This window comes from Oncorhynchus clarkii, chromosome 5 (genome assembly GCF_045791955.1).
Source record: "Oncorhynchus clarkii lewisi isolate Uvic-CL-2024 chromosome 5, UVic_Ocla_1.0, whole genome shotgun sequence".
NCBI lineage: Eukaryota > Metazoa > Chordata > Actinopteri > Salmoniformes > Salmonidae > Oncorhynchus > Oncorhynchus clarkii.
Window position 1 is genome coordinate 26,017,944 of NC_092151.1, and position 67,400 is coordinate 26,085,343.

At 42.8% G+C, this 67,400-nt stretch overlaps 1 protein-coding gene across 3 annotated transcripts; it reads right to left on the bottom strand.

Moving 5' to 3' along the window:
• Positions 1–5,056: 5,056 nt before the first annotated feature.
• On the bottom strand, positions 5,057–53,452 carry LOC139408574 (sarcoplasmic/endoplasmic reticulum calcium ATPase 2-like). Of its 3 annotated transcripts, XM_071152629.1 has the most exons (22): positions 52,592–53,433; positions 52,208–52,225; positions 52,035–52,117; positions 48,139–48,243; positions 39,141–39,279; positions 25,709–25,789; positions 22,266–22,351; positions 21,650–21,947; positions 21,363–21,529; positions 12,712–12,800; positions 12,470–12,572; positions 12,145–12,276; positions 11,739–11,858; positions 11,203–11,421; positions 10,637–10,972; positions 10,210–10,430; positions 9,786–9,988; positions 9,581–9,666; positions 9,369–9,502; positions 9,058–9,175; positions 8,782–8,908; positions 5,057–6,121 (listed from the first exon to the last, which is right to left on the bottom strand). In XM_071152629.1, the coding sequence occupies exons 1-22, from the start codon at positions 52,707–52,709 to the stop codon at positions 6,111–6,113; spliced, it is 2,994 nt and encodes a 997-aa protein (XP_071008730.1). In that variant the 5' UTR covers positions 52,710–53,433; the 3' UTR covers positions 5,057–6,110. The 3 variants fall into 3 exon arrangements, with proteins under 3 accessions (XP_071008730.1, XP_071008729.1, XP_071008731.1); XM_071152628.1 differs by lacking the exon at positions 5,057–6,121 and having other exon boundaries at positions 6,178–8,908; positions 52,592–53,452; XM_071152630.1 differs by lacking the exons at positions 5,057–6,121; positions 39,141–39,279; positions 48,139–48,243; ... (1 more) ...; positions 52,208–52,225; positions 52,592–53,433 and adding an exon at positions 26,126–27,726 and having other exon boundaries at positions 6,178–8,908.
• Positions 53,453–67,400: the final 13,948 nt, after the last annotated feature.

Genomic DNA, 67,400 nt, shown 5'->3' on the forward strand with positions numbered 1-67,400 from the left:
CAGCAAGGTGTGCGACCTGTTGCCACAAGAAAAGGGCAACCAGTGAAGAACAAACACCATTGTAAATACAACTCATGTTGATTTATTTTCCCTTTTCTACTTTAACTATTCCACATAAAATTAAATTTGTAATGTCTTTGTTCTTTTGGAACTTTTGTTAAGGTTTACTGTTCATTTTTATTGCTTACTTCACTTTTGTTTATTATCTAGTTAACTTGCTATGGCAACGTTAAAATATGTTTCCCATGCCAATAAAGCCCTTAAATTGAATTGCGAGAGAGATGAGGAAACGAAGCTTCCTGAAGCATTGAGGCTTTCCAGCCAATTGTGTCAAAAATAGTTTAATTACTAAGTGATTCATTATCTGTTCACAATGCACATTAGTGACATCTGCCGGACAGCAATAAATAGCAATGTGTGATTATTAAGAGTTTTTCTCCACTAATCCGTGGTGCAGCGGTAAATCTTTGGTTTTAATAGCCTACACTCAGTTGGATTTCTAAATTCACATCATACTTCCGTTTTTTGCCTTCAAACGTACTATTTTTCCAAAATGGAATCTATGACATTATTTAGGATGCTTCAGACAAAAGCTTTTTTCAAAATAGTGTTCCTAAAGCAGAATTCGACGTCATACCCTCACGTCCCTGAATGTTCCATAGTTCCCATTGTGAACTACCAGTCAGGTGAAAGTCCTTGCACAAATTCCTAAATATATTTAGAAGGACGATTTCCTGTACAGGTGGGTGTTTGAAAGCAGTTAAATTGAATAAAGCACCGGAAACAAGGTGAAATCAGTGGGATCTCGCATTTTTCAACACATGGTTTTAAAAAGCATGATCAAACGAAGCTTCGGACATCGTTGATGATGTGCAAGGTCAAATCATGACGTCAGTGATATTCAGATCAGACAATAGAAGTTTTACAAAGAGGCCCGAGTTCGCGAGTTGGAATTCCGAGTTGTATGACCGTTCAAAACGATTTTTCCCAGTCGAGGCTCGTTTTTTCCCGACTTCCCAGTTGTCCTGAACGCACCGAAGTCGGAAGTCAGAGATTTCCGAGTCTCCTGTTGTTTTGAACGTTGTTCTGAAAGTGCAGTGGTGTAAAGTACTTAAGTAAACATACTTCAAAGCACTACTTACGTCGTTTTTGGGGGTATCTGTACTTTATTATGTATATTTAACTACTTTTACTTCACTACATTCCTTAAGAAAAGATTGTACTTTTTACTCCATACATTTTCCATGACATCCAAAAGTACATTTTTAATGCTGAGCAGGTCAGGAAAATAAACTCAGCAAAATAAGAAACGTCCTCTCACTGTCAACTGCGTTTATTTTCAACAAACTTAACATGTGCAAATATTTATATGAACATAACAAGATTCAACAACTGAGACATAAATTGAACAAGTTCCACAGACATGTGACTAACAGAAATTGAATAATGTGTTCCTGAATAAAAGGGGGGTCAAAATTAAAAGTAACAGTCAGTATCTGGTGTGGCCACCAGCTGCATTAAGTACTGCAGTGCATCTGAACTGCACCAGATTTGCCAGTTCCTGCTGTGAGATATTACCCCACTCTTCCACCAAGGCACCTGTAAGTTCATGGACATTTCTGGGGGGAATGACCCTAGCCCTCACCCTCCGATGCAACAGGTCCCAGACGTGCTCAACGGGATTGAGATCCAGGCTCTTCGCTGGTCATGGCAGAACACTGACATCCCTGTCTTGTAGGACATCACGCACAGAACGAGCAGTATGGCTGGTGGCATTGTCATGCTGGAGTGTCATGTCAGGATGAGCCTGCAGGAAGGGTAGCACATGAGAGAGGAGGAGGTCTTCCCTGTAACGCACAGCGTTGAGATTGCCTGCAATGACAACAAGCTCAGTCCGATGATGCTGTGACACACCGCCCCAGACCATGACGGACCCTCCACCTCCAAATCGATCCCGCTCCAGAGTACAGGCCTCGGGGTATCGCTCATTCCTTTGACAATAAACGCGAATCCAACAATCACCCCTGGTGAGACAAAACCGCGACACGTGAGTGAAGAGCACTTTTAGCCAGTCCTGTCTGGTCCAGCGACGGTGGGTTTGTGCCCATAGGAGACTTTGTTGCCGGTGATGTCTGTCCTACCTGTCCTGCAGGTGTGATGTTTGGATGTACCGATCCTGTGCAGGTGTTGTTACTCGTGGTCTGCCACTGCGAGGAAGATCAGGCGTCCATCCTGTCTCCCTGTAGCGCCATCTTAGGCATCTCACAGTACGGACATTGCAATTTATTGCCCTGGCCACATTTGTAGTCCTCATGCCTCCTTGCAGCATGCCTAAGGCACGTTCAAGCAGATGAGCAGGGACCCTGGGCATCTTTCTTTTGTTGATTTTCATAGTCAGTAGAAAGGCCTCATTAGTGTCCTAAGTTTTCATAACTGTGACCTTAATTGCCTACCGTCTGTAAACTGGACTGTTCCACAGGTGCATGTTCATTAATTGTTTATGGTTCATTGAACAAGCATGGGAAACAGTGTTTAACATTTTTACAATGAAGATCTGTGAAGTTATTTGGATTTTTACGAATTACCTTTGAAAGACATGGTCCTGAGAAAGGGACGTTTCTTTTTTTGCTGAGATTAGTTACATTCACCCATTTATCAACAGAACATCCCTGGTCATCTGTATTGCCTCTGTTGTGGCGGATTACTAAACACACATACTTCCTTTGTAAATTATGTCTAAATGTTGGAGTGTGCCCGTGGCTTTCCATAAATTCAAAAAATATAATATAAGGAATTTGAAATGATTTATACTTTTACTTTTGATACTTAAAAGTATATTTTAAACCAAATACTTTTAGACTTTTACTCAAGTAAAATTTTACTGGGTGACTTTTACTTTTACTTGAGTCATTTTCATGTATGACAGTTGGGTACTTTTTCCACCACTGTGAACCAGGCACGTATCGGCACACTGCTTCACGATTTCGACGCATGCCTCGGAGCTCCAGTATTAAACGTAACATACCCCAGTTCTAATATTTGTCCACCTAATTGGTCTTTTGACCAATCACAACATATATATTTGTTCAGAACTGGTCTGATTGGTCAAAAGACCAATTCCCCAAAAAGACCTGTTCCCAAAACTAGAAGATGTTATGAACACAGTGCACTAAATTGTAGAAAATCGTGTTGTTTAGGAATGCAAGGTCGATTTGAGTTTGTGCACAAGCTTACTTCACAGAGGAGGCCTTCCCTAATGGAAATATGTTACAACCCGCCTACCTTGCTTGTTCTGCACACTATGCTTAATTTTCTCCCACTGTAAACGACACAGATTAACTATCTTAGGCTTAGCTATACTGAACAAAAATATAAACGCAACATGTAAAAAGTGTTGGTCCAAAGTGTCATGTGCTGAAATGAAAGATCCTGCAATAGACTGTGCCGGGGGGCTATGGTCAGTCTGTCCTATCTGGTGAAATTCTCCTGTCTTATCTGATGTCCTGTGTGAATTTAAGTATGCTCCCTCTAATTCTCCATCTCTCTCGCTCTCTCTGAGGACCTGAGCCTGAGGATCATGCCTCAGGACTACCTGGCCTGAAAACTCCTGGCTGTCCCCAGTCCACCTGGTTGTGCTGCTGATCCAGTTTCTGCTGTTTTGCCTGTGGCTATTGAACCCTGACCTGATTACCGGATGTGCTACTGTACCTTGTCCCGGACCTCTTGTTTTCAATCCTCTCTCTCTCACTCTCTACCACACCTGCTATCTCGACCTCTGAAAGCAAACTGACATTTACTCCTGAGGTGCTGACCTGTTGCACGCTCTACAAGCACTGTGATTATTATTTGACCCTGCTGGTCATCTACGAACGCTTGAACATCTTGAAGAACAATGTGGCCTTAATGGCCATGTACTCTTAGAATATCCACCCGGCACAACCAGAAGAGGACTGGCCACCCCTCAGAGCCTGGTTCCTCTCTAGGTGTCTTCTTAGGTTCCTGCCTTTCTAGGGAGTTTTTCCTAGCCACTGTGCTTCTACATCTGCGTTTCTTAATGTTTGTGGTTTTAGGCTGCTGATGTAAAAAGGGCTTCATAAAAACATTTGATTTGATTGATATGCATGCTTGTCATCCTCACCAGGGTCTTGACCTGACTGTAGTTAGGCATCGTAACAGACTTCAGTGGGAAAATGCTCACCTTCGATGCCCACTGGCACGCTGGAGAAGTGTAATCTTCACGGATTAATCCCGGTTTCAACTGTACCGGGCAGATAGACAATGTGTATGGCGTTGTGTTGGTGATTTTGCTGTTAACGTTGTGAACAGTGCCACATGGTGGCAGTTGGTTTATGGTATGGGCAGGCATAAGCTACGGACAACACAATTGCATTTTACCGATGCCAATCTGAATGCAGAGATACCGTGATGATATCCTGAGGCCCATTGTCGTGCCATTCATCCGGCGCCATCCCCTTAAGTTTCAGCATGATAATACACTGCCCCAAGTCGCAAGGATCTGTACACAATTACTGGAAGCTGATAATGTCCCAGTTCTTCCATGGCCTGCATACTCACCAGACATGTCACCCATTGAGCACTTTCGTGATCCTCTGGATCAGCGTGTTCCAGTTCCCGCCAATATCCAGCAACTTCAGTCATTGAAGAGGAGTGGGACAACATTCCATAGGCCACAATCAACTCTATGCAAAGATGTGCTGCATGAGGCAAATGGTCACACCCACTACTGACTGGTTTTCTGATCAACACCCTTATTATTCTTTTCTTAAGGTATCTGGTGACCACAGATGCATATCTGTTTCCAGTCATGTGAAATCCATAGATTAGGGCCTAATGGATTTTTTTCAATTTACTGATTTCCTTATATGAACTGTAAATCAGAAAAATCTTTGAAATTGTTGCAGTTATATTTTTGTTTAGTGTATTTGCACACTTGCCAACTCCATTGCCAAGTCAAACACGTATGGCAAACAATGAGTTGGTATGACAACACAAAGACTGGCACTCTCAGATTACAAGACACAATGATAGACCCAAATAAAGTTTCAATAGTTTATTAAACTGAAACCACAATCTCAGTGATGCGTGTTACAATCATTGAGCACAGGTAATGATCAATCAAATCTACAGATGTTCCTGTTAACTTCCCACTATGTTAACACATCAGTTTAACTGCAGCTTCATGATATTGCATGATAAGACAAAAAGGGACAATTTTATTCAATAGGTATAGAACACAGCTATATTGCTAGTCACTAATAAATCAAAGCCAGTCTTCTGTCCTGGTTTCTCACAACTATTAGTAGTTGAGTGGTAATATTGTTAAAGTTCAGACTCCACAGACATCAATCAGTGTCTTCTGGACCAGTACTGTGCAAATTCTCAAACAATAGGAAATGTTTCTGATCAGTGATAAACACTTAATAGTATTAGTGATACTGTAGTATTTATCTGTAAAATCTATAATCGTGTCAAGCAGTTCTGTACAATATTTTACTATAGAAATCTAGATAAATTGCATGGCTACTCACAGCTGGAGGGCATGCACTAGTGTGTATTGTACATGGATATAAAACTAGTCAACCTGGTATGAAATATTGAAGGTAGGAAGACGCAGGGAGGAATGTCAGGGACATGGAAGGCTTCCCCTGCATATAAGAATCCAAAACGGCACCATTTCCCCCAAGTCTAACCATGATATAAGAAGTAATTTAAACCCCCACCCACCAATCCCACACCATATCATTCCACTTACTATTTGGTCATTTTTCCCCATAACATTTGAAAATACTATAAATGCATTGTACCCATGTCTGGAAAGGTCACATATACAGAGGAGGCTGGTGGGAAGAGCTATAGGACGGGCCCATTGTAATGGCTGGAATGGAATTCATGGAACGGAGTCAAACGTAGTTTCCATGTTTGATACCATTCCATGAATTCCATTTCAGCCATTACAATGGGCCCGTCCTCCTAAAGCCTCCACTGATATACTGGGTCAAAATATCCGAGGTGTAATGCTACCCAGAACACACATGCTGAACAGGACAGTCTCTACAGCTATCATATCAGACTAGATGGAATGGCAGGTTTTAGTCATCACCTGTAGAGAAAGGGAAAATATGATGAGTACAAAATATCAGAACAGAAAAACATGTCTAAAATATATATTTTTATTGCATTGCCAAAAGACTAGATCCAGTATATTCCCATGCAACAAAACACTAGATTTGACACCCACACTGATATCTGCGATTGTGTGGGAGCTTAAGCTGCAAGTGTAGGTGTGCGGGAAAATAGACACTCTCAGATAAAGTCCATTAGAAGAATGGTGACAAAGAAAAACAGGAATATGACGTAGACATGGCTTGAAATATCCTCATTCCAATATCAACCACAACATAACCAACTAACTCAGACTTCTATGGCTGCATTCAGACAGGCAGCCCCATTGATATTTTTTTCGCTCTGAAAAATATCTGATGTGAAAAGATCTGATAGGTCAAAAGACCAATAAGTGGAAAAGAGATCAGAATTGGCTGCCTGTCAAAACATTTTACAGAGTCCTGGTTTTAGTGTGCACTGAATACATTTTTTTTTTTTTTTTAAAGCCTCTCATCAGTCAAAAGCCCATCCTGAATCGATATAGCCTGTCAGAGACGAGTGAATTAAATCTGATGAGCGGCAGCCCTGGCCGTCATCAAGTTGCAGCAACAGCAGAAAGCTGCCTGAGCACCAGATGGACAAGAACAGCAGAAATGTATTGATCTAATGGTCTCAGCTGGTCAAAGGCAATCATGTAACGCAAAAATATATGCTGATGTCTGTAGTTGATCAAAATGTTATAGCTAGGGGGTCATCTCTCCATTGTACATTTTTGATGTGAAGTGATTGCTGTGTTAAGGAGTGTGGTGGTGGAAGGGAATACTCACTAGTGAAAAGGGAAGCCAGTGGAAGGCATTGAAGGAGAAAGCACACAGTTGTTAAAGAACACAGACAGTGAAATCAAACCAAGGCATCTACCAAAAGACATGCTTCACAGGGGTATGTTTCCATGTTGGATTGCTGAAAAACAGACCTATTTAGTAGACAATAATACTAGTGTTATGGTATGGACTCCTTGGGACTACTATTCTAAAGGTATACGGTACCTTTCACAGACTTGTAAGCCCTCCGGAGGGAAAAAAAATACTCCAGATCAGAGTTCACACCCTGCCAGCCAAGTTGCGCCCAATAAGGATGAAGCATTCAAAGACACTGTACATTATTTATATTCAAGTATGTGCCCATACAAAAACCACACTGTATAGAAATGATCTGGACACCACGTTCACTCAGTCCAGGTAAAGAAAGACAAAAACACTTTGATTCAAAGGGTTCATGAGTGTATTTTTCTTGAAATATAAAAAACAAAACCTTGGGGGACTTTTGTGTCGCAAGTTCATGGTTGGTGTAGTCAATTGGAAAACCTGTATTTTTAAAGTAAAAAATGATGTAGCCTTTTCTCTCCTTTGAATCAAAATTATGACCCACAAAGACAGCAACATTTACATCCTAAACCCAATCCTGCCAACAAAACAACAATAAATGTAATAAAAGTCAAGTAAAATAAAAAATACAAAGACAAAATACCCTTAAAAAAAAAAAAATCACTGAGGGAAGGCCAATTATAGATGTTTGTTTTCTGCACAAGGAAATAGGGGCACACATCAAGTGTCATAACTATATGGACTAAATGTTGAATAAAGACTAAAGCCATGTAGGGGAAATAATCTAGAAATGAGCAAAATGGATTGCATTGAGGTAGCTGTGCTCTGCCTACAGCAGAAAAACTGGCTTTTCAAATCAAAAAGTTTTTTTTTTAAATCCATAAAAAGGTAATTTTTACATTGATGTGGGGGAGACGACTAAATCATAAATGAAAACCCCAGTACAGTTCATGCTAGGTTAAAGAACATGTAGCTTCCATTTTCAGGATACTTCTGTTTCGTTTTCAGCTATAGCATACACAATCACTTATCTTACCCACCTCCTGCTATCTAGTGCTTGTCCATTGGCTCTGAAAGAGTTCTAAGTTTATACTGAAGACAACAGTAAACATTAAAAGGTGACCCTACCCGTTCTCTTAGCCACTCCTCCTGCAATCCGTTCCAACAATTTACAAAATGATGAACAAAAAAAAGTTGCATAAAATAGTGTTAATCTCTGTACAGGTCAATGGACTGCTTTTAAATATCTAATTTGTTTACTAATATGAAAAGGGCAGCGCAAAAATATTATTTGTACTGCAGTGAAAGAGATAATCCCAAATCATTAAAAATCTAATTTAAAAAGGAAATAGACAACAAAAACGGACAACATTATTTTCTGTTTGAACCAGCAAAAAGTCCACAGCTACAGGAGTGACGGTCAAACTGACACTCACACTAAAGCCTCACCCACTCACAATTTCAAAAAGACTTTCGAATATTATTTTTTAAGTTTGTGTTTAACTAGGTCCTTCTCATGCACACTCGGCAGGCACACTCCAAGTCTACACAAACACATACACTAACTATGCACACACAGGAGGAGAGAGAGAGGGGGGGGGGGGGGGGGGTTGTGCTCAAGTCAGTCAGGACCAGAACATGTCTGCCATGTTAGTGTCGGTGCTGTAAATCCACAGCACCAGGGGGAGGGTGAGGGCCACAAAGGGCCAGGAGATGCCCTCCATACATGCAGACAGAGAGCAGCCTTTGCTGCTGGGCTTCTCCAGCTCTTTACCAGGGTAGTTCTCCATGTAGTTCCTGGCTGCTAACTTTAGGACCTCGTCCAGCAGGAGGACGGGCAGGGAGAGCTTCAGCACCATCAGCCACTGGGTCAGGTTCAGAGGGGTGATCTGGAAGATGATCTGTAGAGGAGAAGGTAGCAACATGGGTGAGGACAACCTCTCCTGCTTTTTCAGTTTCTCCACCAATCCCACCCGTTACACTAGCATTTAATTGTTCTAGAAATAATTTCTGGTAGCCTCAGGTTTATTATTATTGCAGGTAGTCTCACCGGCAGGGGCTCCACGTAGAGGATAAGGAAATGCAGGGACATGGAGAGGCAGATGGCTCCCAGCAGCCACACGTTCTCCCAGGGGGGCATACGCAGCAGGGACTGGTTCTCTGACACACTGAGGGAAACAGGGAGAACAACTGGGTTAAGTCACTGATTGAAAACCTATTTGGGAGCCATTTGCCCATCATTTGACCATGTGTACCAGATTAATCTCACAACATTATGCTACTAGTGTCAAGCCTAAAGCAACAGTGGAGGAACTTCAAAAAGAGAGAGGTAGCGCGAAAGACGTAGCGGCATAGTCTGACCTGTTGAGGGCGTTGCACATCTCGATGGTGACAAGCACAGACAGGGCCATGGTCATGGGGTAGGGGGACTCAAACAGCTCACACTTCAAACCATCAAACTCTGGGTTGTCAGGACCACACTGCAGGAAGTGGCTCTGTGGGCAGAGGAGAAAAACAAGCTCAGTACGCGTTTGAGTGTGTGTGTGTGCGTTAAATTGGCATTGTTCTCCTACCAGTTGGTAAAAGGTGATCCTGGGTCCGTCCTCAGCAGCGACGAACCACCAGGTAGCAGCACCGACTGTAGCCACACCCACATAGCCTGAAGAGGCAGAGCACAGGAGTCACACATGGCTAAACACTTGTTCAACTAAGCCATAGTTTTAAGCCATATTTCAATTTTGTGAAGGTTTTTTCTCCACAGAGGGCAAGTGAACTCACATCCGATGGCGAGGTATCTGAAAAAGAGCCATCCAGAGATGAGGGGCTCGCGGGCGTTGCGGGGGACCTTGTTCATGATGTCCAGGTCAGGGGGGTTGAAGCCCAGGGCAGTGGCCGGGAGGCCGTCCGTCACCAGGTTAACCCACAGCAGCTGGACAGGGATCAGAGCCTCGGGGAAGCCTAGAGCAGCCGTCAGGAAGATGCTGTAGGAATGGTAGAATAACATTTACGTGAGGATGAAGGCTTGTTAGCCCTGGAACTGACATCTATTTGTTGATTTTCTTACTGAGGGATGTGGGGTTGTGATAAATGACAACCAGTCCCTATATAGTGCACAACTATTGACCTCAGACCCTATCGGGTCAAAAGTAGTGAGCTTTAACTGGAAATAGGGAGCCATTTGGGACAAAGCTGTGATCCTTACCAGACGACCTCTCCCACGTTGGAGGAGATGAGATAACGGATGAACTGCTTCATGTTGTTGTAGATGGCCCTGCCCTCCTCCACAGCCGCCACGATGGTAGAGAAGTTGTCATCAGCCAGGACCATCTCAGAGGCTGACTTAGCTACAGCCGTGCCTGAACCCATGGCGATGCCAATCTCTGCCTTCTTCAAAGCAGGGGCGTCATTCACACCATCACCAGTCTGGTCATGGGGAAAGGACAGGGCGTGGTTAGCCATCTACTTTTCTACAGGATAGCTTTTAAGCTTTTAGACTAATCACATATGGATTAGAGGTTACAAGACATGCTGAGGGCTCATCATGAAAGCCGAACCACAAAGTGTAGTTTCAGCTCAACGCTGCACAGAAACTGATGAGGCAGGTCTCAGGAGGACCTCGTCTCACTCACCATGGCCGTGATCTCGTCCATGGACTGTAGGAACTCCACAATCTTGGACTTGTGGGACGGCTCCACACGGGCAAAGCAGCGTGCATTGACCACCGCGTCTCTCTGGGCAGCCGGCGACAAGTCGTCAAACTCGCGGCCGGTGAAGGCCATGGAGGAGACATCGTCTTTGTCACTAAAGATACCGATGCGGCGGCAGATGGCAATGGCTGTGCCTTTGTTGTCGCCGGTGATCATGATGACGCGGATGCCGGCCAGGCGGCACAGCTTGATGGAGGCGGCAACCTCCGCCCTGGGAGGGTCCAGCATGCCCACGCAACCCACGAACGTCAGGTCCATCTGGGGAGAGAGAGTCAGACCAGAGTCCTGGATTTGGCTAACTCACAAGGCCTCATCCGTATGATCGAAATATTTTGTTTTTGCAATATACACTTATTTTTGCAGCCTCATCATGTTACTTCTATACAGTAAGCCCAAGTATTTAAGGTGTCTGAAAATACATACGTTCTCTGAATAAATGCTCTGCTATTTCTGTCACTCTTACTGCATTATGACCCCCACTTCCTCACCTCGTATTCAATAAAGCGGTTTGAGTCTTCCAACACCATGTCCTCTTTGGCAATAGGGTTGTCCTTTGTGGCCAGGGCAAGGCAGCGCAGTGTGTCACGCCCCGTCCCGTACTCCCTGATCACCGACAATACCTTGTCCTTGATGCCCGGGGTCAGGGGCACCTTGTTCCCGCCCACACGGATGTGAGTGCACCTGTCAAGCACTCCTTCTGGGGCTCCCTGGAGAGTGAGGGACAGAGACAGGAACTCAAACCAGAGGAAATAAAACATTATCCTCTGCTCATTTCCTACATACTGTACATTACAACTACAAAATGACACCGGTTCTTAAAGTACACAAACACATGTATCAAAATCCTATAATGTATCATAGTTATTATGAAGCGGCATCTAAAACCATGTCCAAAATGACACCCTATTCCCTATATAGTGACCTACTGGGCCCTGGTCAAAAGTAGTGCACTATATAAGGCATTTCTCCGGTGTCCATATGGTCTACAAGCCGAGAAATACTGTAGACGAATGCTAATAATTACCTTAACAAACATCTTGCCAATGGAGGAGTGGGCCTTGTTGGGTGTGCAGTACACAGACATTGACTTCCTGTCTCTGGAGAACTCCAGGGTGAACTCCTTCTTCATCAGCTGCTTGATCACCTGTACCACACAGTGAAGAAACACACACCAACACATCCTTAACAAGGAGTGGAACAACAACCTGTGGATGTCTGATGGAATTGGACCACACTCAGCATAAGTCCTAAATGGCACCCTATTCCCTTTATAGTGCACTACTTTTGACCACCCAGGACCCATAGGGCCCAAGTCAAACGTAGTGCACAATAAAAGGTAATAGGTTGACATTTGTGACCAACACACAGTTTTATAATAGTTTGACAGGAGAATCATGTTGGGATTAAGAGAGTAGCTGCCGGTGGCTTACAGAGTTGCAGGCATTGGCTCTCTCGATCTTGGACAGGCCCTTGACATCGGTGTCAAACACGTTCATCTTCTCCACCAGGCAGGTGAGGGCAGTCTCTGTAGCCTCGCCAACCTTCTCATACACACCTTTAATCTGTGGAGAAAACGCACGCACACACACACACACAGATAGTAGCAATAAACGACTAAAAAAAACAGTTTATCCACAACATAATGGAGAAGACTACTGATATTCAAAATAATAAATGAACCACTGATAAAGGCTTATGTGACAGGCCTTTTCGACCAGCAGGAACATAACAGTGAAGGTTATAAAGGACATAAACCTCATTGTAATCCAGGGAGGAGTCGTTACATAAGGCACAGATGGAGGCCATCTCAACTAAGCCATCATACTGGGAGGACTTGACTGGTTTACCATCATGGTACCTGGAATAAAAGATAACAGCCATGAAAAATGGGGAACAGTGAGCTCAGGTATGTTGTGGTGTATTGATAATGACTACACGTGTGTGTTTCATTGTGTGTGCACGCGTGTGTGTTCGTTATGTATGTGGTCTCTACTCACACTTGTCCCTCAGGGGCGTATGTGGAGCCAGTGATTGTGAACTCCTTCAGGGAGCAGCTATCACCCGCTGCCTGGTCAATAACGAACATCTAGAACACAAACGGGTAGAAAACGTGTCAGGTCACACACACAAATCTGTTTCCTTATGGATGCAAGGCGCTCGCATACTAGGCTCGTTCAGTCGTCTGTGCCTCGCATACTAGGCTCGTTCAGTCGTCTGTGCCTCGCATACTAGGCTCGTTCAGTCGTCTGTGCCTCGCATACTAGAATCGTTCAGTCGTCTGTGCCTCGCATACTAGGCTCGTTCAGTCGTCTGTGCCTCGCATACTAGGCTCGTTCAGTCGTCTGTGCCTCGCATACTAGGCTCGTTCAGTCGTCTGTGCCTCGCATACTAGGCTCGTTCAGTCGTCTGTGCCTCACATACTTCCCTAAAATGCCTTTCATTAAAGAATCCTGTCCAGTAGCCACTTGTGATAGAAAAATGACATACTTACCTGATTTCTTTTATATTAATAGTGAACGATTATATATTTAACTAAAGTAAGACTGGTCTGCTAAGGCTGGGTTTTTATGGTGTCCAGTCTAGCTTCCTGCAGCTCGTCTGGGCGTCGAGGAAATGGGTTTTACTAGAAGGCGATAACTTTACAGCCACATACCATTCTATGATCAGTGGTGCACTGAGGGAGAAGTATTCCATGGACAGGATGTGGGGTGGTTCTAACTGGGAAAGAGATGGACTGGACAAAGGGTTCCTAGACATCCTGGTATCAGGGAAATTAAGCCAGGGTTGGGGGTGATAACACCATGTGTTGTTAACGACAAGATTCATCCAAAGTGGCTTATGATGCTCTTTGAGCTGCCTGAGAGGGGTGGAACTAAGCATTCTTAGTGTCCTATATAAGATGTGTTTCTCCTTGTTTGGGAGGCTATCAGCCTAACAGTCAAGGCTGTTGGGCTGACGGTTTCATTATTGCATTAATGAATCAATATTAAATAAAGATGATTGTTTGAAGAAATGACAGTCTGTCTCAGTGCAGAATTTCCACGACACACTGCTTTCAGGAGTTGACCAACCACAGCCCCAAAAAACCTGCCGAACACCAAAATGGACAAAAACGTCACAATTTGCACTAATTGTTTAGACTGGGAAGCATGCGACAGGCTTTACACAACCGTCAGTTCTCTAGATCCCCTAAATCACCCTAACGCGGTCTGCCGATGATTCAGAAAGCGGCCATTTTACGGGCACCAGACCAATTGTATTTTTGGAAGCCAATCGTAACTTTTTTTCTAAATAATGTTTCCGCCATCATTTCCTATGATCGACAAGAGCTTTTGGACATCAGAACTGCTATCACTAACCTTGATTTGGATGAGGACTTTACTTCAATGAGTCGGAGGCAAAAGACATCGATTATTCCGTACCTGACCCAAATTCCCGACACTCATAGAAGGCGAAGATATAGAGGCGCCTTGATTAGACTACGGCGGTGAGAATAAAATAGTCTCTACCCTTCTATTGGCGAATAAACAGTCGCTGGAGAATAAACTGGACGAGCTCTGATCGAAACTATCCTATCAACGGGACATTCAGAACTGGGTGAGACTGTCAACAGCTGGTGAGCAATCTCTGATATTAAGGAAGTCTCAAGGTCCTGCTCGCTTTAGTTAGAATAGCTCATGATAAGCTGTAAAACAAACCATACAAAATACAATAAAAAAATAAAAATAAAATTCACAGGTGTCCATTTACTACCACAAACTGAAAACTGATGCTGGCACTAAGACCGCACTCAACGAGCTGTATAGGAGTCATAAGCAAATAAGAAAATGCTCATCCAGTGGCTGCGCTCCTAGTGGCTGCTGATTTTAATGTAAGAAAACTGAAATCTGTTTTACCTCATTTCTACCAGCATGTCACCTAGAGACGTATACAAGGCTCACCCTCCATTTGGCAAATTTGACCATAACTCTAGCCTTCCGATTCCTGCTTACAATAAAATTCATTAATAAGTGCATTGACGACATCGTCCTACAGTAACCGTACGTACATATCACAAATAGAAGCCATGAATTACAGGCAGCATCCACATTGAACTAAAAGCTAGAGCTGCCGCTCGAGACAGCCTATAGGGAGGTCTGAGACATGGCCATGTGATGCCAGGACAACAACTTCTCCCTCAGTGGGCAAGAGGGACACTAATCCGGACGCATATAAGAAACCGTCAAACAGGCAAAGTGTCAACACATGACTAAAACCGAATCCTACTACACCGGCTCTGACGCTCATCCGATGTGGCAAGGCTTGCAAACTATCACAGACAAAAAAAAAAACGGGAAACCCGGCCATGAGCTGCCCAGTGACGAGAGCCTAGCAAACAATTTGAATGCCTTTATGCTGGCTTTGAAGCAAGCAACATTGAACCATGCGTGAGTGCAACAGCTGTTCCGAACGACTGTATGATCACGCTCTCTGTGGCCAACGTGAGTATGACCTTTAAACAGGCTAACATTCACAAGGCCACAGGGCCAGACGGATTACCAGGACAGGTACTCGGAATCACCGTATTCTTATCGGCAGACTCAGTAGCCTCGGTTTTTCGGATGACTGCCTTGCCTGGTTCACCAATTACTTTGCAGACAGAGTTCAGTGTGTCAAATCGGAGGGCATGCTGTCCGGTCCTCTGGCAGTCTCTATGGGGGTGCCACAGGGTTCAATTCTCGGGCCGACTCTTTTCTCTGTATATATCAATGATGTTTCTCATGCTGCGGGCGATTCCCTGATCCACCTCTACGCAGACGACACCATTCTATATACTTCCGGCCCGTCCTTGGACACTGTGCTATCTAACCTCCAAACGAGCTTCAATGCCATACAGCACTCCTTCCGTGGCCTCCAACTGCTCTTAAACGCTAGTAAAACCAAATGCATGCTTTTCAACCGTTCGCTGCCTGCACCCGCACGCCTGACCAGCATCACCACCCCGGATGGTTCCGACCTTGAATATGTGGACATCTATAAGTACCTAGGTGTCTGGCTAGACTCTAAACTCTCCTTCCAGACCCATATCAAACATCTCCAATCGAAAATCAAATCAAGAGTCGGCTTTCTATTCCGCAACAAAGCCTCCTTCACTCACGCCGCCAAACTTACCCTAGTAAAACTGACTATCCTACCGATCCTCGACTTCGGCGATGTCATCTACAAAATTGCTTCCAACACTCTACTCAGCAAACTGGATGCAGTTTATCACAGTGCCATCCGTTTTGTCACTAAAGCACCTTATACCACCCACCACTGCGACTTGTATGCTCTAGTCGGCTGGCCCTCGCTACATATTCGTCGCCAGACCCACTGGCTCCAGGTCATCTACAAGTCCATGCTAGGTAAAGCTCCGCCTTATCTCAGTTCACTGGTTACGATGGCAACACCCATCCGTAGCACGCGCTCCAGCAGGTGTATCTCACTGATCATCCCTAAAGCCAACACCTCATTTGGCCGCCTTTCGTTCCAGTTCTCTGCTGCCTGTGACTGGAACGAATTGCAAAAATCGCTGAAGTTGGAGACTTTTATCTCCCTCACCAACTTCAAACATCTGCTATCTGAGCAGCTAACCGATCGCTGCAGCTGTACATAGTCTATTGGTAAATAGCCCACCCATTTTCACCTACCTCATCCCCATACTGTTTTTATTTATTTATTTTTCTGCTCTTTTGCACACCAATATCTCTACCTGTACATAACCATCTGATCATTTATCACTCCAGTGTTAATCTGCATAATTGTAATTATTTGCCTACCTTCTCATGCCTTTTGCACACAATGTATATATAGACTCCCCTTTTTTCTACTGTGTTATTGACTTGTTAATTGTTTACTCCATGTGTAACTCTGTGTTGTCTGTTCACACTGCTATGCCTTATCTTGGCCAGGTCGCAGTTGCAAATGAGAACTTGTTCTCAACTAGCCTACCTGGTTAAATAAAGGTGAAAAAAAAAACAACAAAAAAAAATGTGCTGATCAGCTGACAAGTATCTTCACTGACATTTTTCAACCTCTTCCTGACCCAGTCTGTAATACCTACAAGTTTCAAGCAAACCACCATAGTACATGTACCCAAGAACACCAAGTGAACCTGTATAAATGACTACCGCAGCGCAGCAGTCACATCTGTAGCCATGAAATGCTTTGAAAGGCTGCTCATGGCTCAAACACCCATCATCCCAGAAACCCTGGACCAACTCCAACTCACATACCGCCCCAACAGATCGACAGACGACGCAATCTCTCTACACAAAAGGGAACATCTACGTGAGAAAGCTGTTCATTGACTACAGCTCAGCGTTCAACACTTTGTGTGTCTTTCAAGCTCATCCATAAACTAACGACCCTGGGACTGAACACCTTCCTCTGCAGCTAGATCCTGGACTTCCTGACAGACCCCCCCCAGGTGGTAAGGGTAGGCAACAACACATCCGCCATGCTGACCCTCAACACGGGGGCCCCTTAGGGGTGCGTGCTCAGTCCCCCCCAATTCACCCATGACTGTGTGGCCGTGCACATATCCAACACGATCATGAAATTTGCCGCCGACAGAAAGGTGGTAGGCCTGATCACTGTCGACAATGAGACAGCCTATAGGGAAGAGGTCAGAGACCTGGCAGTGTGATGCCAGGACAACCACTCCCTCAACGTGGGCAAGACAAAGGAGCTTATCGTAGGAATGAAACAGAGGGCCGAACACACCCCCCATTCACATCGACAAGGCTGTAGTGGAGTGAGAGCTTCAAGTTCCTCGGTGTCCACGTCACTAAGGACCTATCATGGTCCAAACACATCACAGTATTGAAGAGGGTAGGACAACGCCTCTTCTCCCTCAGGAGGCTGAAAATATTTGGCACGGGCCCTCAGATCCTCAAAAAGTTCTACACCTGCACGATTGAGAGCATTTTGACTGGTTGCATGACAGCTTGGTATGGAAACTCAAGTGTTACTGGAGCACCAAGTCTGGGACCAAAAGGCTCCTGAACAACTTCTACTACCATGCCATAAGGCTGCTGAACAGTTAGTAAAATAGCTACCCTGACCTCCTTTATCATTTATTTATCCTAATGCACTGGCTCTATGCACACTCACTTGACTAACCACACACTCACAAAATACACTGACACTTCACATACCCTGCTGCTACTCTGGTTATTATACATCCTGATTTACTAGTTACTTTTACCGCTAACTACATGTACAGTACCAGTCAAAAATTGACATTTACGCCTTCAAGGTTTTTCAATATTTGTACTATTTTCTACATTGTAGAATAGTAAAGACATCAAAACTATGAATTAACACATTAACACAAAGCCCGTTTTACATAAGCCAATGTCAAAGTGCTACACAGAAACCCAGCTTAATATATTTTGATTTGTTTAACACTTTTTTGGTTACTACACGATTCCTTGTGTTATTTCATAGTTGACATCTTCACCATTATTCTACAATGTAGAAAATAAAGAAAACCCCTTTTGACTGGTACTGTATAACCTCAATTACCACTACCGTGTAGTCCTGCACATCGACTCAGTACTGGTAACCCGTGCCTCATTTTTTTATTTAAGAAGGCAAGTCAGTTAAGAACAAATTGTTATTTACAATGACAACCTAGGAACAGTGGGTTAACTACCTTGTAAAAATCTGACATTTTGCCCCTGAACCTTGTCAGCTTGAGGATTCGATCTAGCAACCTTTCGGTTACTGGCCCAAAACTCTTAACTACTAGGCTACCTGCCACCCAAAATGTTTTTTTTTTTTATTGTGTTATCTCCTTTTCTACTTAGCAAATATTTCTTAGTTATTATCTGCATTTTTGTGAACGGGCTCATAAGCAAGCATTTCACTGTAAAGTCTATACTGGTTGTATTTGTCACATGTGACCAATAACATTTGATTGGAGCCCACTGATCTACATGCAGTAGAAGCACAGCCTACCAAGTAGGGTGCAGCACATCAGACAACTACAATACCAATAGAGCACTGATAAACCATACCAGCTTTACTTAGGCAAATTAATGAAATAATTGCTACTGTACCTGGGAACAAAAACACTAAGGATTAAGCACACTTTACAACTGGTGGCTGTGGATCTCCTGGAGATGTATTCTAGACAAAGGTACTAATGCATATCCATGCTTGGATGAATGTGTGGATGTAATTTGTCTGTAAATGAATGGGAGCCAACACAATGTGACGGAAGAGCGAGAGAATATAATTTCTCCATAATGAACAGGGATAGGGTTAGAGGAGACCGGAGAGAAGCAGCAGACAGGGATAGGGTTAGAGGAGACCGGAGAGAAGCAGCAGACAGGGATAGGGTTAGAGGAGACCGGAGAGAAGCAGCAGACAGGGATAGGGTTAGAGGAGACCGGAGAGAAGAAGCAGACAGGGATAGGGTTAGAGGAGACCGGAGAGAAGAAGCAGACAGGGATAGGGTTAGAGGAGACCGGAGAGAAGCAGCAGACAGGGATAGGGTTAGAGGAGACCGGAGAGAAGCAGCAGACAGGGATAGGGTTAGAGGAGACCGGAGAGAAGCAGCAGACAGGGATAGGGTTAGAGGAGACCGGAGAGAAGCAGCAGACAGGGGATAGGGTTAGAGGAGACCGGAGAGAAGAAGCAGACAGGGATAGGGTTAGAGGAGACCGGAGAGAAGAAGCAGACAGGGATAGGGTTAGAGGAGACCCGAGAGAAGCAGCAGACAGGGATAGGGTTAGAGGAGACCGGAGAGAAGCAGCAGACAGGGATAGGGTTAGAGGAGACCGGAGAGAAGAAGCAGACAGGGATAGGGTTAGAGGCGCAAAAACTTTTAAAAAAAGGGAGATGGAGAGCGTGAGAAAAAGTGGGAGCATGTGAGTGAGAGAAAGTGAATAAGAGGGCAAGCAAGCCGCCTCCACAGACACACAGACAGAGTGAGACTAATCTCCTGGTGCCGGCTCTGCAGAGAAGCAAGGCAAGATGGAGAGAAATATTCAAATGAAAGTATGAACCGGTGTCGTCTTTCCCTTCTCCCCTCCTGCGGCACAGTACAGACTTCAAAGAGCTGTGACGTCAGGGATGCTTTACCAAAAACACAATGAATTAAGAAAAACATTCCTCTACTCAAGCAGGCTAGAGAGCTACGCTTTTAGAGCTACGCTTCTTACACAGCAGCCAAATTTCAGATTCTGATATTGCAGGATTGGTACAGGAATAGTTCAGAAGTATATATATATGCCAGCAAGTTTTGCATTGGAAAACTATTTCTTTGAAATCTTTAAACACGATGCTGCTTCCAATCTCTCCCCTCTATTGCAAGAACTGAACCATGCTGCCATGTTATGCTGTGCTGTTTTGATTATGCTGGGCAGTGTTGAGTGGAGATGTATTGTGTAATGTTGTGCGTGCAGTGCCTTGTGCTGTGTTTGCCTGCAGAGACCCTCTCAGCAGAGGCCCTCAAAAACAACACGAGAGAAAGAGAGATGAGGGAGAAGAATGAAGAGAATGAATGAAATGTGAGAATAGTAGGAGAAGGCAGGAAGAAAGGAAGATAGAAATGATACAGGAGTGATGCAGTGGAAGAGACCATGGGGGAAAGAGACTTGGGAGTGGTAATGCATAATGGTCCATATTCAGGGGATCAGTAACAGGCAGACCACCTGTTGCCCATCCCCTTAAATATGGATGAACGCGTGTCACTCATCACCAATCTGAGGGCAGTGAAGAGGGGGAGGGGAGACTAAAAATCACCAGGAACTCCCCTAAACATTTGTTCAGTTTTGGAAGTCTGTTCCAATGGGGGAAAAAATAAGAGAAGTGATCGTGTCTCAATGTAATAAAGGTATGAAATTGTTATTTTCATTTCACTGCATTTGCAGTGCACAAATGATTAGAATTTACATTCCTGTCTCCCGACCATCCGCCCTGACAAACATCGGCCCGCGGCTGAATCTAATCTCCTACCCCTGGCATAAAGTGTTCGGCGGATGCATATAATCAATCTAATATGATGCAATTCAATACGGGAACAACAATTTCATATCCATCACTTCCCAATCTAATTTAAACCATGATAGCAAATAAATGAATCATTCATTATACTGCTTTGCCTTTCAACCTCTACAATACCCTGTGGATAAATCCACACTGTCAGTAGATGCTGTCAAGACTGCTTTATTGCCAGGTGAGTTCTGCTGCCAAATCAGTGGCAAAGTACTCACTGGAATGGATTGTTCATGGTTGGCAAGAATATAGCCTTCTCCTTAGGCAGGTATGTGGCTACATAAACTAGCAGAGGCTAATAAAGTTGAGCTCAGACAGACCTAAAACTCCACCTGGTTAAATATGCTAATGTGAAACAGGCTGATGTAGGCTCTGTTTGGCTCAGCTGGACCCCGCGGCTGGGTCTCATATCTGGACTTGACACTTTCCCAGGATCCTCCATGGTAAACGTGTTTCCAAGCAGTAGCACACAAACAAAGCTAGAATCATTGATTTAGGTAAGAATATTTTTCACTACAAAGGTCATGTTAGTTTTAATACCCTGAGCGTTGGGCGTAACCATAATACTAAACATCAGCCATTCCTACTAAATCCCCATGGTGCTCTGGGGACGGCGACTCACCCTGCAGACAGACATCTGGTTGGTGGTGAGGGTGCCGGTCTTATCGGAGCAGATGACGGAGGTGCAGCCCAGGGTCTCCACAGAGGGCAGGCTGCGGACGATGGCGTTCTTCTTGGCCATGCGGCGGGTTCCTAGAGCCAGACAGGTGGTGATGACAGCGGGCAGACCTAGTAAAAAGAGATGGCGATAAGAGGGGGTTAGACATACTCACTATGCTGGAGCCCAATGTATTGCTTTCAATATATTATAGACTGCTTCCCCTCACTCCCACTCTCCTAGTGACTCACCCTCTGGGATGGCGGCCACGGCCAGGGCCACAGCAATCTTGAAGTAGTACACAGCGCCACGGATCCAGGAGCCTCCGTGGACGGGGTCACTGAAGTGGCCAATGTTGATGAGCCACACAGCAATGCAGATCAGGGAGATGACCTTGGACAGCTGCTCCCCGAACTCATCCAGCTTCTGCTGCAGAGGCGTACGCTCCTGCTCCGTGGACGCCATCTCATCACGGATCTTGCCAATCTCCGTGTTGACGCCTGTGGCCATCACAACACCCACTGCCTTACCCGCTGCTATGTTGGTGCCCTGTGGAGGAGAGAGGAGAGGTGGTGAGACAACAGGTGTACACTGCTGAGGAAACACTGGGGAAACCTGAAACACACTGGGCAACTGAACAAGTGGGGGAGGAACAGTAAAAAAACTGGAGAAGAAGACGAGAGGTTAAGGATAAGAGGTCTGACATTAAAATCCCAGAGAGGAACATGTAACGGAGATGATAAGTGGAGAAAAGGAGATTATAATTATTGGGTTGGCTAAACAGGGAAGAGGATCATGTACTGAAGAGACAATAGAAGATGCAAGGGGAAGGGGAGAGAGGTCTTTAATGGTTTTCTAGTTACTCACACAGAAGAGCATGTTCTTCTTGTCCTGGTTGACAGCCCGGGGGTCAGGCACCGGGTCAGTGTGCTTGATCACAGAGACAGACTCCCCTGCCGGAGGAGAGAAAGAGACGGATGAGGACGATCAAACAACGCAGCCCTTACACGGAGCAAAGTGGTGATGGGTTGACATTTTGGGGAAGATGGTGTGGATTGACTTCACAGCTGACTGAGCAGGGCTGCCAATTACAAAATGCGGCATCCAAGGGGACTTTCACACTCATGAGTCTGCACTGCAGGGGGATGCAAGGCCTAGTGGGTAATCAGCTGAGCAAGCTCTGCACTGTTCTGATAGGCTGAGAGACTGTTTTTGACAGATTAGAGCCATGAATGGCAGGAGGGAAAAGCAGCTGAAATACCAAACTCTACCAATTAAGGCAGTGGAGCAAGACAGGGGTTTCAGGACTAGCTTCATCTCGTAACGCTCTTCGCTCTCATCCATATCGCTCTCTCCCTGTCAGTCTTTGCCTCCCTCTTTCAGTCTATCGTTGTTCTCCCTCTCCATACTGTGTTGATTAAGAACCGCTGACTTCATCTTGAATAAAAAGGTTCACGAGTCATTCAGAAATTCTTGTTCTCACACTGACCGTTTCAGGGTCATTCTCAAGTGGTGACAAACCATTCATCAGCCCATATAACCCAACTCAAACACTGGCGACTACATACAAGTTATACACAAAGATAAAGCAAAGCTTAATAAGATTGAAATTCTAAATCCCTGTAACATTGTGTTCTTGCGGTGCTTTTATGGACGCAGGAGTAATAACAAGTAACATTTAAAACTACACTTTATATACAAAAGTATGTGGACACTAGGTCGACCGATTGTGATTTTTCAACGCCGATACCGATCATTGGAGGACCAAACAAAAGCCGCTACCGATTAAATCGGCCAATATTTATTTATTAGTAATAATGACAATTACAACCATACTGAATGAACCCTTATTTTAACTTAATATAATACATCAATAAAATCAATTTAGCCTCAAATAAATAATGAAACATGTTCAATTTGGTGCAATATGTGCCATTTAAGAAAGCTTACGTTTAAGTTCCTTGCTCAGAACATGAGAACATATGAAAGCTGGTGGTTCCTTTTAACATGAGTCTTCAATATTCCCAGGTAAGAAGTTTTAGGTTGTAGTTATTATAGGAATTATAGGACTATTTCTCTCTATACCATTTGCATTTCATATACCTTTGACTATTGGATGTTTTATAGGCACTTTAGTATTGCCAGTGTAACAGTATAGCTTCCGTCCCTCTCCTCGCCGCTAACTGGGCTCGAACCAGGAACACATCGACAACAGCCAAATCAAATCAAATTTTATTTGTCACATACACATGGTTAGCAGATGTTAATGCGAGTGTAGCGAAATGCTTGTGCTTCTAGTTCCGACAATGCCGTAATAACCAACGAGTAATCTAGCTAATGATGGCATCCAGCCATCCTTGAAGCAGCGTTACCCATGCAGAGCAAGGGGAACAACTACTCCCAAGTCTCAGAGCGAGTGACGTTTGAAACGCTATTAGCGCGCACCCTGCTAACTAGCTAGCCATTTCACATCGGTTACACCAGCCTAATCTCAGTTGATAGGCTTGAAGTCATAAACAGCTGCTGGCGAAACGCACAAAAGTGCTGTTTGAATGAATGCTTACGAGCCTGCTGGTGCCTACCATCGCTCAGTCAGACTGCTCTATCAAATCATAGACTTAATAATAACATAATAACACACAAATACGAGCGGTAGGTCATTAATATGGTCGAATCATTTCGAAAACAAAACATTGATTCTTTCAGTGAAATACGGAACAGTTACGTATTTTATCTAACTGATGGCATCCCTAAGTCTAAATATTGCTGTTACATTGCACACCCTTCAATGTTTTGTCATAATTACGTAACATTCTGGCAAATTAGTTCACAATGAGCCAGGCAGCCCAAACTGTTGCATATACCCTGACTCTGCGTGCAATGAACGCAAGAGAAGTGAAACAATTTCACCTGGTTAATATTGCCTGCTAACCTGGATTTCTTTTAGCTAAATATGCAGGTTTAAAAATATATAATTCTGTGTATTGATTTTAAGAAAGGCATTGACGTTTATGGTTAGGTACACGTTGGAGCAACGACAGTCCTTTTTCGCGAATGCGCACCGCATCGATTATATGCAATGCAGGATACGCTAGATAAACTAGTAATATCATCAACCATGTGTAGTTATAACTATTGATTATAATTGATTGATTGTTTTTTATAAGATAAGTTTAATGCTAGCTAGCAACTTACCTTGGCTTCTACTGCATTCGGGTAACAGGCAGGCTCCTCGTGAGGCAGGTGGTTAGAGCGTTGGACTAGTTAACCGTAAGGTTGCAAGATTGAATCTCTGAGCTGACAAGGTAAAAATATGTAATTCTGCCCCATTACAAATAAGATTGTGTTCTTAACTGACTTGCCTCGTTAAATAAAGTTGTAAAAAAAATATTTAAAAAATCCTAATCGGCGTCAAAACATACCGATTTCCGATTGTTATGAAAACTTGAAATCGGCCCTAATTAAAATCGACCTTTAGAGGACACCCCTTCCAATTAGTGGATTCGGGTATTTCAGCCACACCATTGTTGACAGGTTTATAAAATTGAGCACAGAGCAATCTCCATAGACAAACATTGTCAGGAGAATGGCCTTACTGAAGAGTTGTGACATTCAACGTGGTACCGTCAAAACAAAGTGCTGTTATTGTGAAGTGGAAACGTCTAGGAGCAACAACGGCTCAGCCGCGAAGTGGCATGCATAGTGCCAACTGTAAAGATTGGTGGAGGAAGAATAATGGTCTGGGGCTGTTTTTCATTGTTTGGGCTAGGCCACTTACATCCGGTGAAGGGATATCTTAGCACTACAGCATACAATGACATTCTAGACAATTCTGTGTTTCCAACTTTGTGGCAACAGTTTGGGGAAGGCCTTTCCGGTTTCATAATGCCAATGCCCCTTTGCACAAAGCGAGGCCCATATAGAAATGGTTTGTTGAAATCAGTATGGAAGAACTTGATTGGCCTGCACAGAGCCCTGACCACAACCTCATATAACACCTTTGGGATGAATTAGAACGCCAACTGCGAGCCAGGCCTAAACGCCCAATCAGTGCCAGACCTCACTAACACTCTTGCAGCTGAATGTAAGCAAGTAACTGCAGCAATGTTACAGCATCTGGTGAAATGCATTCCCAGTAGAGTTTAGGCTGTTATAGTAGCAGCAAAGTGGGACCAACTCCATATTAATGCCCATCATTCTGGAATGAGATGTTCGACAAACAGGTGTTCACATACTGTCATGTAGTGTATCATGCATAACATGAGAAATACATAGACTGATAAGAAACAAGGCCAAAGCCTAGATCTCACCTGTCAGAATGGACTGGTCCACCCTCAGGGTTGTGGATTTGATGGAGGTGAGTCGAATATCTGCGGGAACTTTATCGCCAACTGTGGAGAAAAACAAACAAAATGGAGGGAGACCATTAAAGGAAAAATACACCCCAAAACACACATTTCTTTTAATTTACATTGTTAAATAACACTTATGTGAAAATGATAACTTCTGTGAACAAATGTTTCATTTTGGCATTATAATAAAGTTGGTAGCAACATGGAAAATTGTTGTGACATCTCTTGCGACTACAAAAAGCAATGCAATGCTCTCTATGTGCTAGCAAGCAAACGAAGCAACACACAATAATACATAAGGCAGTATCAGAATATAAAGTAGATAAAAATCACCAAAACAAACTGCACTATCAATTTAGGAGTCTACAATCTCACCATGTTCAACCTGCAGATCGATTTGCCTCAGAGTGGAGTCTGACATTCGCAACAGCAGATATGCTTGAGATGGGAAACGTTGCCCATGCTAGTCACACAAAAAAAAAAGGCTGCACAGTGCATTTTGAGCGTCAACAAGGAGTACAACATTGCAACTCTTTTCCAAGGTGTGAGAAAATGTACTTGCTATCTGGATTATCGTATAGCTTTGGAATCCTGACATTACCCACTTTCTAGAAAAACAGGCACGTTTCTCGACATTTACACTGACTTTGAGAAGGGATTGCGTGACGATGGCTTAGCAACCGTGTGACGCAGAATGACAACGTGAACCCGATTGGTCGACAGTCTGCTGGGTGGGGAGTTGTACGTTTCTTCATTCATTGGATTCCTATCTCCTTTCTATAATATCTCTGGCAACTGCAATGCACCCAGGACCAACGAGGCAGACAAATATGAAAAATGTGCTTGCCCCTCCGAGAAATGTGTAATTTAATTTAACGAGGTTAGGAATATCGCAAAAATATGATCAATGGCTCATTCGAGAGAAGACACCCTTCCAAGTTATGACATCCTGCCTGCATTGAAATCTGAGATGTATGACAGACATTTTGCCATCAAAAGTCATATTCCTATTAAACTTTGTGTAGTGACAGCGACTTTATCACAGTGCTACGTCATACTGGCCGGCTTCCTGCCTGCTTGAACGCCAATAACTCAGATACACATTAAACCATGAAATGACCCATGGAATCGATAGATCACACAGACGCACAAAAACAATATAACATTCAACATGGGTGAACATTTCCTTTAAGTACAACTAGAGCAGGTCTGAGTTGGGTGGATTATACTGAAGGAGGATAACATCAGTAAATGGACTACATTCTAACCTGTAGTTCACAGATTAAGCACAAAACATTAAACAAATTAGGCATAAGGTGCATGAGGATGGGGCATTTTGAAGGCATAATTGGGTCATGAGATGTTCAAAATGTTAGTGAAATATGCTGTCCAAACCTCTGAAGACAGAACAGCTTTATCAAACTCAATTAATTCCTTCATGAGCAAGAGGGTCAAAACTAATGCTGTTCACAGGGCATGTCCAACTCTCCAGACACACACACTGGCTCACTCAAATGTGCAGAATGTAGGCTCGTGAAAAATAAAACTGGATAACAGCAGAGAGAAAATGATATGTAAAACAACATTAATGTCCCATTGAACTAGTGCGCAGGACAAAAATAAAAAGGTAGGTCATTCTTTCCATTCACAGGGCTTTGGTAATTGCCAGTAAAACAAAAGTCAAACTTAAATTCCAAAATACTCTTCACACCACTGAATGAGACAGTCACAAGAGCTCATTAAAGGCTCTTCACATTTATTAGCTATGGCTGAGAGGGTATCAGCGTATCCTACTGTCGGCCTGAAAGAACAACACAGGAATACCAAATTATATTGAGAAATTGCTTCAGGCAGGTTGATTAAGAAAGCAGAATTTAAAAAGGGCTTGTTCTTTTGATGTAATTTTACAGAATATAAACTACTTTATATAGACAGACAACAAAAAAAGGCCTACTGTACAAACAAGAGCCCCTGACAAATTCCTTCTCCAGAGGACAGAGTTTTGACAGACATGTAAACAGACCCTTGGACCTCCTCAGTGCTAGGAGGAGGAGGGGGGGGAAGAGAGACAGGCGAATTGCATGAGACCTGCAAAAGGCATATCCAAAAATGGGAAAACTATTTTGATCAGTTCTACAGTGCAGTAGTGGGGGGTTTAGATGTGAACACTGCTGGGCAAGAGTCTCTGCTATGGCCCTAATGGAACAGGGGAGGCCACCTAGCCAGCACTGTCTCTATACACAAGAAACTCACTATAGCGCCACCATAGGGACAAGAGGCTAGGGAGTACATAAAACACTTGAAGAGCAGCTTCCTATTTCTAGCTTTATTCCTATAAAACATTCTGATAAAACCCCAGCCTTAAAATGCACAAACATCAGCTGTAAAGTTTTGAATGGAGCGCTATCATCTTCATCTTAGGTGGCTGTCAAAACTTAATCGCCACCCGCCATGCTTCAAACTATACTGAACAAAAATAATACACAACATGCAGCAACTTCAAAGATCTTACAACGTTACGGTTCATAAGGAAATCAGTCAATTGGAAAAGTCATTAGGCCCTAATCTATAGATTTGACATGTCTGGGAATACATATGCATCGGTTGGTCAAAGATCCCTTAGAAGGTAGGGGTGTGGATCAGACAACCAGTCAGTATTTGGTGTGACCACCATTTGCCTCATGCAGTGCGACATCTCCTTCAGGGGGAGACTTCAACTTGAGACATCTGTGGCATTGTGTTGTGTGACAACTGCACATTTTAGTGGCCTTTTGTCCCCAGCACAAAGTGCACCTGTGTAATGATCATGCATTTAATCAGCTTCTTGATATGCCACACCTGTCAGGTGGATGAATTGTCTTGGCATGGGGGAAATGCTCACTAACAGGGATGTAAACAAATATGTGCACACAGTTTTTGAGAAATAACTTGTGTATACGGAAACATTTCTGGGATCTTTTATTTCAGCTCAGGAAACAAACACTTTACATGTTGCATTTACAGTGCCTTGCGAAAGTATTTCGGCCCCCTTGAACTTTGCGACCTTTTGCCACATTTCAGGCTTCAAACATAAAGATATAAAACTGTATTTTTTTGTGAAGAATCAACAACAAGTGGGACACAATCATGAAGTGGAACGACATTTATTGGATATTTCAAACTTTTTTAACAAATCAAAAACTGAAAAATTGGGCGTGCAAAATTATTCAGCCCCCTTAAGTTAATACTTTGTAGCGCCACCTTTTGCTGCGATTACAGCTGTAAGTCGCTTGGGGTATGTCTCTATCAGTTTTGCACATCGAGAGACTGAAATTTTTTACCATTCCTCCTTGCAAAACAGCTCGAGCTCAGTGAGGTTGGATGGAGAGCATTTGTGAACAGCAGTTTTCAGTTCTTTCCACAGATTCTCGATTGGATTCAGGTCTGGACTTTGACATGGCCATTCTAACACCTGGATATGTTTATTTTTTAACCATTCCATTGTAGATTTTGCTTTATGTTTTGGATCATTGTCTTGTTGGAAGACAAATCTCCGTCCCAGTCTCAGGTCTTTTGCAGACTCCATCAGGTTTTCTTCCAGAATGGTCCTGTATTTGGCTCCATCCATCTTCCCATCAATTTTAACCATCTTCCCTGTCCCTGCTGAAGAAAAGCAGGCCCAAACCATGATGCTGCCACCACCATGTTTGACAGTGGGGATGGTGTGTTCAGCTGTGTTGCTTTTACGCCAAACATAACGTTTTGCATTGTTGCCAAAAAGTTCAATTTTGGTTTCATCTGACCAGAGCACCTTCTTCCACATGTTTGGTGTGTCTCCCAGGTGGCTTGTGGCAAACTTTAAACAACACTTTTTATGGATATCTTTAAGAAATGGCTTTCTTCTTGCCACTCTTCCATAAAGGCCAGATTTGTGCAATATACGACTGATTGTTGTCCTATGGACAGAGTCTCCCACCTCAGCTGTAGATCTCTGCAGTTCATCCAGAGTGATCATGGGCCTCTTGGCTGCATCTCTGATCAGTCTTCTCCTTGTATGAGCTGAAAGTTTAGAGGAACGGCCAGGTCTTGGTAGATTTGCAGTGGTCTGATACTCCTTCCATTTCAATATTATCGCTTGCACAGTGCTCCTTGGGATGTTTAAAGCTTGGGAAATCTTTTTGTATCCAAATCCGGCTTTAAACTTCTTCACAACAGTATCTCGGACCTGCCTGGTGTGTTCCTTGTTCTTCATGATGCTCTCTGCGCTTTTAACGGACCTCTGAGACTATCACAGTGCAGGTGCATTTATACGGAGACTTGATTACACACAGGTGGATTGTATTTATCATCATTAGTCATTTAGGTCAACATTGGATCATTCAGAGATCCTCACTGAACTTCTGGAGAGAGTTTGCTGCACTGAAAGTAAAGGGGCTGAATAATTTTGCACGCCCAATTTTTCAGTTTTTGATATGTTAATTTTTTTTGAAATATCCAATAAATGTCGTTCCACTTCATGATTGTGTCCCACTTGTTGTTGGTTCTTCACAAAAAAAATACAGTTTTATATCTTTATGTTTGAAGCCTGAAATGTGGCAAAAGGTTACAAAGTTCAAGGGGGCCGAATAATTTCGCAAGGCACTGTAAATATATCACTAGCCACTTTAAACAATGCTACCTTATATAATGTTACTTACCCTACATTATTCATCTCATATGCATACGTATATACTGTACTCTATATCATCGACTGTATCCTTATGTAATACATGTATCACTAGCCACTTTAAACTATGCCACTTTGTTTACATACTCATCTCATTTGTACATACTGTACTCGATACCATCTACTGTATCTTGCCTATGCTGCTCTGTACCATCACTCATTCATATATCCTTATGTACATATTCTTTATCCCCTTACACTGTGTACAAGACAGTAGTTTTGGAATTGTTAGTTAGATTACTTGTTGGTTATTACTGCATTGTCGGAACTAGAAGCACAAGCATTTCGCTACACTCGCATTAACATCTGCTAACCATGTGTATGTGACAAATAAAATTTGATTTGATTTGATATTTTAGTTCAGTGCAGATAAAATCGATGGGAGATTGAAGGATGAATTGGTAGGAGAGAAAGGAGGGAGCGAGATGAGGGTAGATCAAAAGAAGAAATACAATGACAAGTTTTCCCAAGCCCCCTGTGGACTAATTTATGAAGTCAGTCAAAGTCCCCCTAAACAAAACTAGCTAATAGCGAACAACGTTCCCAATACACAAAAGGGTCATGGAGTAGGGTAACCTACTTTTGAATACAATGAGAGCAGAGCACTTGTAAGAATAGGTCTTCATTCGACAAGTTGATCATCAAGTAGCCTAACAGCATGTCTTTGACAGGATCGTTGCTATCAAAGCTGGTTGAGAGAATGCCAAGAGTGTGCAAAGCTGTCATCAAGGCAAAGAGTGGCTGCTTCGAATCTATCAAATATTTTGATTAGTTTAGTACTTTATTGGTTACTACATGATTCCATGTGTGTTATTTCATAGTTTTGATGACTTCACTATTATTCTACAATGTAGAAAAAAGTAAAAATAAAGACAATCCCTGGAATGAGAAGGTGTCCAAACTTTTGTCTGGTACCGTATGCATGCACACCTCATCCATTGGGCGCCCTAGACTAAAAGCCCATTTATGCTTGATCTGAAAATGTGGTTGGAGGCGCCATATGGAGGTTGTAATGCAATTGCGGAGCCTCCAGAGGCATGCAGAGTCCAAAATAAACCTATGAATCACCAAGCGCCTCCCAAATGTAACAACGCGGAGGGCTCTCTATAGCTCAGCATTTTTGATTTGTTGATGGTAGGTGGGGGCAGTACATCCTGTATAAAACACAAGCGCACTTCCTTGACAACAACTCTGCACTGCGATGCGCAAGAAGTATGAATGCCCTGACTTCTGCTGAGGCCATATCACTGTAAATGCTGCATGGCCATTGCAGAAGTCAAAATGACCATGTGCCCAGATGCAAATTGTACTTCTCTCTGTAGAATATGCACCCTCTCCCAACAATTTGAGCACATTCCGTTTCATAACTTCATTGAGTGAATTATTTGCGTTGGATTCTTAGTGTATATCAATTCATCATTACATATATCACCAGTAGTACATTTACCATTAATTCCTATAATTTCTCATCTACAATGTTTGTTACTTTGTTCCTGCTAATACTGAGTAAAGACCCGCATGCATAGAAGTAGGCCTATAGCCTACCTGGCCTGTGCAGAAATGTAGGCATATAAATGTGCCCATTTGGGGAGCGTCTCAAAGTAATTTTTCCTTCACCTCGAACAGCAAGCAAACAAAGTCTGTTTTTACATCCATTGAGAATTACAATAGTTCATCAATGTAGCTGAAAAATATTCCCATCTCTCTCCCTTTCGATAACCACTCAGCTTGAAAGGGAAAAATGTCATGCTCTGACCCAGTGGAAACATCATAAAATAGGCCTACCTGATTTCTTCTTATCAGTGCTTGACATGGACTGAAATAGGTAACAGTACTCATTTTGGGTGCTGGTACTGTTTGTATTTAGGTGCAAGAGCTCCACAATACTTAAGCTAATATTCTATAAAGAGGAACAGGCGCTCAAGCAGAACATTTGAGGTGCCGGTAATAAGCGCCAGTGAGCTTCTGCCCAAGCTTCTTATCCCGAGCGCAAATAGCCTACAGCTGTGTCTGTCCTGAGCTCAATGGTGAGGGAAAGTGAAGGCCCAGAATATGTTATACAATGCTGCAAGTTCGCTAGTGCAAGCTTCAGGCCTGACCCAAGTTAAAAGTTGATACAATGTTTCAAGTTCGATGCAGACAGGCCATGTGTAGCCAATGTGATTTATAGGATATTTTCTACCTTCAGGCTGCAATATTTTTATTTGTTGGCTTTATGTAGGCCATTTTTACATACTTGGCAATAGAAGATACAAACCAAAAAGTATAATTTTCATTTAGATTTGGATAGAATTGTAATTAACCACATGACAACGATTGAGATATGAAGACGTTATTATAAATTAAATTAAACCGTTTAATGAAAATGTGCATATGAAAACCAGAACTGGCATGCAGATCGGTAGAAATGGTAAGATAAATAGCCATTTCACACGAGACAGGTTGCCGACTCCTCGTGTAGCCTATTACCGCCTACTTAAGGAGAGTAGTGGCACTACCACTCGCAAGCCCATGACTCCTCAGTGGCCAGGGAGGTTTGATTTAGCACCTACAGCTCTTTGGCGAGGTTGCACATAGGCACAACGTTTCCAGGTCGTTTCAAGCAGTCAAAGTCCCTAGGGAACCACCTGCTGTTCTCATGAATGGAAAGAGAAAGGAGCCATCATCAAACCCAAGGTACATAAAACAAAGAGCTGGAGATACACAGCATGCTGTGTTAACTTACATCCATGACCTAATAAAATCAGACAGCCCCTTAGTGTCGGTTGTGTAATGAAGAAAGAAAAAAGGAAAAAGAGAAAAGGGAGGATGAAGAGAGACAGATGAGAATGAGAAGAGGGAAAGACGGATGGGGTAGAGTTAAACAGATCGCTTGAGGACAAAAGCCTAAACACATGAAAGGAAATTGCAAGGAAAGTTCAAATTGTGCCCTTTGTAAACATTAGATGCTGTCTATGCCCCTTGGACCACCTTGCCAGCACTGCCATGGTGGTGGTATGTTGTAGAAGGCAACAAGACCACAAAGCCAGAGCCTACAGTGGTCCAACTCACACACATAACAAAACTGGGTCACACATGCAGACCAAAGTGAGCCAGCCACACAGAGACCAAGAGAAAGGCCATTCTTGTTTGACTCCTATATACAGGATGTTGTTGCTCCAGGGGGTCAGGGTTATTGCCATGGCAAGGTGGGAGGTGATGGTGGACAGCTCAGCTGGAAGAAAAAAATGTATTGGGAGGAGAGGTGGTGAAAGATGAATTACTGCCGATGTTCCAACGTTTTACAACAGAATCCCTGTTACTCATAGCCAACTGTGGGTGAATAGAAAAACGAGGGAGGAGAAGGAGGGAATATATATAGAAAGCAACCTTTTGCAGGGTGCCTGAGAATGCCACTGTAAGCAGCAACACTAATCTAAACCTAGTCTTGACAGCTGCTTAGTCCAGGCTCCCGCTCTTGTTCCTCCTCACGTCTGTCCCGTATGAATGCATGGTTGGGGGGGGGGGGGTTGAAGGCAGGCGGTTCAAGTGAAAGCCACAGCTGAGGAGGTGATGAAGGCACTAAGGTTTCTGGCACGCGCCACAGCTCGTGTTCAGGTCATTCTCTCCAACCACGTTAACATCACTGTGTTTTTAGTACCCGAGGGGTCGGTAGCAAGCTGTTGCCAACCCATCTCCCTAACCCCCCACCCTTCCACAACCTCAGGGGAAGAGAAAGACCCCTGACCCCATGGTGGTTGCAGTCTGGTATGACCCCAAAAGGACACCTGGAGGCAGACAATACCATTGCTGACAGACATTTTTTGGGGAAAAAAACTTGGGGACAGACTATTTTAAGAAACTTACATAAAAACCACTGAGTCATGGAAAACGTGTTTATTATGGTTTAACAGTGGGGAGATACCGGATTATTGATGCAGTCTAAAGGGAGGCAGGTGTAGCGTTTGGGATTTGACATGACAGCACCGATTGGCTTGACTGTTTCCAGATGAGCAGCAAATCAGTGTGTAAGAGATTGCAGTATACACTGAAATGTTTAGTCAAACAAAACTGTGCGTGGTCTTTGACAAGTAAACAAATGAATTAAAATGTACAGTAAGTGGAAGGAAGTGGAAGGTAGGTAGATGGTATCATCTTGCCGGTAGACCTCCAATGTCACTGGGCTCCAGAAAGGTGGAGACAGCAGCTCCAGCCTAGCCTGTCAGCTCTGACTCACTCTTCAGGGGGGGGTTAGGCGGAAGGACTGAACATTGTGCGCTCTGCTTAGATAAAGCCAAAAGGTGGGATATTCACGAGATAACAAACGGTCACCGATGTACACACACTGCAGAACTCTGTTTAAACCCTTACTCTTGACAAGACTTAAGATTCCTCTTTGGCAGCTCTAGGGACTCTGGGCCAGGATATAACACAGATGCTACTTAGCGACATAGCATTCATATCATGCATCAACTCCTTTCCTTATTCACCGCACAAACATCCACATATTCTGCCTTACTGGTATGTAGTTACTCTTGTTACTCTGGAATTGCAGTGTGAGGGGTTAACTAAAGCCCTTCATTTGACTTCCTGAGTGCGGTGGCAGGAGTGGGAAAAGGCAGCAGTCTTAAGTAATAGGCAAACCCCCTCAACCACCTCCAACCTTTCCTTTGAAGCAGAGAGAAAGAAAAGTAATTTTCTAGGAAGCTGGGCGACAGAGAGAACAAGACCAGGAGAGTAAAAGGGGACAGGCCATGAATTGGTTGAAGCTGAAGGAGAAAAGCCAATCTGAGGAGGCTGGGTCCGGATGACAAGAGGAAGTAAGTCGTGGGAAAGAGTTGTGGATGCCAAGAGCCTGAGGGGACATGGAGTTTGAGGCCACAGTATTCTGGTTTCACTGTAACCCTATTCTAATCCAATATGCAATCCCATGTCCTAGAAATCACCCCCCACCCACACAGAGACTAATTTCATATGACCCTCAATCCGTTTACAGCTCTCAAGGTCTTATGTAACAGGCAACTCCACTCACCTGGTGCCACTATTGTATTGGTCAGGGAGATGAGCAGTGTTAAGCAGAACGGATGTATGAGTTGGGTGAGAGACTCATCTACATCTCAAACACTGTTGATGAGAGCCTGCTATGGCAAATTACTTGCCCTTTTAGCAGAGCCTACCTGTCATACTGCAGCCAGGTGACTGTACAGGTAGATTTTACAACAGCATGGGTGGAGTTCACATTCAAACAACCTCCTCCAGTGCCATTCCATATGAGAGAGAGGGGCAGACAGAGCAGGCGAACAGTTGCCAGTTTTACATTGAGAATATTCAATGTTGGGGGAGTCTGACAAGTGTAGAGCATTGCAGTGATGAAGCAAACAAAAAAAGGGTTCAACTCAGGACTGACATTTCAACTTAATTCCAATGAACGGTCCAACTCTATAAAAGGTATGGCTCATCTAAGTTGTCTAAACCAGACTTTGAAACAACATTCACCAGCCAAGATCAAATAGTGTGGGGGTGCATCAATGGCAGTGAAAGTTTCTGTAAATCAATTAGCAGAGCAAATGTCAGGCGGTGTTCTCTCTCCTGGTTTAGCGTGACAGGGAGACGACTGGGGAGAGCAGAGATGAGGAGCAACAAAGCTTTGATCACTCTTCTTACATGAAGGAACATGGATGTGCACAACAACAAAAAAATTAACACATGCATATGAAACACACCTATAAAAATGGTAGGGATGTAACGATTCACTGAAACATTTGAATCTGGTACCGATGTGTAAGATACAAGTGCATCGTTCCGCGGGTCATGCACCGGTCCACATTTTTTTGCTGCTTACATTAAATTCTTTCTGAAAACAACTCTAATCTTTTGTAACTGATGCATCCTCTCCGTCAATGTCGAACTGCATGTAAATGGTTTGACAGTCATTGATCTACAAGCAATTTTGTATCCTGAACAACCCCAGGCAATAGCTTAGTCAAACTGCGTACTGTGCCCAGCTTCGCACGCTGACCAATGCGAGGTAGGTGGCCTGTTCCTGATCTTGCACAACTGCGCAGCTCCTTCAGCATTCAATTCTACAACGGCTTTATTAGTAAAATGAACAGGCACCTAAAGGACCCCTAGGCCATGAGAAACAAGATTCTCTGGTCTAATGAACTCTTTGGCATGAATGCCAAGCGTTACATCTGGAGGAAACCTGACACCATCCCTATGGTGAAGCATGGTGGTCGCAGCATCATGCTGTGGGGATGTTTTTCAGAGGCAGGGCCTAGGAGACTAGTTAGGATTGAGGCAAAGATGAACAGAGCAAAGTACAAAGAGATCCATGATGAAAACCTGCTCCAGAGGGCTCAGGACCTCAGACTGGGGTGAAGGTTCACATTCCAACAGGACAACAACCCTAAGCACACAGCCAAGACAATGCAGGAGTGGCTTCGGGACAAGTGGCCCAGAAGTTAATTGACAGCATGCCAGGGTGGATTGCAGAGGTCTTGAAAAAGAAGGGTCAACACTGCAAATATTGACTCTTTGCATCAACTTCATGTAAATAAAAGCCTGACACTTATGAAATGCTTCAGTATTCCATAGTAATATCTGACAAAAATATCTGAAGACACTGAGGCAGCAGACCTTGAAAATTAATATCTGTGTCATTCTCAAAACTTTTGGCTACTACTGTACATACACCATAGACATACATCATTTACACACACACAGGTCTCAGAGTAGGGCTGGGCGGTATACCGTATTTTATGATATACCAGTATTGATGCAGGGACCGGTTTGGGTTTTTATACTTTACCTTCTATACCGGTATTTGTATGTTTGGTTTGTTAAATGTGATACGCCATGTGTAATTTTGTATTGTTTACTTTGCTACTTTGAGTCATCTCTCTCCGTGCTACTTTCCACACAGACCTAGCCACGCCCCATGTCACTCAAATAGCACATTTGATGTTCCCTCAACCAGGAGGCACTTCACTTTAGACACTTCAGTCTGCATGGTCAATGTAGCACGTGCAACAATGTTGATGACAATGCTGTTTTCACTTTGAGTCTTAATATAAATCCACTAGAGTTCTATAATGACACTAAGTTTGTGTTTCTTACATCAGCAAACATCTAGTTTCTTTTCTTAGAAAGTTGCTATAAATCTTGAGACTATTTGTTAGCCGCTAATGCTAATAGCTAGCTAGCTAATAAATGTACTGAGTAAGAGCAAAAGTAGCTAGCTAATACAGCCTGACAATACCAGTGATGGTGTGGACCTAAAATCAGCATCCTGTTTGTGTAACAGTATCTTCCATGAAGTAGCTAAGAGAAAACATGCAAAGTAGCCAAAGCTTATAGGGTCCCCTAGGAAACGCGTATCAACACTTTAGTTCCTACCCTGTCACAATAACTCCTCCCTGGCATTTTATTCGCAGGACAGGAAAATGGTCCAATTCATGCACTTATCAAGAGAACATCCCTGGTCATCTACTGCCTCTGATCTGGAGGACTCACTAAACACAAATGCTTTGTTTGTAAATGATGTCTGAGTGTTGGAGATGCCCCTGGCTATCAGTAAATTAACATTAAAAAAATACATAAAATGGTGGCAAATGGTTCCTTTCCTTAATAAAAAGGAATTTGAAATGATTTATACTTTTACTTTTGATACTTAAGTATATTTAAAACCAAATACTTTTAGACTTTTACTTAATTTGTATTTTACTTGGTGACTTTTACTTGAGTCATTCTTTATTAATAACGTATCTTTACTTGACTCAAGTATGACAGTTGGGTACTTTTTCCACCACTGCAATTGAGTGCAGGAAATGCAGAAATTATAAAAGTGCTGAAATTTGTTTTGGTTGAAGTTGAATTGAACAGCATAAAACAACAAGAATGGAGAAAGACTCATTGAAAATATACACTATGTGTTATCACCCTTGGATCACTCACTACACATAAAGCAAATGTAGAACTTTAAATATTAAAAAAACTTTTTTTTATTTTTATAAATACCATGATATAATATTTTGGCCATATCGCCCAGCTCAGAGGGCACCCAGTTCATGAGCTTAACAGCAGTAGATCTGAATTTAGAATGGAAAGTGAATGTTTATGCAACAAATGTTACTGCATCAAATCGTATCAATTAATACTCTAACCAAACTAAAAACGTACCATCCCTGTATCTAGATACGTATTGAATCGTCTTTAAAGGGAAAGATACACATCCCTAATAAACTGACACCTGCACTCTGAAACAATATTCTGTGATCACACAACACAGGGTCATCAAAGCTAAGCAGACATGCATCACTGGGATGGAGCAGGGGTGGGCAAACGTTTAGGCTCGAGTTGTTGTTTAAGTCTGGCCTGGAGTGTTTACTTAAACCTAAAAATACTACAACACCACCCCACCTAAAATCGGCTGGTGGGCCGGATGCTCAGTGTATTGGAAAGGGAGATACCTAATCAGTTGCACAACGGAATGCCTTCAACTGAAATGTGTCATCGATTTAACCCAAACCCTCTGAATCAGAGGTGCGGGAGGCTGCCATAATTCGACATCCACGTCTTTGGCGCCCGGGGAACAGTGGGTTAACTGCCTTGCTCAGGGGCAGAAAGACAGAATTTTACCTTGTCAGCTCGGGGATTCAAACCAGCAACCTTCCAGTTACTGGCCCAACGCTCTAAGCATCTTACCGGCCACCTCCACGATGTCCCCTGGTACAAGGTCCTTGGACTTGATCCTCTGCACACTCTTCCTGTCCTGCCGGTACACCTTTCCCATCTCCGGCTCGTACTCTTTGAGCGCTTCAATGGCATTCTCTGCATTTCGCTCCTGTAAGACAAAAGCAATCAGATTAAATCAATATTTTTCAGAGATAAATTTAAGCTTCACGTGGGTTGACGACCAGATCCCACACAAAGAGCATTTAGAGATGGTTAAAGAATGAGAACGATCACTTGACCAGTGACCCTTAAGCTGGGAAAGGAAGCAAACCCAACGAGAAGTGTATCCAACAACAAATCATTGGACATTGTAATAGCCAGAAATATCACCGTTTTTACAACGCTGATCTGTTGATCTCATCGCACGCCAAAGAAAAAACAAACAATAGGATCAAATGAAAATACGGCCATTACACTTAAAAAAAGGGCTCAATTTCAGATTTAAGGAAACAATACATTCCTGGCTCAGTCAACCCTGGGAATTCAATGGACTTTTTTTTAACATCTTGTATGTTTAACGTCACAGTCAGTATGCCATCAGATATAGCTGAGGACTGGAGCACAATGTACCACAATTAAACCCTCCGTCTCGCCAACCCCCAATCAACTACCAGCGATCTGCTGACATTTCCCTCCCTGTGGGATTAATCCCAGAGGTACCGTCACAAGCAGCCAGCCTGGCAGCACTCTGGACAGGGCACACCCGCTGGCCTCATTGGATGGGAACACGGACAACATCTCCATTAAAAATACAGGCTGCAGGGAAAGTGTTGTAGGTTGTTAACAGTTGCCGTGATAACCGTTGTGGGCATTGATTGGTCTAAGGAGCCTGTATTGAAGTAGTTTGGTCAAAGACTGAGAAGAATTCCTAAGGTATTCTGAACATGTTCGTCACCATAACCTCCAACGTCCCCAGACAAGCTTTGTTTGCTTATACAATGGCAAACAACCTGACAGATAACGGCTCCTCTTACAAACTTCAACAGAGCATATAGTTTATGTCCCAACTACCATAAGTGCCGGTCTCCACAACTGCCATCGCTAGCCTAATTTAACTGAATATGGCATGCTATAGTAAATGAACTTAACGTTAGACATTGCATTTGCTTAGTAGCAGCATGTTAGCATATTAAAAAAAAAAAATGCATTTTCAACACTACACCTAATCAAACCCCCCCCCCCCCCCCCCCCGTAGAGGTAACCTCCCTGTGTGCGTGTTGTAGATCAACAAGAGGGACTACGAGGTGAGGTGTAAGTCTTTGGGAGCAGTGAGGTGCAGCAGAAGGCCCGACAGATGATCGAGGAGTTAGGGACCAGAGACAACAGCCCCAGGGGATTCCGCAGAGGTAAAACACACGTAAACCACAGTGAACCACTTAGTCTTCTCTAAAATTAAAACACTATCAAGCAACACAAAAATAAAGAGCAATATGCGTGTAAAATCAATGTAAACATTGCATAGGCCTATGCTACAATTTCTTACAAAGAGAAAAAAAATGGCACGTGTGACTTTCATAAAGGGGGCATCAGTAGCATTGTACTTCTCATGTCCCATTCTGGGGTAATGTGATGGGCTATCACTAAGTAGCTCTCTGTAGCACTGAAAGTCCATCCATCTGAAGTAAGAGCAACACACAGTGCATTGGCCAATTCATTGACTTCAGATTTAGCTTGATTATATAGAGCAGGTAATAAATACCCTTTTGCTGAAATGGGTGCAAGAGGGCGAAATTTGTAATGTTGCTCGGGCACTTTCGAGGTGCCGAAAAACCCCATTCTCAACCACCAAGAACGGGCGCATATCCGCGGCTATAAAACATACCCATCGCTCTGGTAATTTTTTGGGGCCTGGTCATAAATCGGAGAACACACACCAACTGATTAAGGGACTGCTGAATGTTTATTTTTTCCCCTCTTGCTTTGTTTGCTCGTTTCAATATTATGTCGCTCTCTGATAAGATACCCAGGAAAGTACTGAAAATAGCCCATAAGAATAAAAGTAGGTTCATGAAATCCATAAACTGCTAACATCAGATAACATTAATTTATTTCTGAGACTCACTTAGATAATTAATTTGATGATACAGCAGTAGTGATATAATATGCAGTCGGATAGAATTGAGACAACTTGATTTCACATTGGTACGTTACAGCCTTATTCTAAAATGTATTAAATTGTTTCCTCCCCCACCCATCAATCTATACACAAAACCCCATAATGACAAAGCAAAAACAGGTTTAGAAAGGTTTGCAAACGTATATTTAAAAAAAAGAAATATCACATTTACAGTTGAAGTCGGAAGTTTACATACACCTTAACCAAATACATTTAAACTCAGTTTCACAACTCCCGACATTAAATCCTAGTAAAAATTTAATTTTTAGGTCAGTTAGGATCACCACTTTATTTCAAGAATGTGAAATATCATGAAAAATAGAGAAAATGATTTCAGCTTTTATTTCTTTCATCACATTCCCAGTGGGTCAGAAGTTTACACACACTCAATTAGTATTTGGTAGCGTCTTTAAATTGTTTAACTTGGGTCAAACATTTTGGGTAGCCTTTCACAAGGCACAGCTATTTTCAGGTCTCTCCAGAGATGTTCGATCGAGTTAAAGTCCGGGCTCTGGCTGGGCCACTCAAGGAATATTCAGAGACTTGTCCCGAAGCCACTCCTGCATTGTCTTGGCTGTGTGCTTAGGGTTGTTGTCCTGTTGGAAGGTGAACCTTCGCCCTCAGTCTGAGGTCCTGAGCAGGTTTTCATCAAGAATCTCTCTGTACTTAGCTCTGTTCATCTTTGCCCCAACCCTGACTAGTCTCCCACAAATGTTTTCGTAGCCTTCTGCAAATCTAACTCAACACAATCCTGTCTTGGAACTACGGATAATTCCTTTGACCTCATGGCTTGGTTTTGCTCTGACATTCACTGTCAACTGTGGGACCTTATATAGACAGGTATGTGCCTTTCCAAATCATATCCAATCAATTGAATTTAGCACAAGTGGACTCCAAATTTTAGATACATCAAGGATGATCAATGGCAACAGGATACACCTGAACTCAATTGAGTCTCCTAGCACATGGTCTGAATACTTGTGTAAATAAAGTTATTAAAAAAATGCAAAAAAATCTAAACCTGTTGTCACTTGGTCATTATGGGGTTGTGTAGATCGGATTTTAAATTATTATTTTTTTTAAATGCAACTTTATTTTTTAAATCAGCATTTTTACAATCAGGCTGTAATGTAAAAATGTGGAAAAAGCCAAGGGATCTGAATATTTCCTGAAAGCACAAATCCTAATTTAAAGCCCTAGTCATTACGTTTATAAGTTAGTCAGTTGGTTGAATCATGGCTGTGTAATGGTGTTGCCAGCAAAGTAGATTAACTTTTGCTCAAGGGAAAATACACAATGTGATTAGCCTATACATCTCTTATACCGTTTGATTGATCAACTTAATTAAAGATTAATGATCCACATAGCCATTCTTCTTGCCTACTCACTGCATAAAGTGGAAAAGTAATTAACTGCATAGTCCTCCCCTGGAGCACAGTGTGTGCAGTTCTACAGAACATGGTTTTGCTAGATTGAGTCAAGAAAGCTAGACTTCACTCTAGTTATTCTCTCTACTGCTCATGGGGCTATCACAATGGTAGAGTAAGGCAAGTAACCCATACACTACTCAGTAGTACAGTGGGATCCTCACATGAAAAGGTCAGACATAAACCCAATGAATTCAGCCTCGTCATTCCATCCCTTTTTTTGCTACGGGACATTTAGATTAGTTCCTTTACTCTAGCAGGACTATTCGTCATCAATGTGTGCAACGCTGGAGTACTCTGTCGCAACGGGATGAATCAGGTCTCATGAGCTTTGACGCTTTATAAGTCGCAAACCAAGGTTTTTTAGCCTCAGCTGTTCAAACATGCTTGTTTCACTTAAAACCAAGTCAGAAAAAAAACACTGGAAACCAACAGATGTGTGACTCCAGTCAAGATGCAAGAGAAGTTTTACTTTAGCTCCCCAGGTGTCATTCCCGAGGGGAATGGAGTTGGATAGTAAAACTTTGGTTATGAGAAAGGAGTAGCCTGTATTGAGTTGTCATTGTAAAACACCAGATCTAACTAGATAACTCCCCATTCAGGCTAAAGATAGCGCAAACATCCCACTGGAATCCCCAGGTCAGGAGCAGAGAGAAAAGAGGTCCTATTTTCCCTTCCTGCCTTCGTTTCTCACTAATGCAGAAACCCTCGTCCCACTTTCTCCTCCTTAGTTTTATTTTAGTCTCCATTCATTACCCTGACTGGCCTGAAACTCCATGCCCCCCCACCCCCCTTTCCACCCACATGCCAAGTTTTCCCTCCTCAGTCTTGGGTCCTTTTAGGGGTAAAAAAAAAAAAGTCTCACTGACACTACCTGTATCGTTGTACGGGTATGTCTCTCTGCTTGTCGTTTCCCCTAGACTTCTGGCAAAGCCCAAGGCGGTCAAGTGGCCAGTCATGGACCGGATGGATTATTGATTTGGCTGTGTGCACCTTGGAAGCAGGAGCAGGCTTGGAGGCACACAACCTAATTACCTTTGCTTTCTTTTTCAATCCGAGTGGGAGCAGAGGCAAGAGCGGATCGCTGCTTGATAGGCACAGGGACTCCTAGCACCCGCTGTGCGCATGGCAACAAGATTTAGTGGTGATAAGACAACTAGAAAGAGTGTCCTGTTGAGCAAATGTCCACCCACAGCTGGAAGGAATCCCATTAAAGCAGGTCCATACAGTCTGTCTGTTTAGCTAGTTAAATATTTTTGGTCAGTGGTGTCATTGACTACTCGAGTTTAGTACAGAAGTCTTTCTTGCCAAATGGCTTTTGCAACCTGCCAAACTGTAGACTATATTCCTCAACCAAGAGAATGAAATCTGTCTCTAGCCATAGAACCCTGTGGTGAGTCATTCAATTCAGAATACACCCTGGATACTGTGGCTTGGACAAACCTCTAATTGAGTGCCAAGTATTTTTCTTTATGTGCAGGATGTAAATGAGATTACCCACACTTCAAAAAGACTCATTGTAATTCACACCAAGCCCCTTCTCGGCTCTCATTTGTGAACAATCGGCTGCACAGTTCACACTGCCACTGAACACACCTCTGCCGCTCAGTACAGTGTGTGGCTCGTGAAATGCTTTCCAACATTCTGTCCCTCTCAGTTAAACTGTGTGGTCTAGAACATTCACTTTAAGCTAGCTAGGTGGGACAATCACATCAGTCGTAAGATCTTTATTGAGGAAAGATATACTTATCAGCAAAGTCAGAGAAACAGCTCTTTTTCAGGACCCTGTCTTTCAAAGAAAATGTGTAAAAATCCAAATAACTTCACAGATCTTCATTGTAAAGGGTTTAAACACTGTTTCCCATGCTTGTTCAATGAACCATGAACAATTTATGAACATGCACCTGTGGGATGAACGTTAAGACACTAACAGCTTACAGACGGTGGCAATTAAGGTCAAAGTTATGAAAACTTAGGACACTAAAAATACCTTTCTACTGAAATAAAGATGCCCAGGGTACCTGCTCACCTGCCTTAGGCATGCTGCAAGGAGGCATGAGAACTGCAGATATGGCCAGGGCAATAAATTGCAATGTCCGTACTGTGAGACGCCTAAGACGGCGCTACAGGGAGACCAGACGGACAGCTGATCATCCTCGCAGTGGCAGACAACGTGGATCAACACCTGCACAGGATCGGTACATCCAAACATCACACCTGCAGGACAGGTACAGGATGGCAACAACAACTGCCCAAGTTACACCAGGAACGCACAGTCCCTCCATCAGTGCTCAGACTGTCCACAATAGGCTGTGAGAGGCTGGACTGGGGGCTTGTAGGCCTGTTGTAGCCCTCACCAGACATCACCGGCAACAACGTCTCCTATGGGCACAAACCCACCGTCGCTGGACCACACAGGACTGGCTAAAAGTGCTCTTCACTGACAAGTCGCTGTTTTGTCTCACCAGGGGTGATGGTGGGATTCGCGTTTATCGTCGAAGGAATGAGCATTACACCGAGGCATGTACTCTGAAGCAGGATCGATTTGGAGGTGGAGGGGCGGTGTGTCACAGCATCATCGGACTGAGCTTTTTGTCATTGCAGGCAATCTCAACGATGTGGGTTACAGGGAAGACCTCCTCCTCCCTCATGTGGTACCCTACCCGCAGGCTCATCTCCTGACATGACACTCCAGCATGACAATGCCACCAGCCATACTGCTCGTTCTGTGCGTGATTTTCTGCAAGACAGGAATGTCAGTGTTCTGCCATGGCCAGCGAAGAACCCGGATCTCAATCCCATTGAGCACGTCTGGCACCTGTTGGATCGGAGGGTGAGGGCTAGGGCCAATCCCCCAGAAATGTCTGAACTTGCAGGTGCCTTGATGGAAGAGTAGGGTAATATCTCACAGCAGGAAGTGGCAAATCTGGTGCAGTTCAGATGCACTGCAGTGCTTAATGCAGCTGGTGGCCACACCAGATACTTACTGTTACTTTTGATTTTGACTCCCCCTTTGTTCAGGGACACATTACTCCATTTCTGTTAGTCACATGTCTGTAGAATTGTTCAGTTTCAGTTGTTGAATCTTGTTATGTTCATACAAATATTTACACATGTTAAGTTTGCTGAAAATAAGCGCAGTTGATAGTGAGAGGACGTTTCTTTTTTTGCTGAGTTTGATTATAAATAATCTTCATTTTTTTTATTTATTTTTTAACCACAGATCAAAGTAACATGCTGTATTCACACACACACACACACATGACCAAAAGTATGTGGACACCTGCTCGTCGAACGTCTCATTCAAAAATCATGGGCATTAATATGGAATTAGACTCCAATCAAGTTGTAGAAACATCTCAAGGAGGATCAATGGAAACAGGATACACCAGAGCTCAATTTCTAGTCTCATACAGTAGCAACAGGTCTGAATACATATGTAAATAAGGGGTCTTTATTTTAATACATTTGCTAAAATGTCTAAATCTATTTTTCGCTTTGTCATCATGGGGTATTGTGTGTAGATAGATGCATACAGTGCATTCAGAAATGATTCAGACCCCTTCCTCACATTTTGATACTTAGCCTTATTCTAAAAAAAAAAAAAAATCCTCAGCAATCTACACAAAATACCCCATTATAACAAAGTAAAAACAGTTTAGAATTTTTGCAAATGTATTAAAGTAAAAACAGTTTTCAAACCCTTAGCTATGAGAAATTGAGCACAGGTGCATCCTGTTTCCATTGATCCTCCTTGAGATGTTTCTACAACTTGATTGGAGTCCACCTGTGGTAAATTAAATTGATTGGACATGATTTGAAAGGCACACAGTTGACAGTGGATGTCAGGGCAAAAACCATGCCATGAGGTCGAAGGAATTGTCCTTCGAGCGTCGAGACAGGATTGTGTTGATGTCTGCAGCATTGAAGGTCCCCAAGAACACAGTGGCCTCTATCATTCTTAAATGGAAGAAGTTTGGATCAACCAAGACTCTTCCTAGAGTTAGCCGCCCGGCCAAACTGAGCAATTGGGGGAGAAGGGCCTTAGTCAAGGAGGTGACCAAGAACCCGATGGTCACTCTGACAAAGTTCCAGAACTCGTCTGTGGAGATGGGAGAACCTTCCAGAAGGACAACCATCTCTGTAGCACTCCACCAATCAGGCCTTTACGGTAGTGACCAGATGGAAGCCACCACAGCCCACTTGTAGTTTGCCAAAAGGCACCTAAAGGACTCTCAAACCATGAGAAACAAGATTCTCTGGTCCAATGAAACCCAGGTTTATCTATTTGGCAGGACTGGGAGACTAGTCAGGATCAAGGGAAAGATGAACGAAAAGTAGAGAGATCATTGATTAAAACCTGCTCCAGAGCGCTCAGGACCTCAAACTGGGTTGAAGGTTCACCTTCCAACAACCCTAAGCACACAGCCAAGACAATGCAGGAGTGGCTTCGGGACAAGTCTTTGAATATTCCTTGAGTGTCCCAGCCAGAGCCCGGACTTTAACTCGATCAAACATCTCTGGAGACCTGAAAATAGCTGTGCAGCAACTCTACCCATCCAACATGACAGATCTAGTGAGGATCTGCAGAGAGGAAGTGGAGAAACTCCACAAATACATGTGCCAAGCTTGTAGCATCATACCCAAGAAGACTCGATGCTGTAATTGCTGCCAACGGTGCTTCAACAAAGTACTGAATAAAGGGTCTGATTACTTATGTAAAATGTACATTTATTATTTTTAACAATGTTGCCTTGTCATTATGGGGTAGTGTGTAGATTGATGATAAAAAAAATTGTAATACATTTTTGAATAAGGCTGTAACGTAACAAAATGTGGAAAGTCAAGGGGTCTGAATACTTTCCGAAGGCAATGTATAGGCCTAGCTATATGCCCAGTGTATATGTTCATTCTCCTGTACCATAAAGGACTGAGAAGAATAGCCTCTGGTGCCACTAAGCTTGGTTCTATTTTATATTCATGGCATTTTCTCTCCCTGTGGTTCGGCGGATTGGTTTGGGCAGGCAGGCGTTTAACTGGCAGGAGGATGGCCACAGGGATCCCTCCAAACCCTCTTCCTGGGATCCAATCCCTGCCATCAGGGGAACCAGCTCAGTGACCAATCACAGGCAACTAATGGTTGTTACTAACTGGAGTGACCTTGAAACTCATTAAACCAGCCAGAGGAAAAACAGCTTTGCTACAATTTGTACATAAATTTCAGCTTCTTCCACATACACACAATCAATTCCCTCAATTTATAGTGAGTGAGGCAATCGGTTATCTGTAGATATGGCCTGATCCTATCATAAGCTAGGCCTACTATTAATTATATTCCTCTTAGGGTGGGACAGTCTATCAAACCAAAAAAATAACCAAGTTCACCATATTAAAAGAAAAAGGTTGTAAAAAAGATCTTGCTTACCTGCCAGACACCCACAATGGCATTTGCTATCAGAATCAGCAAAATTACAAAAGGCTCCACGAAGGCTGTGATAGTCTCCTCTCCCTCCTCAAACCAGGCCAGCACCTGAAACAGGCAGACAAGTCAGACAGCAATACAATAAAAAACACATTCATTCTATGCCCTGCAGTTGCAGATATCAATGTCTCAGTTATACCAGCTTTAGGGTGTGTCGGAGATGAGGCGAGCCAGAGGCAAGGGTCAAGATAACAGAGCCTGGAGCACTATTGCAAAACCAGAGCAAAGGCAATCACTTGGTAACAGTAAGTAATTCAATTTGGGTGAAAAGTAGCAGTTGGAGAGTGACAATGCTCGTCAGGGCTGAAAGTGTGATTGTCAGCACAAGCCCATCAAACACCTAATTGTTATGTCAGCTGCAGGACTTTCAGCTACATCAATCAAATCTAATCATGAACATGCCATTTCTAATACCTGTAGTTCACATTCAAAGCACCACACAACTCTACCCTGTTCAGGCATCCAGTCTCTAGCAATGCATTTTGTCCTCTCAACAGTGAGTGACTGCTCTTTAAAGTGGTGTTCATTTCCATTAAGTCCTTCTCAGCCACTGAAATAGGATGCATGGGTTTAAACCAGTGGTTTGAATAACCACATTACATAACAGAAAATAAGCAATTTCATCTGCTGAGGCCCAACCACTTTACCTCATAGAAATGACTTGGAGATAGAGGGAACAACGGTAGAAATTACTGAAAATGTTCCTAGAAATCTCAAACTAGGCTACACTAGGGCTGGAGCGGTAGCTTCCCACACAACAGTGCTCATAAAGGCCAAGCTTGAACTTGTATGCTATGGAATGACCACTTCTTTGAATGAAGAGGTAAAAAATAAAATAAAAAAATCATATTTATTTTGATGTCTCCGACAGTCAATCATGAACAGGGAGATAGGCTCTGCGCTCAGGCAGTGGAGTACACTACAGAGGCCTCAGCATCATTAACTCAGAGCTAGAGGTCGATCAATTAATTTGGGTATTTTTGGACACAGATTTGGCCGTAAAAATGTTTTTATACACCTTTATTTAACTAGGCAAGTCAGTTAAGAACGCATTCTTATTTTCAATGACGGCCTAGGAACGGTGGGTTAACTGCCTTGTTCAGGGACAGAACGACAGATTTGACCTTGTCAGCACAGGGATTCAATCTTGCAAGCTTACAGTTAACTAGTCCAACGCTCTAACCACCTGCCTCATTGCACTCCACGAGGAGACTGCCTGTTAAGCGAATGCAGTAAGCCAAGGTAATTTGCTAGCCAGCCTTAAACTTATCTTATAAAAAACAATCAATCATAATCACTAGTTAACTACACAAGGTTGATGATATTACTAGTTTATCTAGCGTGTCCTGCGTTGCATATAATCGATGGGGTGCGTATCGTTGCTCCAATGTGTACCTAACCATGAACATCAATGCCTTTCTTAAAATCAATACACAGAAGTATATATTTTTAAACCTGCATATTTAGCAAAAAGAAATCCAAGTTAGCAGGCAATATTAACCAGGTGAAATTGTGTCACTTCTCTTGCGTTCATTGCACGCAGAGTCAGTGTATATGTAACAGTTTGGGCCGCCTAATTTGCCAGAATTGTACGTAATTATGACATAACAGTGAAGGTTGTGCAATGTAACAGCAATATTTAGACTTATGGATGCCACCCGTTAGATAAAATACAGAACGGTTCCGTATTTCACTGAAAGAATAAACGTCTTGTTTTCAAGATGATAGTTTCCGGATTCTACCATATTAATGACCTAAGGCTCGTATGTGTGTTATTATGTTATATTATGTTATAATTAAGTCTATGAAGGAGTCTATGATTTGATAGAGCAGTCTGACTGAGCGACTGAGCGATGGTAGGCACCAGCAGGCTCGTAAGCATTCATTCAAACGGCACTTTCGTGCATTTGCCAGCAGCTGTTTATGACTTCAAGCCTATCAACCCCGAGATGAGGCTTGTGTAACCGATGTGAAATGGCTAGTTAGTTAGCGGGGTGCGAGCTAATGGCGTTTCAAACTTCACTCGCTTGGAGTGGTTGTTCCCCTTGCTCTGCATGGGTAACGCTGCTTCAAGGATGGCTGGATGGCATCATTAGCTAGATTACTCGTTGGTTATTACTGCATTGTCGGAACTAGAAGCACAAGCATTTCGCTACACTCGCATTAACATCTGCTAACCATGTGTATGTGACAAATAAAATTTGATTTGGCTGTTGTCGATGTGTTCCTGGTTCCTGGTTCCTGGTTCGAGCCCAGGTAGGGACGAGGAGAGGGATGGAAGCTATACTGTTACACTGGCAATAGTAAAGTGCCTATAAGAACATCCAATAGTCAAAGGTATATGAAATACAAAATCGTATAGCGAGAAACAGTCCTATAATAACTACAACCTAAAACTTCTTACCTGGGAATATTGAAGACTCATGTTAAAAGGAACCACCAGCTTTCATATGTTCTCATGTCCTGAGCAAGGAACTTAAACGTAAGCTTTCTTACATGGCACATATTGCACTTTTACTTTCTTCAACACTTTGTTTCTGCATTATTTAAACCAAATTGAACGTTTCATTATTTATTTGAGGCTAAATTGATTTTATTGATGTATTAAGTTATAATAAGTGTTCATTCAATATTGTTGTAATTGTCATTATTACAAATAAATAAAAATTGACCGATTAATTGGTATCCGCTTTTTTGGGTCCTCCAATAATCGGTGTTGAAAAATCATAATCGGTCGACCTCTACTCAGAGCCCACCTAATTATCCTTGTCAAGCTCTCTGGCGTTAACAGTCAATAATATGACTCATTTGCGCAATGAATAGATAATATGATTCATTTGCGCAATGAATAGAGGATTGAAAGCCTCTCACTACCATGTATTTGTAAATGTGTTCAGCGTAATGACAGAATCAGTCCCATAATCATCAAATCTTATCCAGTGAATGGGTCTATTGTTGCTCAAAGACTATTTCAGAACAACAGGTTAAGAAGTAAGTTGTCTCCTCAATCAGAATCTAGGCCAAAACTAGAAATGTCATATACTAGGATTCTCCTCTTCACCCAGTTAGAGGTACAGCCTTTCGCAACAAATGCCAATGAAAAATATGAACATGTGTGTGAGAGAGAGACCCGGCCACTGCTGGATGTGATTTACAGGCCAGATTCCTGAACATCACTGTGTGTGACTGTCCCCGCTGCTGGTGATATCTACAGTGATGTGGCGTTGAATACGAGCCAACAGGAAGGGAAATGGGGTCACAGAGAGGTGAACTTGGCACTCACCAGGATCACCACTAGTGAGGCCACTTGTGACATAAACCAAACATTGTTTATGTCCAGATCAACTGCTTCCCCTGAAGGACTTCAATAGAAGGGATATGATGGGGCCTAAAAGGAGTAAATTAGGCATAATTGGGCAACAGCAGGAAAAGGAGGCTCCAAACAGGTGCAAGAAAATGGCTGACGACCAGTGACTCACTAACAACTAGAAACTCAATCTCCATCAATGATGTTCTAAACATAGCAGACTAGGATGTAATGACATTACAAGTAGGTGCAGCAACCAATTATCCCTAAATTATTGGATGAATGCCAGTTTAACATCACATTTTCACCGGGATAGACAGTCAGATGCCATACAAAACCGACACGAGGCTGGAGCTGTGGGTACAAGGCCTAATGGAGGCACGGGATTTTGCAATTTCTTAAGAAAACACTCTTCAGTGCCATCTGCCCTAGAGGGGATTTGTGTGTTCCCCAACAATTATGCTCATACACTTATTCTGGACATATGAAGCATACCATCATCCTCATTTCAATAAAGTAATTATATACTTACAAAGGATATGCAGGCCGCAAGAAGAAGAATCCTCACAAGTAGATCTCCAAACTGTTCAGCTACCAGCTCCCATAAAGACTTTCCTAAGAAAAGAAGAGGGTTTGATTGCATCCAAATAATTGGATACCTATAAAAAGTTTTAAAAAATTAAAAAAATAGAACGATTTACTTACCCTCCTCAGCAGGCAATTCTGCGATTCATCCAAAGGATACCACACCGGAAATAGAGGACAACAGGCAACCGAAAATAAGTTATCCGATTACGAATAAGAGTTTCAAAGGGGAAAATACATCTAAATTGACGTGGACTGGAAGACAAACATAAGACATACTGAACATCGTTTTCGAACAGGCTGACCACTTTAAATGTACAGCATTTTGCTTTAACTCGTTCACTGAAATTGTTTCAACACACGAGACTGTACATGTTCGTGACGTCAGCAATTCGTTCAAACAAGCCGGTTGCTGAAGAATGCCAGCGGCGTAGCGACAGTTTAGCAGGCCGTACACCGTGTGGCCAGGGAAGAGATATCACATTTCAGCAACATGTTACTCACCGTTAGGTCCCCATTTTTCCCGCTGCCTCTTCACCTGGTCTAAACCTAGACCTGTGCTTTCGTTCACGTTGAAATGGCTGTAAACTTCCTCCACTGTCTTTGTGTGAGCGTTCTCCATGGTGAGTATCTGTGCGAGGTCACACACTAGCTCGCTAACGTTAGCTGAAACCTCGACAACCCCACTGATTACGCACTTATTTTGTGTCTTCCCCAAACTCACGCTGCCAAAAATTCATACGAATATCTTGAAATGTATTTGATTTCCCAAACACTAAATAACCTGACGCGCAATGAAAATGGTGGCTGTTAGTCCTCACACTTGTTAGGAGACCGATGCCTTCCCCCGTCAAATTCGCCGGTTGGCTACAATGTTCCAGACAACCATGAAATACGGATAATTCATACCACTATCAAAACTATTTCATTTTTTGAAGGGGGCAATAACTAAAAAAATGCGTCTCTGTAGTTGGATAATGCAGATGGTTACGCGGTAGGTCTGACAAGTACAGCCTTCGTGGATGTCCGCTGTCTATTTGTTCTTGTTGTGCTGCCGCGGATTCACAGCTTTCCCCATCAGCACCAATCGCATTTGTTCACTACCCTTTCGCATGCTCTGAATGCTGCGCTCGGTGTCCGCATGTGGAATGCGCTTATTGGTTGGAGAGACTCCGGAAATCCATTTTTCTTCCCGATCTTTCGGTCCTCACTAGCCTATTTCAAAAATATATCTGAAAAAAAATCGTATTTGAACCCTAACCACCCTGCTAACATTATGCCTAACCTTAAATCAAGACAAGTTTTGTGATAGCCAATTGCGACTTTGTGGTTGTAGTAACTTCTGACAAACTGATCTTCTTCGGTGGGGTTTATCAGCGGTTGGCATCCAATGTTATTGTGTCTTACCACCACCTACTGTACTGGAGTGGGGGCCAGAGACCAAGAGAAAGTAAATCCTACCTGCCAGCCCCGTTGCTCTTAGAAAAATATTACATATGAGACTATATCTAATGACGTTCTACTCAATATACTTTTCTGTATCCCCTTCTCCCTCATACTGGATCTCAGCCTCTCTCTTTCCCTCTGATACTTGAAATAAATGCCTGCCCTTAGTATCTCTACTTCACTGCTCCTGCCAATATCCAGCCGTACCTGAGAGTAAACATCATTGATCATGATTGAGAACAGAGGACTAATCACGCTACCCTGCTGTGTACCGTTATCCACCAGGTAGCTGTCTGATAGAAACGTCCCCACCCTCACCTGGATAGACCTTCCAAACAGGAAATAATTTATCCATTTGTACGTTCTTCCTCCTGCCTCCATAATATCAAGCTTTATTAACAACCCCTCATCTCCACATCAAAAACGACAGCTACAACAGTCTCCTTGTTCACTGAGCCTTCCTGACCTCTGCTTCTAAGCAGAGCACTGGGTCCATAGTTCCCCTCCCCTTCCTGAACCCACTCTGATGTGACAATACTAGCTCCCTGCTCTCCAGGAAGTAAGTTAGCCTCTCCGTAATCATACGTTCCATAATCTTACATACATGTGATGTTAAAGCTATTGGCCGATAGCTTGTTGGCCTCGTTGGGTCCTTCCCTGGCTTCCGGATTGATACCACTACTGCCTCCTCCCAGCTGCCTGGTAGTTTCCCCTCCTCCCACACTCTGTTGTACAACACTAATACCTTATCACTAAGATGGGCCAACATAACATAGCACACCTCATCTTTCCCAGGTGAAGTTAACCCAGCCTTACCTGTTGCCCTGTTGCCCTTTTCATCTCTGCCATGGTAAATGGTGCATTCAATGCATCATTTACAACCCCCGTCCTATCCAACACTCCAGGATGCTCCTCTCTCGTTCTCTCTCTCCCCCTCCTGACAAATTTGCAGAGTTATGCACTTGGACAAACGCTTTGTCCATCATCTCTGCCTTCATCTGTTACTTCCACATCCTTTCCTTCTCGTCAACACTGGATAATCCCACTCCCTTCAGAAGCCACTCATCCTCTTAATCATCCCTCCCGCTTTTCAAACAGGTGTCGCTCTTCCAATGGTGTCACAGAACCGACGCCAACATGACCTCAATGCCTGACGGATAGTTCTCCTCACCAGGGCCTGCTGATACTGAATCAGATGTTGGAAGTTTTCAGTATTCTAAATGCCCTGTTCCTATTCCTCACCATTGCCCCTCACTCATCCACGGGACTGCGTTCCTCCTCCTCCTCCCTGAACTCTAAGGTATAGCCTCAGTAGCTGCCCCCACTAAAGCTATTCATACTATCCACATTCCCTTTATATCCACCCGAGCCATCACCTGCTCACTCAGCTCCTGAAACTGATCCCACTTTGCCCTTCCAAACCTAGATACCAGAGTGAGGTCCAAGGCAGTCTCTTTCCCTGTGGCTACACCAATCCTGGTCCCTCAGCCTTCATTCAGGCACACCAGATCTTCTGTAAGATTTCCCATCACTTGCACCCCCCGAGCATGTTCTGGGCATTAAAATGGCCACACCACTTAACCTCTATCCTAGCACTCCACCATCTCCAGCACTTCCAGGTCCAATATCTGACAAGGATTATAGTAGTTCACTACCACTAGCACCCCTCCTCTCAACCACACATTCATCCTGTTCAATACCTTTGCCTAGCATCCTATAAGTACGTCCTTGCTTTATGAAGGTGGCCTACATCTCTGTCCCAACGAACCACTGCATGTATGATAAACTTCACAGTCGGTTTGAGCCAAATCACATCAGGCTTATCTGGCATATCCACAATGAACTGCATGAACTCCTGCTCATTAGCCAACAGGGTTTGAGCATTCCATTGTAGTACTACCACTATAACTAAGATCTCGAACCTCCCATAGGTGCCTTATTGCGATTAGAAACTCGTTACCAATGTAATTAGAGCAGTTAAAAGAAAGGTGTTGTTGTACCTGTGGTATACAGTCTGATATACAACGGCTGTCAGCCAATAAACAATCAGGGCTCAAACCACCCAGTATATAATAACTCATATATCCTATGGTTACTTTATTTGGCAGTACCCGGTCCTTGAAGTGTAACATAATAGAGAGCCTATCTACCCTAACTCCATCCCTTGTTGCTTGCCATCTTTGAACATTTACTAGAACGCCTCGTCTCAAGTAGTCACTTGCTAACACTCACAGGCACTCCTGTTATCACCCCTTTAATCCACTGCTTCCCTGCTTGATCACCTCTGCTGCTCGACACTAACCTATGTGCTCACTCAGAGATTTTTCCCTCTGCGCCATGTCCTTACAGAACACCAACAAGCTCCCATCTCTTAACACTTTAGCCTTGACAACTTCCCCAATCAACAATTTATAACAGCCGTCAACCTAACCCCCCAACTTTCCCTTCCTCCCTAAACTTCAGAATCACTTTATACTCCCCTCGCGACTTATCTTGCCCTTCCTCGGCACTCTACCTCCGAACTGCCGTTGGTGTTAGCAACTATGTTGCTCTCCTCAAACTTCCTTTTCTTCTTCATATCTGCCTCCATTGACCTCTCGCTACCCTTCAAACCACCACTCCCTTTCTCTCCAGTTTTTTATCTTTCTTACTCTCCCCTTTATTTGTACCACTATGCTCCATACTTGCTTCACTTTCTTCTCCATCACTATCTCCTACCATCTCTGGCCCAGTCACAGCACAGCCGTACCGAGTAAAGTTTGACTCTTTGTTTATCAACTATTGATACCTGAGCTCGGATCAACGTTATCCACGTTACTAACGTCTCTACTGTTCCCAGCTCACTTTCCTCAAAGAACTATGCCGCGTTCACGTGCTAGTCGGTACTAGGAAACGTGGAAATGTGAGATTTGTGCTAACTGGTTGGTTATTTAGTCGGACATTTTCGAGTCTCCTAGTTCCGACAAGCACATTAATGCAGCGTTACATATATTTTCTTTAATATTGCAGCCCATTCATATCATTTATCTGGTAATATTTAGAGCATTTTTATTATAATATTTATATAAAACCAGCTAGTGTGAAAAACCTGATAGATTAACTGTAAAATAATCTTGGCATATCACTTGAGGGTCAAAACATACAAACATTAGCTAGGATTCCATCAATTGGCCACATATTTTCATGCAAATTTCAAAATTCGCATAAAAACAATAACGCCTTTAACCGCCAGAGATGTGTTTCCATAAAATTGGTATGTTGCAGATATGGCCCCACAGTGGAGGCATCATAATACCCTCCCAAAACCTATCAGGACGTTTTGATAACCATGTAAATCTCTCTAGGACAAGGCGACTTCTATCAATATATTCGGCTCTATTTACTCTCAGGTTAGATGACGTTAATTAGTATCAAAGTAGACATCATGCAAGATTGCAAGTCCCTGCATGGTCCTGCACGTCATTTAGAGAGAGATTTACACGGTTATCAAAAAGTCCCCCGTCCCCCTTAATCATATCACAATCAACTTTTACCAGTTGAATGTAGATACAAATATATTTTTTCCCTGAAATATTGTATTCAAATTAGCAAATTAGTTAATAACTAATGAAATATGTGCATATTTGCATTTCCTGTAAAAACATTTTTTGGGACACTTATGCCTTAATCACAAATCACAAATCACAAAGCCTAATACTTTGGTTTAATTTTGTTAAAGGCCAATTATGCCACTTTTTAACCTTATGTTCATTATCTCCAGCACCAGACCAGTGTTTAAATATCTGAAAATGGTGAGTTTATATGATCTGTGGTTAAAAAGAAAGGTCATAAAAAAAAAGGTTGTCTGTAAATCAAATCAAATCTTATTTGTCACATACACATGGTTAGCAGATGTTAATGCGAGTGTAGCGAAATGCTTGTGCTTCTAATTCCGACAATGCAGTAATAACCAACAAGTAATCTAGCTAACAATTCCAAAACTACTACCTTATACATACACACAAGTGTAAAGGGATAAACAATATGTACATAAAGATATATGAATGAGTGATGGTACAGAGCGGCATAGGCAAGATACAATAGATGGTATTGAGTGCAGTATATACATATGAGATGAGTATGTAAACAAGTGGCATAGTTAAAGTGGCTAGTGATACATGTATTACATAAAGATGAATAATGTAGGGTATGTAAACATTATATTAGGTAGCATTGTTTAAAGTGGCTAGTGATATATTTTACATAATTTCCCATTATTAAAGTGGCTGGAGTTGAGTCAATGTGTTAGCAGCAGCCACTCAATGTTCGTGGCGGCTGTTTAACAGTCTGATGGCCTTAAGATAGAAGCTGTTTTTCAGTCTCTCGGTCCCAGCTTTGATGCACCTGTACTGACCTCGCCTTCTGGATGATAGCGGGGTGAACATGCAGTGGCTCGGGTGGTTGTAGTCCTTGATGATCTTTATGGCCTTCCTGTGACATCGGGTGGTGTAGGTGTCCTGGAGGGCAGGTAGTTTGCCCCCGGTGATGCGTTGTGCAGACCTCACTACCCTCTGGAGAGCCTTACGGTTGTGGGCGGAGCAGTTGCCGTACCAGGCGGTGATACAGCCCGACAGGATGCTCTCGATTGTGCATCTGTCGAAGTTTGTGAGTGCTTTTGGTGACAAGCCGCATTTCTTCAGCCTCCTGAGGTTGAAGAGGCGCTGCTGCGCCTTCTTCACGATGCTGTCTGTGTGGGGGGACCAATTCAGTTTGTCTGTGATGTGTACGCCGAGGAACTTAAAACTTACTACCCTCTCCACTACTGTTCCATCGATGTGGATAGGGGGGTGTTCCCTCTGCTGTTTCCTGAAGTCCACAATCATCTCCTTAGTTTTGTTGACGTTGAGTGTGAGGTTATTTTCCTGACACCACACTCCGAGGGCCCTCACCTCCTCCCTGTAGGCCGTCTTGTCGTTGTTGGTAATCAAACCTACCACTGTTGTGTCGTCCGCAAACTTGATGATTGAGTTGGAGGCGTGCGTGGCCACGCAGTCGTGGATGAACAGGGAGTCCAGGAGAGGGCTCAGAACGCACCCTTGTGGGGCTCCAGTGTTGAGGATCAGCGGGGTGGAAATGTTGTTGCCTACCCTCACCACCTGGGGGCGGCCCGTCAGGAAGTCCAGTACCCAGTTGCACAGGGCGGGGTCGAGACCCAGGGTCTCGAGCTTGATGACGAGCTTGGAGGGCACTATGGTGTTAAATGCCGAGCTGTAGTCGATGAACAGCATTCTCACATAGGTATTCCTCTTGTCCAGATGGGTTAGGGCAGTGTGCAGTGTGGTTGAGATTGCATCGTCTGTGGACCTATTTGGGCGGTAAGCAAATTGGAGTGGGTCTAGGGTGTCAGGTAGGGTGGTGATATGGTCCTTGACTAGTCTCTCAAAGCACTTCATGATGACGGAAGTGAGTGCTACAGGACGGTAGTCGTTTAGCTCAGTTACCTTAGCTTTCTTGGGAACAGGAACAATGGTGGCCCTCTTGAAGCATGTGGGAACAACAGACTGGGATAGGGATTGATTGAATATGTCCGTAAACACACCAGCCAGCTGGTCTGCGCATGTTCTGAGGGCGCGGCTGGGGATGCCGTCTGGGCCTGCAGCCTTGCGAGGGTTGACACATTTAAATGTTTTCCTCACGTCGCGTAACATCACAGGGTAGGATTAAACGTCCCTCTGAACAGAGGGAGAGTATTTTCTTGCGCCCCACAATACCGCAAATCTCGTTTTTTATTTTATTTATTTATTTCACCTTTATTTAACCAGGTAGGCTAGTTGAGAACAAGTTCTCATTTGCAACTGCGACCTGGCCAAGATAAAGCGTAGCAATTCGACACATGCAACAACACAGAGTTACACATGGAATAAACAAAACATACAGTCAATAATACAGTAGATCAAAAGAAAACAAAAAGTCTATATACAGTGAGTGCAAATGAGGTAAGTTAAGGAAATAAATAGGCCATGGTTGCAAAGTAATTACAATATAGCAATTAAACACTGGAGTGGGGTGCAAAGGAGCAAAATAAATAAATAAATAGATACCAGTATGGGGATGAGGTAGGTAGATAGATGGGCTGTTTACAGATGGGCTATGTACAGGTGCAGGTGCAGTGATCTGTAAGCTACTCTGACAGCTGGTGCTTAAAGCTAGTGAGGGAGATGTTAGTCTCCAGCTTCAGAGATATTTGCAATTCGTTCCAGTCATGGGCAGCAGAGAACTGGAAGGAAAGACGACCAAAGGAGAAATTAGCTTTGGGGGTGACCAGTGAGATATACCTGCTGTAGCGCATGCTACGAGTGGGTGCTGCTATGGTGATCAGTGAGCTGAGATAAGGCGAGGCTTTACCTAGCAGAGACTTGTAGATAACCTGTAGCCAGTGGGTTTGGCGACGAGTATGAAGCGAGGGCCAACCAACGAGAGCGTACAGTAGTGTTACATAGTGTTACAAAATCACTGTTTTTAAAATGTTTTAACCTTTGGTAATGTCACCAGGTATAACTTTGTAATGTTATATAACTTTTTACAAAATGTGGAAAAATGTGCAGTTTTCACATGTAGACACTGGTTTAGTACTGGAAATATAATTATGAGGTTGAAAAGTGGCGGAGTTGCTCTTTAAGACACACTTAAGAGCAGATTGTGGATAAATTATTTTTTCATCTTTCTATTTGTAAAATACTAAAGACATGTACATAAAAGGACTTTTTGCCACCTTTTTCTAAAGAAAATGGACAACATAGAATAAAACATGGATAACATATCAACAAGTCTCGAGAATATATCTAAGGATAACCACACAAAATTTGATGAATGTATATGCTTCTGGATCTGAGTAAAATTAGTTGTCATGTGGGAAGAGTCTTATTTTCGGGAAATGGCTGGCAGTTAAAGACAAGTAGCCTACACTGAATTTAGACTAGCAAACGCCAAATATCTATTTAGACCCAATCTCCATCTTTTCAATGTAACAGTTTGTTACATTCTCTGTGAAATTGTCTTTTAAATGATGTGTAATTCAATGTAGTGAGCTTTGAAATGATGGCTGTATGTCCATTTTAAAGTGGTTAAAAATCATAAAATGTTGCAGGCGGTAGTATGATAAACTAAAGAAAATATACATTTTCATCAAGATTTTGACATCTTTAGGTTTACTTTTTGAAAGTACTAATATTAATGGACCAAAATACCAACAAATCTCAACATTGATAGGCAGATGCAAACATATCATTTCAGCCTGTGGTGCCTGGCCTTAACATACAACTGACAGCTAATATTAACACAAATCTGCTAAGGTCAGCAAAAATAAATAATACTAGAATTACATTCACTCATCCGGTTTGATAAAAGCCCAGTTAAAATCCATGTTGTCTATGTTTTTTCCCTCATTGATTGCAGTGGAGAGCAGACCTGGGTTGTGAGGTGTGATTCAGAGAGGTCCATTATCTATTGGTTTGCATTGGTGGACTGTGATCACCAACATGTCATAGGTGGACTGATGGGTTTCTGGAGGTCAATTGCGTATTCAGTGTTTTCATACAATCTTGATCCAGATAATTTAGTCTCATTTGTGGGAATCCCACTAAAAAACCTTTGACTCTGCTCATGTGAGTCATTGACCTGTCACTTCTCCCTCACTCACAGTAGTTGTTCTGACAATGCAGGAAGAGGATATGAGAGGCTGCCTCCTCCACTCAAGGCCACATCAGATGTTTCTATAGCTCCTCAGCATCCCCAGTGTGAGACACTATTTGCTGCCTGGCTCCAACATGTTCAATCAGGCCATCACTAATAAATGGCTTGCATGAAACCCCTACTCCACTGGAAGATGATAGTCAGTGAGTGGAGAACATGCTGTAACAGCTATCTTGCACAAAGTAACTCACATTTAACACAAAGTAAGAGATGGATAATATTTTTGGTTAGTATAGTGCATGTGTATTGGCAGTGTGTGTGCCTGTATGTGGTTATTTTGGTATTTTATTAGGATTCCCATTAGCTGTTGCAAAAGCAGCAGCTACTCTTCCTGGGGTCCACACAAAACATGAAACGTGACATAATACAAAACATTAATAGACAAGAACAGGTCAAGGACAGAACTACAGTGCCTTGCGAAAGTATTCGGCCCCCTTGAACTTTGCGACCTTTTGCCACATTTCATAACATAAAGATATAAAACTGTATTTTTTTGTGAAGAATCAACAACAAGTGGGACACAATCATGAAGTGGAACGACATTTATTGGATATTTCAAACTTTTTTAACAAATCAAAAACTGAAAAATTGGGCGTGCAAAATTATTCAGCCCCTTTACTTTCAGTGCAGCAAACTCTCTCCAGAAGTTCAGTGAGGATCTCTGAATGATCCAATGTTGACCTAAATGACTAATGATGATAAATACAATCCACCTGTGTGTAATCAAGTCTCCGTATAAATGCACCTGCACTGTGATAGTCTCAGAGGTCCGTCAAAAGCGCAGAGAGCATCATAAAGAACAAGGAACACACCAGGCAGGTCCGAGATACTGTTGTGAAGAAGTTTAAAGCCGGATTTGGATACAAAAAGATTTCCCAAGCTTTAAACATCCCAAGGAGCACTGTGCAAGCGATAATATTGAAATGGAAGGAGTATCAGACCACTGCAAATCTACCAAGACCTGGCCGTCCCTCTAAACTTTCAGCTCATACAAGGAGAAGACTGATCAGAGATGCAGCCAAGAGGCCCATGATCACTCTGGATGAACTGCAGAGATCTACAGCTGAGGTGGGAGACTCTGTCCATAGGACAACAATCAGTCGTATATTGCACAAATCTGGCCTTTATGGAAGAGTGGCAAGAAGAAAGCCATTTCTTAAAGATATCCATAAAAAAGTGTTGTTTAAAGTTTGCCACAAGCCACCTGGGAGACACACCAAACATGTGAAAGAAGGTGCTCTGGTCAGATGAAACCAAAATTGAACTTTTTGGCAACAATGCAAAACGTTATGTTTGGCGTAAAAGCAACGCAGCTGAACACACCATCCCCACTGTCAAACATGGTGGTGGCAGCATCATGGTTTGGGCCTGCTTTTCTTCAGCAGGGACAAGGAAGGTGGTTAAAATTGATGGGAAGATGGATGGAGCCAAATACAGGACCATTCTGGAAGAAAACCTGATGTTGTCTGCAAAAGACCTGAGACTGGGACGGAGATTTGTCTTCCAACAAGACAATGATCCAAAACATAAAGCAAAATCTACAATGGAATGGTTCAAAAATAAACATATCCAGGTGTTAGAATGGCCAAGTCAAAGTCCAGACCTGAATCCAATCGAGAATCTGTGGAAAGAACTGAAAACTGCTGTTCACAAATGCTCTCCATCCAACCTCACTGAGCTCGAGCTTTTTTGCAAGGAGGAATGGGAAAAAATGTCAGTCTCTCGATGTGCAAAACTGATAAGAGACATACCCCAAGCGACTTACAGCTGTAATCGCAGCAAAAGGTGGCGCTACAAAGTATTAACTTAAGGGGGCTGAATAATTTTGCACGCCCAATTTTTCAGTTTTTGATTTGTTAAAAAAGTTTGAAATATCCAATAAATGTCGTCCCACTTCATGATTGTGTCCCACTTGTTGTTGATTCTTCACAAAAAAAATACAGTTTTATATCTTTATGTTTGAAGCCTGAAATGTGGCAAAAGGTTGCTAAGTTCAAGGGGGCCGAATACTTTCGCAAGGCACTGTATGTACAAATGTTTTAAAGGCACATGTAGCCTACATATCAATACATACACCCAAACTATCTAGGTCAAATAGGGGAGAGACGTTGTGCCGTGAGGTGTTGCTTTATCTGTTTGTTGAAACCAGATTTATTATTTATTTCAACAATGTGAGATGGAACAGAGTTGAATGTCATAATTGCTCTATATAATACTGTATGCTTTCTTGAATTTGTTCTGGATTTGGGAAATGTGAAAAGACCCCTGGTGGCATGTCTGGTGGGGTAAGTGTGTGTGTCAGAACTGTGTGTAAGTTGACTATGAAAACAATTGGGGATATTCAACCAATTAATGTTTCTTATAAAAAGAAGTGATGCAGTCAGTCTCCCCTCAACTCTTAGCCAATAGAGACTGGCATGCATAGTATTGATATCAGCCCTCTAATTACAATGAAGAGCAATATGTGCTGCTCTGTTCTGGGCCAGCTGCAGCTCAATCTGGTCTTCCCTTGCAACACTCGACCACATGACTGGACAATAATCAAGATAAGACAAAACTAGAGCCTGCAGAACTTGCTTTGTGGAGTGTGGTGTCAAAAAAGCAGATAATCTCTTTATTATGGACAGACCTCTCCCAATGTTTACAACCATTGAATCTATATGTTTTGACCATGATAGTTTCAAATCCAAGGTAACGCCATGTAATTTATTCTCCTCAACTTGTTCAACAGCCACACCATTCATTACCAGATTCAGCTGAGGTTTAGAACTCAGGGAATGATTTGTACCAAATACAATGCTCTTATTTTTAGAGATGTTCAGGACCTGTTTATTACTGGCCACCCATTCCAAAATAGACTGCAACTCCTTGTTAAGGGTTTTAGTGACTTCATTAGCTGTGGTTCCTGATGCGGAAATGATTGAATCATCAGCATTACATGGTCCCACATGCTTTGTGTTTAATGCCAGTGTCAGGTCATTGGTAAAAAATAGAAAAGAGTAGAGGGCCTAGAGAGCTGCCCTGCGGTATACCACACTTTACATATTTGACATTAGAAAAGCTTCCATTAAAGAAAACCCTTTGAGTTCTGTTAGATAGATAGCTCTGAAACCACAATATGGCAGAGGTTGAAAAGCCACAACACATGTTTTTTCAACAGCAGGTTATGGTCAATAATATCAAAGGCCGCACTGAAATCTAACAGTACAGCTCCCACAATCTTCTTATTATCAATTTATTTCAACCAATTCTCAGTCATTTGTGCTGTGCAGTACATATTGAGTGCCCTTCTCTATAAGAATGCTGAAAGTCTGTTGTTAATTTGTTTAAGATTTGGTCAAACACAATTTTTTTCCAACAGTATGCCAAGAGCTGGCAGCAAGGGTATAGGTTTGCTGTTAGAACCAGTAAAGGCCACACTTGGGTAGTGGAATGTCTTTGGCTTCTGTCCAGGCCTGAGGACAAAGACTTTCCTCTAGGCTCAGATTAAAGATATGACCGATAGGAGTGGCTATAGAGCCAGCTACCATCCTCAGTAGCTTTCCATCTAAGTTGTCAATGCCAGGAGGTTTGTCATTATTGATCGATAACAATAATTTTTCCACCTCTCCCACACTAACTTTACAAAATTCAAACTTGCAATACTTTTCTTTCATTATTTGTTTTTTAATGTATGAATGTGGTGGCTCACTGTTCGTTGTTGGCATTTTCTGCCTAAGTTTGCCCACTTTGCCAATAAAGTAATCATTAAAATAATTGGCAACATCAAATGGTTTTGTGATGAATAAGCCATCTGATTTGATGAAAGATGGAGTTGAATGTGTCCATAATTGAATTTAAAGTACTTCAACGTTTTTTCCATCATTCTTTATATCATTGATCTTGGCTTCATAATACAGTTTCTTCTTCTTTTTGTTGAGTTTATTCACATAATTTCTCAATTTGCAGACTTATTAGCCACTCCCTTTGCCCCATCTCTTTCAACCATACAATTTTTTAATTCCTCATCAATCCATGGAGCCTTAACAGTCCTAACAGTCAGTTTCTTAACAGGTGTATGTTTATCAATAATTATTAATCACATCAGACCAACAAATATTGTTAACATCACCCACATAAGAGTCACAGCAAAATATTTTGTTGAATCTCTTAAACAGTATTTTAGGCCCAGCTTTTGGAACTTTGGCATTCCTGGATATAGCCGATACAGCTTTAGGTGTCTAGAAGCCTCACTGTCATCACTATCTGTATGCAGAGGATTCCCCCCAGATACTGGTATTATTAGGTCTGTGAGAGATGAGCCCCATGCTCTGATAGATATGGATGTGGATTCAACACAGGTCACCCCATTACCCATTAGGCTATCTGTGGCCATATCAGGGTCTATTAGCATGTGCTGTGGCAGCTAAAAAGAATACATTAAATGTTGTTGCAGAGTTCTATAAAGTTCTACTTTATTATTTTTAGGCCTATGTGAGTGTATGATTCACATTTCCTGATATCATACCAACCAAGGGTGCAGGTTCCTGGACACAGGTTAAGCCTAGGGGCGGCAGGTAGCCTAGTGGTTAGAGCATTGGGCCTGTAACTGAAAGGTTCTTGGATCAAATCCCAGAGCTGACAAGGTAAAGATCGGTCATTCTGCCCCTGAACAAGGCAGTTAACCCACTGTTCCCCTGTAGGCTGTCATTGTAAATAAGAATTTGTTCTTAACCGACTTGCCTAGTTAAATAAGAAAAATTGTCCTGGAATAAAATGCACACTCAATGCAGAATTGAACATGCTTTTTGGTCCAGGATAAGGTGTAATCTATGTCCAGGAAACTGCCCCAAGAAGTCGAGTCTGTACAAAATCTTGTGAATGTGAATATCACCCCTGGGTTGTGAGTTATTCGGGGAGGTGGATTATAGTAGGAGATGGTTTCTGTCTTTTACAGCTGGCCTGTTGTCTGCCTGAGATTATGGTTATTTATAGATACTGTGATTAGTGTGTGTTTTCATACATCAACCCCCAATGAGGAAAATAGATAGAGTTTCGTGTAGACCTCTGATGGAAACAATAAAACAAGGGTCTGCAACATTTCTGCCACGCCAGATAAGATGTAGGAGGGCTGACATTGTTCAGCTGGTGTGGGGTTGTTATGGAGATCTGCCCATCAACTAGTCCAAGAGCTTTTAAAATGGGCAGTAGATGTTTAATGCACATTACTCACATACAATGTAAAGGTTCATGTAAAAACTTAAGGTAAATGATGTCTTATTGATGTTCAGATGGACTGAAATCCATCATGAACCGTGGGTCCCCAGTATTACCGTTGAGAGAGATAGAGATACAGACAGGCTGACTGTTGCAGACTTAACATCATGGTAAAATATCATGTCATGTCCATTATCTCAGATTTGAAACAAACAATAAAAATATATTATCCCCCCAGGCTCCCACCACCAACACACACACACCGTTTCCTACTTATTTTACCAAATGGTTTTACTTGTGTGGAAATGGAATGTGGCTGCTTGTGTTCTTTTCCCATATTAAGTCTGTTTGACAACTTCCTCTGGGCAGTTTGTCAGATGATCACCTTATAAGATGCTGTGAAAAATTGGGAGAAAGAATCTGGTTTGACATAGAAATAGGGAAAATGCACTCTATTGATTAAGGATGATAATGCTGATTGATGTGTCATTCATGGCATCTCTACATGTAGTAGACTTGTGACCAGTATACCACCATTAAATCAAATCAAAATCAAATCAAATTTATTTATATAGCCCTTCGTACATCAGCTGATATCTCAAAGTGCTGTACAGAAACCCAGCCTAAAACCCCAAACAGCAAGCAATGCAGGTGTAGAAGCACGGTGGCTAGGAAAAACTCCCTAGAAAGGCCAAAACCTAGGAAGAAACCTAGAGAGGAACCAGGCTATGTGGGGTGGCCAGTCCTCTTCTGGCTGTGCCGGGTGGAGATTATAACAGAACATGGCCAAGATGTTCAAATGTTCATAAATGACCAGCATGGTCGAATAATAATAAGGCAGAACAGTTGAAACTGGAGCAGCAGCACGGCCAGGTGGACTAGGGACAGCAAGGAGTCATCATGTCAGGTAGTCCTGGGGCATGGTCCTAGGGCTCAGGTC

Coding starts and splice junctions, on each gene's coding strand:
- LOC139408574 (XM_071152628.1), bottom strand. CDS start 52,709: ATGGAGAACGCTCACACAAAGACAGTGGAGGAAGTTTACAGCCATTTC. Junction 21,530..21,649: donor CGTGGCCGCCATCCCAGAGG/GTGAGTCACTAG, acceptor TCTTTTTACTAG/GTCTGCCCGCTGTCATCACC. Junction 11,422..11,738: donor TTGGCAAGATGTTTGTTAAG/GTAATTATTAGC, acceptor CTCACTCTCCAG/GGAGCCCCAGAAGGAGTGCT.